At 37.7% G+C, this 72,089-nt stretch overlaps 2 protein-coding genes and 1 long non-coding RNA gene across 4 annotated transcripts in view; 1 reads left to right on the forward strand and 2 right to left on the reverse strand.

Moving 5' to 3' along the window:
- Positions 1–8,211: 8,211 nt before the first annotated feature.
- LOC110798991 (DNA repair protein RAD50) lies at positions 8,212–32,631 on the forward strand. Of its 2 annotated transcripts, XM_022004191.2 has the most exons (27): positions 8,212–8,508; positions 8,874–8,960; positions 9,078–9,245; positions 10,809–10,984; positions 11,538–11,652; positions 17,388–17,616; positions 17,715–17,893; positions 19,261–19,431; positions 20,028–20,132; positions 20,221–20,328; positions 20,423–20,634; positions 20,754–20,846; positions 21,763–21,890; positions 23,024–23,138; positions 23,217–23,346; positions 23,653–23,859; positions 24,303–24,511; positions 25,037–25,238; positions 28,540–28,709; positions 28,800–29,124; positions 29,805–29,930; positions 30,007–30,059; positions 30,455–30,605; positions 30,713–30,775; positions 30,903–31,036; positions 31,162–31,290; positions 32,325–32,631. In XM_022004191.2, exons 1-27 carry the CDS (start codon positions 8,386–8,388, stop codon positions 32,362–32,364), a joined length of 3,948 nt encoding a protein of 1,315 aa, XP_021859883.1. In that variant the 5' UTR covers positions 8,212–8,385; the 3' UTR covers positions 32,365–32,631. The 2 variants fall into 2 exon arrangements, 1 of the variants encoding a protein (XP_021859883.1); XR_002536272.2 differs by lacking the exon at positions 32,325–32,631 and having other exon boundaries at positions 30,940–31,036.
- A 1,314-nt stretch (positions 32,632–33,945) lies between these two features.
- On the reverse strand, positions 33,946–37,586 carry LOC110798990 (serine hydroxymethyltransferase 4). Its single transcript, XM_022004190.2, has 4 exons — positions 36,613–37,586; positions 35,374–35,764; positions 35,146–35,247; positions 33,946–34,470 (listed from the first exon to the last, which is right to left on the reverse strand). The coding sequence occupies exons 1-4, from the start codon at positions 37,483–37,485 to the stop codon at positions 34,226–34,228; spliced, it is 1,611 nt and encodes a 536-aa protein (XP_021859882.1). The 5' UTR covers positions 37,486–37,586; the 3' UTR covers positions 33,946–34,225.
- Positions 37,587–70,030: 32,444 nt separating this feature from the next.
- LOC130465701 (uncharacterized) overlaps positions 70,031–72,089 on the reverse strand; it is a 4,457-nt gene continuing 2,398 nt past the window's right edge. The window contains exon 4 of the long non-coding RNA XR_008925721.1: positions 70,031–70,166. This is a non-coding gene — a long non-coding RNA (uncharacterized lncRNA). The remainder of the gene's footprint in view (positions 70,167–72,089) is intronic.

The raw sequence follows: 72,089 nt of genomic DNA on the forward strand, positions 1-72,089 counted from the left end.
AAACGTTTAGAATATGGAAATAGGTTCGTTTGTTGGTATTTGGGATCGAAAATGCCATTTTTGGCCATAAATGACCTATATCGACCTAAATGAACCATAGACGTGCATAAAGAACTTGAAATGAGTCTTATAATCATATAACTAATCATATGAATCATGAAAAACGTTTAGAATATGGAAATAGGTTCGTTTGTTGGTATTTGGGATCGAAAATGCCATTTTTGGCCATAAATGACCTATATCGTCGCAAATGAGCCTTATGTGTGCATAAAGAACTTGAAATGAGTCTTATAAACATATAACTAATCATATGAATCATGGAAAAGATTTAGAAAGTGTCCTTAGGTTCATTTGTTAGTTGTTAGGATCGAAAATGCCATTTTTAACCAAAAATGACCTATATCGACCCAAATGACCCATAGACGTTCATAAATATCATGAAATGAGTCTTATAATAATATAACTAATCATATGAATAATGAAAAACGTTTAGAATATCGAAATAGGTTCGTTTGTTGGTAGTTGGGATCGAAAATGTCATTTTTGGCCAAAAATTACATATATCGACCTAAATGAACCATAGACGTGCATAACGAACTTGAAATGAGTCTTATAATCATATAACTAATCATATGAATCATGAAAAACGTTTAGAATATCGAAATAGGTTCGTTTGTTGGTAGTTGGGATCGAAAATGTCATTTTTGGCCAAAAATTACATATATCGACCTAAATGAACCATAGACGTGCATAACGAACTTGAAATGAGTCTTATAATCATATAACTAATCATATGAATCATGAAAAACGTTTAGAATATGGAAATAGGTTCGTTTGTTGGTATTTGGGTTCGAAAATGCCATTTTTGGCCATAAATGACCTATATCGTCCCAAATGAGCCTTATGTGTGCATAAAGAACTTGAAATGAGTCTTATAAACATATAACTAATCATATGAATCATGAAAAAGATTTAGAAAGTGTCCTTAGGTTCATTTGTTAGTTGTTAGGATCGAAAATGTCATTTTTAACCAAAAATTACCTATATCGACACAAATGACCCATAGACGTTCATAAATATCATGAAATGAGTCTTATAATAATATAACTATTCATATGAATAATGAAAAACGTTTAGAATATCGAAATAGGTTCGTTTGTTGGTAGTTGGGATCGAAAATGTCATTTTTGGCCAAAAATTACATATATCGACCTAAATGAACCATAGACGTGCATAACGAACTTGAAATGAGTCTTAAAATCATATAACTAATCATATGAATCATGAAAAACGATTAGAATATGGAAATAGGTTCGTTTGTTGGTATTTGGGATCAAAAATGTCATTTTTGGCCATAAATGACCTATATCGTCCCAAATGAGCCTTATGTGTGCATAAAGAACTTGAAATGAGTCTTATAAACATATAACTAATCATATGAATCATGAAAAAGATTTAGAAAGTGTCCTTAGGTTCATTTGTTAGTTGTTAGGATCGAAAATGCCATTTTTAACCAAAAATGACCTATATCGACCCAAATGACCCATAGACGTTCATAAATATCATGAAATGAGTCTTATAATAATATAACTAATCATATGAATAATGAAAAACGTTTAGAATATCGAAATAGGTTCGTTTGTTGGTAGTTGGGATCGAAAATGTCATTTTTGGCCAAAAATTACATATATCGACCCAAATGACCCTTAGGCATGCATTACGAAGTTGAAATGAGCCTTATAATCATATAACTAATCATATGAATCATGAAAAACGTTTAGAATATGGAAATAGGTTCGTTTGTGTGTATTTGGGATCGAAAATGCCATTTTTGGCCATAAATGAACTATATCGTCCCAAATGAGCCTTATGTGTGCATAAAGAACTTGAAATGAGTCTTATAATAATATAATTAATCATAAGAATCATGAAAAACATTTAGAATATGGATATAGGTTTGTTTGTTGGTAATTAGGATCGAAAATGCCATTTTTTACCATAAATGACCTATATCGACCCAAATGAACCATAGACGTGCATAACGAACTTGAAATGAGTCTGATAATCATATAACTAATCATATGTATCATGAAAAACGTTTAGAATATGGAAATAGGTTCGTTTGTTGGTAGTTGGGTTCAAAAATGTCATTTTTGTCCAATATAATTGTTTTCGCAACCAATCTAATTTTTGTTTTTGCATATGAAACTTAATTTAATTTATTGGTTTGCATGTACGGTGTTCTTTTAAAGATTTTCAAAACTCCAAGGGAGGATCCCTTTACCAAAAAGGAGTTGGATGAGGTTCGAGACAAGTGGGCTATTTACTTCAACGATTGTGAACTACCCTCAGTGTAATAAATAGAGTAGATTTGTAGTTATTCGTGACTCTTACATTATTTTGTTATTTATCGATTTAATTAATTACATTTGAATTAATTCGGTAATATTATTGGAAATTTGAAATTTATATCATTTTTGAGAATGTCAAGCTGGTGTTTGATGAAACAGAAATTATATTGCAGAATATTAGGAATTATATTGCAGATTTTTGTATTTTTTTTTTTAAAAAAAAAAAAAAAACTCAAAAGTTGCCCTTGTTTGCAACAAGAGCAACTTATGTGCAGCTTATAAGGTGCCCTTGTTTGCAACAAGGGCACCTTATGTGCAGCTTATAAGGTGCCCTTGTTGCAGCAAGGGCACCTTATAAGTTTCACATAAGGTGCCCTTGTTGCGACAAGGGCACCTTATAAGTTTCACATAAGGTGCCCTTGTTTGCAACAAGGGCACCTTATAAGATTATAAGTTGCCCTTATTAAGGGCAACTTTTGATAATTTTACATAAGTGACCCCCCCATTGGTGGCACTTACGAAGGGCACCTTATAAGCCACTTTTAAGAGCAACTTATAAGGTTTTTTCCTCTAGTGTTGGTTGAATCTAAGGTGGATCCGAGCGTGCTGTGGACTATCTACGGAGGGGCGACATTTGGAGTCCTAAACTTGTTCTTGTTCGGTTCGGGAGCAGCTAGGGAAGGCACGCATCACATGTATGTATCCTAAATTATGCTAATTGACTATGTGGAAAATAATTTGGATTCCTGGCTTTATGGTTTTTCTGCATGAAATATATGTTTTATATTTGTCATAACCTAACACTCCTCCCCCTCTCTCTATATAAAAACGAAAGAAAAAAGAGATATATTATGACTGCGGTCGGAGTTAAGCGGCAGCCAGATTTAAGTGAGTGGTATGACGCCTTGTTGTTGTTTAAGTTCTAGGGGTCAGAGGAGAGAGAGGAGGGTGGGGAAGTGAAGTGGGGAAAGGAATGGAAAAACTTGGGGGGTGGGGAATCAGCTTAGAGCAATATGGGGTGAACCCAAAACCAAAAGAAGGGAGAGGGAATGATGAAAATGGCCAAACAAACAACAAGAAAAGGTATCATAGCAGCCCATTCCCTTTCCCTTCGTAGAATACCCCAACCAAACGCCCCCTAAACGTAAAGATTAAAATGGAACACCAAAACAAAATGTATCTCTATTCTACGAGAAAACTCCCGAGGTCAATTTAGTAATTGCACTTTTGGTGTCCCTCTATGGATTAGACAATAATACCCTTTATGATAATTTAAATTAAAAGAACATAAAACTAATTTAATTAATTATTCCAATCATGCTAAAACATAGCATGCTATAAATGTTATATTGTCTTTTTTCCTATAAAATATTCAAGTAGCAAAATACTCCAATATTCCAATCAAATGATAAGTGATTAGGAAAGAAAACAAAAAATTAAAATAGTATCCCAAAAATACCTCAACTTTCCCATATCATCATAATCACATATCTCAATCACGATTAAATTGTGACATCAACTAAACAGCAAAATACGGAAACTTCAGTAAACCAAGGTGGAATTATGAGAGGAATAAACAAAGAAGATGCAAATCGTATCAAAGAAAAATACCTTAATTTAAGGAAATTACAATTGTACAAATCATAAATGTCACCATAACGCTCAATCAATTAGTAATTCAAATAATTTCCATGAACTTCAGTGGTATGCATGAGAACATCCCCATTATACATGACAAATTTTTAGAAAGTCAATTAAAACAATATTACTCACACTCAAAAAAATTAAAATTAAAATTAATGCCATATTAAGTATCCACTCACAATATTAATAGATTATGTAAAATAATAAACACACAAAATCAAGAAACAACCAATATTAAAAAAACTAAAAGCATAGAAGGCTTACCATTTACTAAAAATAATATTTTATTTTTAATTAGCTCAAATTGTATTTCAAATAAAAGATAAGTGTTTACATTTTTGTAGCCTAAGTGACGCAAATGGGTCATTGAAAAAATATTCTCAATTTGTATACAAAACTTTTTCGTGCGTGTTACATCTTTATCTATAACATTATTATATTGTTGGTTATATGTTGTAAATCGATTCGACCCATAAGTGTTGGAAGTTCTTGTTGAAAATGCAAAAGAAAATAGTGGAAAAAGTGAAGGGGGGGAAAAGTCCCACATTGATAAAATACAAACTTTCTTCCTTGTTTATATTTGGGGGCTTGAGTGTAATATTTGTTTGACAAAGTGTGAGAGTGATTTGGGTGGACACATAACACATGTGAGCGCCGACCGTCCGGGTCGGGCTTGGTCCTTGGGAATGCGCGGGCGTGGGGTGGGTTTGTAGTCCCATATATTTTTTTTGGTTGCCATCGGTTTGGTTAATTCTTGTTGTAACGGTCAGAAGAATTAATCAACGCACTAATGGCCTTGATTATGGAATCTGTTACGCCCGTTTTAATTTCTAGTTGTTTTAACTGTTCCATTCCAAACACTCTACATATATATTTTCTCCTTCCGTTTTTCCTACGCACAATACTACATAAACTGAAAAATCATATTCTCTCAAACTCTCATGTTCTGGGCAAATATTCTGGTCTCCAATCGAGTCTTGTGATCGAGTGCACACAATCCTTGGTGTCGTGTTAACCCTGAAGGGCAGCCGCAAGCGTTCTACTGCACCGGGATAGCTCATAATTGTCTTTTAGAGTAGTGGTTCTGCCATGGCGCGACAATAGTTCAGATCGTAATTCTCAACATTCAAATAAGTTGTTCTAATTGTTTTATTTGCTTATAAGAAGTGAATGCGGTTAGCCGAACATGTTGCGAGAAATATAATAAAAGCAAGTGAAACACTTTTTTTTAGTTTTATTTTATTTATTTGGTATTACATTGTTAAACTATTTCGATGTTAGGTACATAGATAATGTCTACGTTTTCTCTAGAAGAACTTTGCGAAATATTTTTTCCCTTACATATTGTTTGATGGTATAAGATGCATGTCGTATCACAATTTTGTTTCCTATTTATCTTCGCGTGCATATAAGAATAATAAAGAATAAAAAGAGACGGAGAAAGTAATATAAAATGATCAACATGTTACATGTACCAAGAAAAGTGGAAAATATTTAACGAGCACATACTTCATAAATCGTGAACACAAGGAGCACATAACTAGTCAAATTAGTTAATCTCAAGTCTTTTATGTGACCAACCACACAATCAAATTGATGGTGTGACGTGTTCACACTTATAAATAATCTCGGTGCGATTAATGCCCGCCGCGTTGGTTAATAAAACCTAAAAATAACGTACACCAGCGTAGAAAATAAAGTAACATTTGTCTATAAAAAGAACCTCTAACAGGAAATTGAAGAAACTGCAATAAAACAAGAAAAATAACAGCGAATACAATGTATAAGTAACACCAGCATAGAAAATGAAGTAACACCATTCTATACAAGGAACCTCTAACATGAAACTACAATAAAACAAAATAAAATAAAACAACAGTGAATACAATACAACATATACGTAACACCATCATAGAAAGTCAAGTAACACCAGTCTATACAAGGAACCTCTAACATGAAACTGCAATAAAACAAGAAAAATAATAGTGACTACAATGTATAAGTAACACTTGCATAGAAAGTCAAACAACACCAGTCTATACTAGGATCTTATAACATGAAATTGAAAAAATTCAATAAAACAAGAAAAGTAACCGCGAATACAATTTATAAGTAATACCAGCATAAAAAGTCAAGTAACACCAAACCTCTAACATGAAATTTAAGAAACTGCAGTAAAATAAGAAAGTAATAACGAATCTAATATATATATATATATATATATATATATATATATATATATATATATATATATATATATATATATATATATATATAAGGGGAGTTTTTTGGAGAGCATTTAGAGCGTCCATGTAGGAAATCCATGTCACATATAAAATATTTTAGGTTTATTTTTTTTTAAAAAATTAGAGTCTTGCCATAATTAAATTGGTAGATAATAGGATAAAGATAGATTTCAATAAAAATTTATCCTATTTCTCTTAACCTTTTTGTATATATATACATCTAAACTTTACGTTCCTTTTTCAATTACATAATTCTGCTTACTTTATATACCATTGAGGCGGGTTATTATGCCATTGAAGTTGGGTAAATTCTTATTCAATTTGGGTTGTTAGTACTATTATTATGTGGATTTCGACTGATCTTTTGTTGCTTACTATTGCCAGTCGCATTCTCCTGGTTCTGTTGCAACTTGTATATTTATGCGGATTTGTGGACTTGGGACAAGTTCTGTTGTAATCTATGTGAATGTTAGCTGGTAAGTTGCTGTTCACTAATGCACTTTTGCCAAGTTGTCAGTTTGATCCTTCTTTTGGATGTTGGAAATTAAATATACACGCGCTGAAAATCTACCGAGTGGTGATTGTATCTAAGCTATCAACTATGTACTGATGCATACGGAGTATCATGCAACTCAAGGAGAAAAGCCACGTAGCTACTAAACTAAGTTGAGTTATATAAATTGATAAATCAGTATTTTATTTATCTCAAACTCAGCTCTAATCTATTTACTTTTTATCTTAATTATTATTACTTTTTAAAGTGGTACAAACACCCTTTTAATGCATATTTGGTACAAACACCCTCTTAATGCATATTTGGTACAATAGCCTTGTGTAAAGACGGAATCTGATAACTACATAGTTTAAGCAATTGTAAAAACAAAGTAAATACTTTTCACAAATTCTTATTTATAATGGGTGTACAATAAATATTGTACACCGGAGTAAAAGTTGACTCAAAATGCTTAAAAGTTACATTTATATATGTAAAAGTTATCTATTTTTTAATGATAAATTTTTTCATTTGAATAAAAATTATTCTTCAAATTCACTAATTATGAGTAAATTAATCATTTAACCCTTTAAAATGTTTATCTATCAACTTTTTAATTTTATAATATAAAAGTTACAGAAAAATAGGTTAAAGTTACAAAAAAACTGCATAAAAGTTATCTTGCTGTACAATAAATTTATTGTACACCTTATGCGCGCAATACCTTTTGAATACTTTTAGGATGAAAAGATAAGATTAAACGAATATGTATAAGATTTAATATGATAAATATCTTTTTTATTTTTTGCTGAAAAGATAAAATCAGATATAAATTAAGTTGATGATTGAGAAAAGGATGAAGAATCAAATAATACAACATAACATAAATTAACCTTATCCTGTAATATTGGGCTTCAAATCAGCCAATAAAAAATTTGGACTGCAATAATATATACTCCCTCCGTCCCAGATTAGTTGTTACACTTTCCTTTTTCGTCCGTCCCAGATTAGTTGTTACACTTCTAAATTAGGAATGACCCCACAATTATTATATTGTCTCTCTCTTCCTACTAAAACTTTTTTGGTCCCACACCCTCTCTCATTCAATTAAAAAAATACCCCACTAACTCCTATCACATCTACTTTTTTAATAAAATAACAATTGATAACCAAACAACCACTTATCACCTAAAACTTTGTGCAAAGGTAAGTGTAACAACTAATCTGGGAAGGAGGGAGTATGAAACATTAAAAAAAACAATTAAATTAACCCGTGCATCGCACAGGCTTAAAACTAGTACAATATATATAAGTAACACCAACATGAAAGTCAAGTAACACCAGTCAATAATCTTCTTCGAAATAGCTACGCGCAAAAGAGTTGCGTGCACGCGTCACACCATTAAGTTGACGGTACAACGGGTCACACATGGAACGTTCTGTCAGTGAATTACCCTTCCCGCGCCCATTATTATTAGGCCATTACACACACCAAAACCCCCACAAAACCCCTTTTCTTCATTTCTCGTACTTTCGCCGGGAAATAAGTCCGGCGAAAAATCCATAACATTTGCGTCACATAATTCGCAAACACCCAAATCAGAGAAAAACCCTTTCAAATTTGCAGCAAATTAAATACGAAGCAGCAAATATGAGCACTGTTGATAAAATGCTGATTAAAGGAATTCGGAGCTTCGACCCGGAAAACAAGCTCGTCATCACTTTCTTCAAACCCTTAACCTTGATTGTGGGTTCCAATGGTGCAGGAAAAACTGTATACTTCTTTTTATTTTACTTTTTTTTCTTTCTTTTTTTAGTTACCCATAATGTTAATTTTATTTTTCTGGGGTTGGAATTTAATACGAAGTATATTGTTTGGTATTTGTAGATTATATTAAAATGGGAAGTTTTTATATTGTCTTTTATAATGTTTGGTTAATTAGATTGAGTTGCCCATTTCCCCCATTTGCAGTTTTTGATATGTTGGCTTGTTGCAAAATGTGTAACATTTAGGGATTCAAACAGTGTGTAATTTTGGTAATGGTTGGAATTAAATGGAAATATACAATGATGATTAATGTATTTGGATATGTAGGATTACTCTATATTGTTTTGCTGATTGGTTTTGTTTGGGTGTAGACTGTAATTGAGTGCTTGAAGGTTGCATGCACCGGGGAGTTGCCTCCGAATGCTAGGTCGGGTCAGAGCTTCATTCACGACCCCAAGGTTTCTAATTCTCTTTTTTCTGAAAGAATTAACAGTGTTTTTGTTTTCTGTTATGCTATGTTTTGTTTTGTTGGGGATTGGTGCTAATAAGAGGGTTTTGCTGGTTTTGTTTGGTAGGTAGCTGGGGAGACCGAGACAAAAGCACAAATAAAGCTCCGGTTTAAGACAGCCGCGGGGAAAGATGTTGTGTGTATAAGGTCGTTTCAGTTAACCCAAAAGGCGTCTAAGATGGAGTATAAAGCTATTGAGAGCGTGCTTCAGACTATTAATCCAAATACCGGGGAGGTGGTGCACTGTACTCATGCTAATTATTTAATTAATATTCCCTTTGTGCTTCCCTTTGCTTTCTGTTGCTATTGTGCAACATGATTATTGGTTAGAATTATAAGTTAAGGGTGTTTAATATGTTCTATTAGAAAACCCTTTTGTAATCTTTGCATTTCTATGTGTTATAACTTGTATGAAATGCTCTCTTGCATGTGTTTTTATCAGGATGTTCAGTGAAGATCCATTGTTTAATTACTTCAACGTGATATATTGCCTAGCAGACCCAACTACAAGTACCGACCTTTGAACTTTTTTCGTGCAATGCATTTTTTAGGCATTATAAATGTGCTATTGAATTTCCGTTGTAAATGATATTACGAGTAAACTATATAGGTGCTAGTTCCTTTTTTTTTTGTTATGTTTCAGTCTCCTTCCTTTGACTTATATAGTGTGAAGGATGATGAAATTCTTGGTTATTGTTGCTTCTGTTGACCTGACTAATAAGGATGGTAGTGTACTTCCTGTCAAATCACTGTATCTTTTTGCTTGTGAATTTATCTTCTCTTCTGCTAATGGTATGTGGTGCTTGTTACTACTTGAAAACATGATCTTCACTTTATATACTACCTCTGTTTTTTTTGTTCTACTTGTTTACTGTAGATACATAGTTTAAGAAAATTGTGGAAAAGGTGATTTGGTCTAAGATAAAATTGGTTAAAGTATGAGAGACCGTAAAAAGGTGGGTAAATGTAAGAACAACTGGGCGGCGGTAAGAAAAAGTAAGAGTGTGCGTAAAGGTGTAATATTGTGGGATAAGAGGGGTAAGATGGTAAATGGGTTATTGGGTATGCTAAAACAACCATAAATGGGAAGTGAGTCGAACAAAGAAAAGCGGAGGTAGTACTATAGTGTATTTGTCTGACCAATGTGAACATTGCTAAAAAAAGATGATATCGTACTGGATTATATTTTGGTGTTCTCTATCCAAATGTTTCATTATGTATGAGAAAAGAGGAAATGATATCAACTTCAGAAGGCATAACCAGGTTAAAGTCCAGCCCTTATTTGATGAGGCAGGGTTGGTGACATGTCCTCTTTTATTTATTTTCTTGTAATTGTCTTGCTCTATAATGGATACTCTGAAAATACAATCTTTTAGAGACCATCCCTTGACGATCATATCCAACTTCCTATATGATGCTTCGATTTCCCCCCTATATCTATTGCTGATTGCTTTTTTCTCTGTCCTTGGGTTTCTTTCACATCACAGTTCTTCCATTTTCGCTGATTTTATATGAAGTGGGTTGCAGTTGGGTTTCAATTTAGTGTTTAAAAAACTGGGTTGAGAATTTTCTGGAGATGCTAGAAAAATTCTTTACCTAACTGGTTTTACTTTAGCCTCTTTTCGGCGTGACCTCAATCTTCCTCAGTCCTACAATTTGTCCCTCAAAAGCATACATTTCAATAGTTATAGTTCTTATGGCCGGTGGTTGCCTGTGTATAATCTGTAATCCGATATATGCTATGCAGAAAAGGAAATCAGGTCTTCCCCTCACACATTATCCTCTTATTTTCTTTCAGAAAGTTTGTCTCAGTTACAGATGTGCTGATATGGATCGAGAAATTCCTGCACTGATGGGCGTTTCTAAGGCTATTCTGGAAAATGTGATATTTGTGCACCAAGATGAGGCTAATTGGCCATTACAAGACTCCTCCACTCTGAAGAAAAAATTTGATGATATTTTTTCTGCAACCCGGTAAGGCTAAAGCCGCTAGACATATAGTGGTTTATGTGTATTGATGTGACTTGGGTTATGGAGTATGAAGATTGTATTTTTGATCTTCTTTATGATTATCCAAGACACTCATGCTTCAGCAAGGTTGAGTGAGCTCTATGCTACTGTTATTTACACATTGTCCTTGTCACTAACAATATCTGTATTTGTTTCGACTTGGAGTTATAAGACTTATAACAACATCTTTTTTAGTAAGATTGGGCAGTACCTGATGTGCCTGTGGCCTCAATTGGTTAAGGCCTTAAACTAGGTCTAATCTCTAAACTTGAGCCTGTCTAGAAAGGGTGGACGCATAGTATTAGTGAACATTATGAGGCGATGGATAACAAAGACCTACTAATATGTCATAGTGGGTTTGAATTTATTGCAAATGCAACCATAAACATAGAGAACATAGTGATGTGGCTCTGTGAGGTAACTTTGTATGTTACTTATTGACACCTTCACTTGATTCCATTATGCAGTACATCTTGAGTTGAAAGTTGGAATGAGTTTTTCTATGTCATTTTACCAGATACACAAAGGCATTGGAGGTCATTAAGAAGCTCCATAAAGAGCAGGCCCAAGAAATCAAGACATACAAGCTGAAGTTAGAGCATCTTCAAACGTTGAAAGATTCTGCTTATAAGGTTTTCCTGTTTGTTCTCTTAGAGTCATGGACGATTTTATGCTTCCCTTGTGCATCTTTCATGATCACTTGCTTTATGTGTAGCTCTCCTATGCAATGCGGATTTGATTTTGTATTCGATTCCCGATTACTAAAAGTAGTCTGCGTACAATCTATTTGTAACAAATTGGGGGAGCATAACAAATGCATTTGGAGTTTGCTGGCACTCATCCTGGATTGTGCTTTGCTTCTGGGTAATATCGAATTTTCTTCTTGGTAAGGATGAGGGAGTGGGATGTCTACGGACATTCATATGACTATGCAAGTAATAGTTGTATTTTCATCTAGGTGGGCTAAGTAACAGGATACATGGTGTAGTTTGTCCTTTAAGGTTTTCACTGGGAGGAGGGGAAGTTACATTGAGGAGTTGGAGTCCCTGGATGGTTTGATTCTTGGAGATCAAATGTGTAATTTTTTTGCTTTTCATGTCGGTGTTTCATTTTTGTTTGATGCTTGGATTCAAGTCTGGTTCTTTTTATGGATTATGCTTGGTCTGAGCGGCCTTTTGGGATCGACGAGATTAAAGTAATAATTTCCGGACATAGTTGATTGCCCAATTTCCTAAATGCTTAAATTAACTCAAGTTTTTTTTTCTCTGTATTGTTGGATGTGATTAAGGACGATCATCTTGAAGTGCTTGGAGAGTGATATTTCAGTAGGAACACGTAAATGGGAGGGGGGGGGGGGGGGTTGTGAATTGTATGAGGAACTTTGTGTAAATTTCTTGCAGAATTTAAACAATAAAAGGAACAATGATCAACGTAACATAAATATATGAAATTGAGGAAACTTCTTGACCCTAATCAAGAAGGAAAAACCTCAAACTCTTTTATATGTTGCAATACCTCGATTACAACACACTCAGAAACTCGAGTTCCTCTCAAACACGAGTTTCTCTCAAAGACGAGTTCCCCACATCAATCCCCTTCGATTACTGAGCTACTCTTTTCACTCTTTCTCCCAGGCTTAACTCTAAGTCTCACAAGGATCACGTAACCCTTTATACCCCAAAATCACAACTCAATTGTATAAAACTCTAGTATTTAACAAAGCTTATAAGTAAGCAGGAACTTGGGAACACGCTCTTTTGTAAACTGACACTTTGAAATCTCTTAAGCTCTTCTTGTAAATTTAATGCGCAGTTAGTTGTGATTTTATGAATGAAACTACTTGTCCTTTTGTAAAGGAGCTTCATTAGGTTAATTCCCTTGTTTCCCTCAACTGCTTCCAGTAATTGCAGCCACGAGAAACAAGGAGGACTAAATCAAACCACCTTCAGCACGTTTAATTGTAGAAAATGCGAGAGAATTTTTAGTAACAAGAATATCTTTTACTTGGTAAACAAGGATTTCTAGAAACAGAATCCAATAGTAATTTTATTTTAAATATTTTTTGTTCATTTTTCAAATAACATTTCCGTTTTATTTACTGCCAACATTTTCATAAAAACGCATCAAGTTCCTCGTGTTCTTTTCATTCCAAAATACTTACAAACAATATTAAAGACTTACATAAAACCTAAACATAAACTCATATGTTGTAGCTTTCATGTAGCACCTCTTGGAAGCTTCACTCTGAAAGTTCATACATTGTTCCTTCTCTAGAACTTCGAAGTTCCTCATAGAATATGAGGACTTCACAACATTGTAGAATGGCTAGTTCTTCACAGTAGCTCATATATTGATTGAATGGCTTTGCACACCTGCCTCCATACCTAGCTTGTCCAGCTCTGGAACTCCCCAGCTTCGTATTATCCATCATAGGAACTCGGGGGCTAAACAACAACCACACTAAACCAACATCAGGAAGTTTGTTTTGTCATCAACCAAAACTAAGGGTCAACATAGAGCTTTTGACTAGGGTATTATATACTGAGTAGAAATTATACTGCTATCACCCTAGTTTCGAAGAAGTATCATCATGTTAAGGGTTTCAACCAATTAGTTTGATTAATGAGGTCTTTGTAATAGGTTGAGTGTTGTACTATTGAGCACTATTCTGTCTAGTGTCTTTGTTAGGGAGAGGTTTATCTTGTTGGAGTTTGTGTTCCTAAGTTGATGATTGAGGAAGGGGATGGGGGAGGTTAAGGTTTTCTGAAGTTGGACTTGAGAAAGCTTATCATAGGATGGGATGGGGCTTCTTGGATAATGTTATGGAGAGGAAAGGTTTAGGTCTAGGTGAAAAGAGGTGAATTCCTGGTTGCCTTTCTACTTTCTGCTCCCTGGTTATAGATAATGGTCTCCTTAATATACGCTCTCTAGGCGGTGTTTTTGAACCTTATTGTTTAAGACTTGGGATTCTTTTCTCTGTTTTCGTTTACTTTGGTGGTTGATGTCTAAACTGTTAAATAGGTCGATCTCTAAGGGACATGTTCATGGATAAATAATCTATATTTTGGGCGTGGAGAGGAGGGAATGGGCTCTGTATCTTTTACGTGCAGTTTGTGTTTACCTATTTCTCTCTAGTGACTTAGAGAAGTCCAGAACATTCTGGGTTTTCTCCTTAACTTATTTTTTGGGCTAAATTAACTTGTCTAAGTCCAGTGTTCGTGATCAATATGGACAATGGAGTCTTTCACTTTTTTTTTGTGGTTCTTTGTGTCATCCGGAATCATCCTTGACTTTCTTTGGGGTTCCTTCAGTGGAGCTGATCCTCGGATTACTGTTTCTTGGAAGCTGGTGGTTGAGAAGTCATTAAGAAGTTAGATGGTAGGAAAAGGGTCTCGAAATATACTTTCACAGTGTCAATTTTTTTTATAATTTTTACTAAAATATAATGAGAGATATTACTGTTTAAATTTGTACATTGGCAAGGGTGAAACCTCAAATGGTGCAATTATAAAACATAAAAACCCGGAGGAAGTATATGTTTATAGATTGGTGACCAAAATTAGAAGTTAGAACAATCCAATATGACGTTATAATCTTAAAATAGCTAGGAAACAACACTATGGCATAAACGTAAAAACCCAAGGCTTCCATGTGAGAAACCGTTTAAGCAACATCGAAATAAAATCCAATTCCATTGGAAAAGGGCTTACGTCAACCAGTATATAGAAAGGTGCGCCTAAGCGCCGAGGGGCAAGGTGTTTGAAGCCAACGCCTTTTCGTGGTCTGGGCTAGGCGAATTCGGTGAGGTGCACCCCCTGATGTGCACACCATTTTTTCAAATTCTTTTTTACTGTTTCTTAGGTGCTGGGTACTCCTAATCGCCGAGGTGTTCCTTGAGCCTTTTCATACACCGACGTCAACCAATCGCCTTTTAGTGATAATTAGCTCTGAAACAGTTAGATGAAACTCTGGAAGCTTCCAGCTATTAGGCACTGGATACCATATGAGTACTTCCTTATTGATTTTATATGTTTTTCTTTTTTTTTAGTTCATCTTTAAATACCCAATTCTGGGTATATTTTATTCCCCATACAATTTTAAAAAATCATTTAATTAACTTGAAAAAGTAACAGTTAAAAGAGAATTTCTTTGTTGTCTAAAAAAGTGGGTAATGTATATTTACTTGAAGCAATTCCCAAATAAATATTTAACATCTTTGACTATGCATGAAATCTTTGATTACATCTGACGAAAAAGGACAAGGTAACAGGCTAGAATTCTGGAAATATGCTGGGCAATTAGCATAATGTTGGAAATATAAACAGCTTCCCTTTGAAGTTATGTCACTCAATTCTCATGCGACCTTGCAACGTATCTTCACCATCGTGCCACCTCAATGGTAAAAACCTTTAAATTATCATAGTTATATAAATCCAGCCAAGAACCATGCAAGAAATGTCAAAAACCAGCAGCGGTGCAGCTCTAAACTGTAAAAATACAATTGTTCAACATTAAGCAACTTGGAGTCTTTTCTAAATTCCACTGTCATTTGAAGAATAAGGTCGTAAAATGTGTTTGTTAAACTGTTAAAGCTTTTATGTGAGCAACATCTTTTGAGAAACTCAATACCTACACTGCAGTTATACAGAGACAACAAGGCTATGTCACCGATTGTGTTTGTCCAGTGCTTAGCTGGTGGAAACTGGGTAGTCATATGATGTCACTTGTTGAGTTGTTTCTGCATTGCAAGGTGGCTTCTAAATGTACAGTAGGGGTTCTCTGAGCCTGACCTGCTTCGTTTAGATTTACGAATATCCTATGTGGTTTTGGGAGAAATGAGGGTTAGACGGTGTTGTGGCCATTGAGTTTTTACCTGTCAGCCGAATTTGGTTATCACTTATCAGTTTTCATTTTAGACTTGGTTCTCATTGAAACTATCAGTGTGCTGCCTCCTTAATCAGTAACTCATAACAAGATCTCTCTAGTTTAATTATATTTAACCATTAAGCGTCGGACAACACACCACACTTTTTAGGTTGGAATTGACCCAGTCCACCAATCCCCCTAGGACTTTTCCTGAGTTTTTAAGCTTTTATTTCAAAAACTGCAACTTGTTCATTAAACAGTGTCTAGGAGAGAATCAACCTCAGAATCACAGTTAGTAACTGGAATGATAAGTGAACTACCCGAGGATCCACAGGAAGGAAGAAATTCCCAACTTTGGTAAGTGTACAATCGATTGTTCCGTTTTCCATGGTCATCAACAAAATTTCTTTGATCTTCCTTTAAATTTTCTGTCCAGTTATGTTAATAATTCACACATAACTGTAGAGTGTTGTTTGCAATTACCCCTTGTGGCCTGTAGAGCGTAAAATGTTGAATCCCATATCTTATAAATCTTCGAGGTGTCTCCGTTTCCCTAGAGGTGTTCAAGGTCATGATGTTTACCTCCTTAACCTACTCGCTAAGTTCTAAGGCAATCAAGCCACTCACTTTCTATATTGGTTAGGTCCCCATTGTAATAGGCATTTTCACAACTTATTCTCTGTTCTAGACATTTTCCTGACTTTTGAAACTTCCCACTACTATCAGACGTGGTAGCTGGTTGTCACCTATGGTTAAAAGAAAGATTGTACAGGTTCTGATTGCTGCGGGTAGGAGACGGGGAAAGAAGGCTGAGATCAATATTTATAAAAGAGAGAAACTCCCTTGCCTGGCCCTCTCCCCCCACCACAGAAAATGGCGGGGAAATGGTGCAGTGTCAAGCACCAGTGGCCACCAGTCATGGGCAGGCTTAGGGGATGAGTATGAATCGTATGACGATAGAGATTATTTTTTCCTGAAAATATCTAAGCAGTTCCCACAACTTGTGCTGAACCTAAATTCGTTTTTTCATGTTTATTGGCTTTGTTAAATGTGTCTTTGACGAGTTTATACCATGGAGGTGGTTCAACAGTTCCTGTTTATACCGGATCTCCTTGTTCCATCGATTCCATTCTTCTAGTCTGTTTATATTAGTTTTGTTTTACGATTATGATATCTGCAGCCCTAAGGGATAATTATAATCATCAAATTTATTTCCTAAGATGGTATTAATCTAGGAATATATCACAAAATTACATGTCGATCGATGTTATTAATGTCTAGTTAGTGCTCGATGTTTCTACTTTTGGTTTTTATAGATAGGCCTTACGTTTGTGTATATCGTTTTCCTTCTTTCATACTGCGATTTCTTCTAGCAATATGGGTCTGATCCCTCTGTTGTAGGTTTGGAGATCTAGAGATTTTATTGTTGTAGCTGGAAATACTAATGTTTGATTTCCTTGGAATGTTCTGATGGTCTGCGGCCTTGATTGTTACGTGACAGCTCCGAGAAAGTATTGCTCAAGATCAGGAAAGAACAAAATCCTTGAAAGTTCAAATGCAGAATTTGGATAAGGAAATTGAAGAGGTTAATGCTAAGATACATCATACTGAAACTAAGCTAAAAGATGTGCGAAAGTTACAGGACCAGATAACTGAAAAGAATGCCACAAGAAGTGCTTCGTTCAAAGAGCAGGAACAAAGGTATCTAGCTCTCAACGAAGATATTGAAGGTTTGTCACTCCATAAAAAAAGTGGAATAAGAGTTGCTTATCCTTTCCTTAACAGTCAGTGTTTGTGGATATTGTAATTAACATAGACTGTATTTCAGAGACTGATGAAGAATTGAAGGAGTGGAAGGAAAAGTTTGATGAAAAAATTTCTCAGCAAGACAAACTAATCAGCAGACTGGCCAGAGATGCAGATGACTTGGAGAAAACATGTAGTACCCTTGACAAAAAAAGCACCGATTATGTCATAGAGATTAGCAAACTTCAGAGTGCAGCAGATGTAAGTCTACCCTTTTATAAAAAAAAAGAATATTTCACAAGGGAACCTTGTTTCTAACAAGATGCCAGCAGAAACCTCTGATCTAAAGTTTGTGTATGGGGTAGACCTCAGATTATGTGCAATCTATAAATTTCCTTCACTGCATTGACAAATAGTTGCTGACATGATGGAGCTTTCTGAATTCCGACTACCTATTAAATGATTAAGTTGATACCTTTTCTAATTCATTGTTTTAGCAAACTTGCATGTAAATACATTCATTTTATAATTTATTGTGGCGTAGGTGAGGGTAGTTTAGTAAGCTACCCACCTCCATCACCCAAGTTGGATCAAGTCCCATGGTGCTTAAGTATGCATTTATTTTTAGCGGGGGGTGGGGGAGAAGGTTATAACTTTTTGGTCTTTTACTTGAGATCGGGCCATAGAAGGCATAATACCTCTCGGAAAAAAATCTTCACGTTTATATTCTTGTCAAAATTGCTTTGTTAATTTTCTAGATATTTAAAATTGGAGATGTAGGGAACCCTCATTTTTGTTTTAAGTTTCAATGCTATGATTCTCGTGATTGTGTCACGGTCCGAGTGCTTTGACACCGGATCGTGCGTTGCGCTCTTGCCTAAGGGGCGGCAAAGCCTTGTGCGGAAAGTATATCTCAAGGCTCATGGGGCACGAGCGGGTGCTTGATTCAGAAAGGATGGGGACAGGAGCGAGACTCGATGGTCGATCGGGCGCTTAGCGAGGCCGACAACGAGAATGTATCTGTTTTGGGAGACTTTGTTTGGTCGGGAAAGCTTAAGTACGAGCGAAATCGCAATATCTACAAACACAACAACCGCTAGTAACTAAGCAAGGCAACTTCTGATGAGGGGTATTGGTCCATACCCCTCATAGAGGCTTATTTTGACTTAGCTAAAAATTTCCGGTGAACACTGGGTTGACATGAACATAATAATTCTATCCAAAGCGTAGAAAACTATTCGAAATGTCCTAGAAAGCCTTAGATAAGAAAAATACAAGTGAAGGAAGGTTGGATTCTAACACTATCAATCAAAGGAGGCTGAGGGGTAGATGAATGAGAACTGTTTTTTTTTTGTGAGGGTGTCAGCAGTTAATGTTGGAGCACCTGTTAGAGACGTGTATGGTTAAGGGTTGTGATAGTTAAAGTCTCGGAACTAGATGGAAAATTAAAAAGAGACAAATGAACATCCTGAAACCTTTGGGTTACACTATTAAAAAACTATAGTCTTGTGCATTTTATCAAAACACTAGTAACCTTTTGTGATTTCCCTTTGTAAAATTTATTTGTTGCATTTTGCTTTGTCTTTATCATTTACAGTTTTTGGATCTTTTCGTCTTTTTGGCTTCAGGCTCATGCTTCATTGAAGAATGACAGGGACTCCATGATCCAAGAGCTCTATTCTCTGCATAATTTGGGATCCCTTACAAATGGTCCTTTCAGTGATGAAACAGCCTTGAGTTGTACAAGTTCTTTAAAGCAGAGGGTACTTGAATTGGAGAAAAATTTACAGGAGCAGAAGGTCAATTCTAACTTTTCTATGATTTTGTAATCAGTCCTTGGGCTTTCTGATGCTTTGGATGTACAAAAGCATATATCCCTAAATTTTGCTTTCCATTTAGTTTAAACTAATTGATATGTGCTCTCATTGGTGGTGGCAAGCCTGCTAAAGCAAGTTTCACGGCAGCCATGGCCATTACAAATCTCGCCAGCCATTTTAACCCCTTGTGGCGTTGGTGTAGAACTGAGCAAGGAGGAAAAAATGGTCAGATTTTACACCATCGCCAGAGAAAGATTTAAAAGGAGGGAGAGACGCGGCAAAAACCTTAATGGTTATGCTGGTAGCCGGTAGGAGGATGGATATGGAAATGAAGGAGAGGGTTAAGGATGGAATGATTTCTTGGGGAAGGGGGGTTGTTTTTTCCCCTGGTAGTACTAGTGGAGTGAATAATACTCTGTACTTTTACCTCCCTCTTCAAACCTCCTCCTCCTCTCCTGAATGTAGGAGAATCAGCATCTGCATTATTCTATTATGTTTGTACTTTCTTACTCGTAAACCCATTACAATACCATTTTTCATGGCTTATAAAATATTAAACTTATTTTACTTTATTTCAGAAATCAAATGAAACTGAAATTAACGCAGCATGGGTATCCTATACAATATCAGATAACCACCAGAAGGATCTTGAAGCTAGAAAGCGGGCCAACGCGGACGTTAAGGTTGTTACAAAATGATTTTGAAATCTACTCTATTTCAATCTTGTCTAAAGAATGTTGCATTTAATGTCTTTGGCAATCTTGTTTACAGAAAGGTATTTTGAAACGCATTCAGAAGGAAGAGAGTGAACGTGAGTTATATGAAACTCAGCTTTCTGGAGTTGATCTTCCTCGCTTGGATGAAAAAGAAAGGGGCATGGTATTATATCAACTTAGCGGCTTTCTTCTTTAATGTCACCCCCTGCTTGACTTTACTTCTTTTACCATTATGCTTCATAATTTGTTTGCTGCAGCGTCTTGAATTGGAGAGGAAGACAACCCAATTAGCTGAAAGGAAATTTGAGGAAGTTTTAGCAGAAAACACAAAAGAAGTCTTCAACATGAAAAATAAGATCAAATCTCTGAATCGAGAAAGAGATATCTTGGCTGATGATTCTGAGAATAGAACAAAGTTGGCTATGAAGAAATTAGAGCTAGAAAATCACAGGAAAAAGTTAAAAAAAATGTCAGTTACATGCTCTGGAGTTGTTTGATTTTTGTGTGTACTGTGGGATTTTTTTTTCACTTTAACTCCTGTGCTGCCTGATATTTCTTCTAATTGACATATTATGGCGTTGTTTCTAGAATGGATGAGCACAAGGATAAGATCAGAGGAGTGCTGAAAGGAAGACTCCCACCAGAGAAGGATTTGAAAAGTGAAATTGTTAAGGCTTTAAGGTTGTTTTCAAGATTTTGAAGTTTGGCATTTGTCTTTTGCTTGTTTTGTATTTTCATTTTGCTATACACCAAGTCATCGATTTAAGTGAGGTGCTGCATGCCTGCATGATTGATTGAGAGATATCAGAGACGTATTGCAGTCTTGACACATAGTTGAGGAACATTAACATTGAGTTTATAATTCTAAGGTAAAAGATTGACTTGCGTTCTTGCAAATAAAGAGCTTCCTAAATCATGATCTATGTAGTATTTGGAAATCAACTAAAAATTGTGGTATATTAATACATATTCTAATTAGGGTGTACTTCTCCCTCTTTTTTAATAAGTAATGAAAAATTATATTCGAAAGACACCAAAAGGACCCATATACAAAATGAGGGCTGGGGGCAACAAAGCGTTCCCTTGAGCTATCATGAAGCATTTTGTCTTTGAAAAAAGAATAAGTCGTGTATCATATAGAGGCTGAAACATGACTCTGAGGTCTCCAACCATGCACAGGAGTGAACATAAGGAACTTGAATCTAACAAGGGGAAGCCATATCCTCCGAAAAAAATTACAAGTGCACCACCAAAGTGACAATGGAACCAATTAGAGTGTGCATACTTGACATCCTTTTGGTTTTGCATATGGTGCCTGGTGAGAAATGATAGGACAGTTTGAAATGGCCGTGTGAGTTTTTGTGGGACGGAGTATACTATTCTAGCTTCTTTGGTACTTTCCTGTGGAAGTTTTCTTGTGGTAATCTTTGGATGATGTAAATGGTATTAGTCGATTGACGCGTTTTTTAATTTTTTACTCTTTTTTTTTGGGCTAGTGGTTGAAGAGTAGAGGACTCTCCTATGGCTTCATTGGCAATGAAATTTTCTTCTGCCCATAGCTTATAAGTTGCCCTTTGATTTTACATAATCTGTGCAGCTCTACAACTAGCGAGCTTGAAGACCTTACCCCAAAGTCCCGTGCCGCTGATAAGGAAGTTAGCATGTTGCTGTTGAAGATTCAAGAAGTCAACAGAAACTTAAATAAATTTCAAAAAGACATGAATTGTAAGTTTGGTTTTCAATCTCATTGAGTAGCTAAATGTTGTAAATGCTTGGGGTTTTACTCCCTCCACCGTTTATTTGACATCACTTTTGCACAAAGATCAAGATCAAATAGTAATGCCACCTCATTTTCATAGACAAGCTTTCATGAAATGCCTTATATCATTTGTTCTACTTTTTTTTAAAGAAAACTGTCTCTAATCTAAAACATAACTTGTTTGGCCATCCTCACAGTTACACATTGTAACAATTTGATTAACTTAATTAAATTTGCATTGATACTTTTAAGAGCCATTTAAATCTTGTAGTGATGCTATGAAATATTGTCCATTTCTGATGGAGCCAAAGATTCATTTGTTCTTTTGGCTTTGGGATGTAATGGACTAAATCAAAATGGCTCTTAAAACCACCCCCTTACCCCGCTTGTTGCGGGAGCCTCTTTGAGACAATGGGGTAATGATAATGAGTAATGATAATTATAGTAATGAGTGATGCTATGAAAAAACTAATTGTGTTATATTTGTTTCACAAAGTTGCTATTAGTGTTGTGTTGTTGGTGTGGAATGACATTTCTGGGATCAAAAGAATTTGGCTAAAACGACTTTTTTTTCTTCTGGATAACAGAGAGTATATTGTTAATTTGAAGTTCACATCCTGAAAGTGGACCGTGGGAACATCCATTTTCTTAGTTGTTATCTTTGCCTTCCGTCATCAAGCAGGAACATCCCAAAACGGAACATACGATGTATAATGAGCAAAGGGAGTAACCTCTACAATAGTTGTTTCCTTTCATATGCATCAAACTCGTGGTTTCTAGGCTGACTGTTTCAATGCTGGTTCTTACTTCATGATATGTCACTAGTTGTTTGCATCATCATTTGTATAATAAATCCTCTTTGTTCACTGAGATAAGAATGCTCCAAGTATGGTGTGTAAATGAGCAGCTTTTGTTGTAAACTCCATTTCATTTACTACTATGTTTCAAAGTGCGATTTGCATCTGTTTTGTACAAATGGTAGGCCCCCTCCCCCCCTCGGTATTTGACAATACTTTTTGTCTTATAGATATTTGCACCATTTTCACTGTTTATTTTATCTAACTCTACATCTCAATATCCCTCCCTGTATAATTTTCAGCTAGGAAGAGGTTCATTGAAACAAAACTCCAATCACTGGATCAGCTGCCTTTTGGTATTGAATCTTATCTTCAAGCCTTGAATAAGGCCAAAGAGAAAAGAGATGTTTTGAAAAGGTTCTGGTTCTAATATATCTGTCGAGGCAGGTGTGTCCTTCCGTTTATGTACTAAATGTTCTGTTTAACTCGATGCAGTAAATGCGATATGGAAGTGGGTATGCGCAAAATGTTCGTTCCGTTTGAATATTCTGCTCGAACCAGTCATGCTTGTCCTTGTTGTAAACGTCCCTTTTCAGCTGAAGAGGAGGATGAATTTGTGAAGAAGGTAAAAAATTTACTAGTTGTGTCTAGCTGTCTACTTAACTGAAGCTTTTGACCAAGGGTCTAAGAGTTAGCTCTTCAATCACTTGGTTATGATTGCGTACATTTGACCCTCCCTCGCCGTAGGCAGGAGCCTTATGAGAGGGGACTTTGTTCATGGATTATGGGTAATGGTATTTGATGATATTGTCAGAGGCCTACTTCACTGGATTTTCTTTTTTCGATTTTTTTGCTTGATCTTGTAAGCCTTGTTATCTCTCAATGTCTTTTTGTATTTTTACAAGATGCACTTCTTTTGGTTTATGCTCAGCAAAAAGACAGTATGGCCACTACGGCAGACCGTATGAAAGAGGTGGAAGCAGATTCCGCGAGTGCTGATTCCATATTTCAGCAGTTGGACAGCCTTCGAATAATGTATGAAGAGTATTCTAAAATGGGGAAAGACATACCTCAAGCACAGACGGAGTTGGATAAATTAAATAAAGAGTTGGATCAGAAGACGCAGGCACTTGATGATGTAATATTCTTGGCTTGTACTGTCTATCTTCTAGCAATTACACTAGTTTTGTGTGTATCTTCTAGTTTAACCACAATGCTTGTCTACTGAAAGGACTATAACGAGGTCATTCTTATTCACCTGGATTTTTTTATTATATGTTTGCATATTGGGGTCATAGAGTTTAGAGGTAGATCATTATATAGGCTTGTTGCACAATTTTACAGACTTTCTTTTGTTTGAATCTTGATGTATCCTTGATATCTCCTGCTCGGTTAGAGTGTTGGCATAAGTTCTGTTCAATGTGGAAATTAAGTTCTAAAGGTCCATCTCTGCCTGTTTTCAGGTATAGTTGCTTCAGGGGATGGAGGTTGCTCCATAATAAAATTAAGATAGTGTTATGATGCTAGTTCTGATAATCCGTGGCTCTTTAGTTTAACACCACATTATATTTTTTCATGTAGATTTTAGGTGTAGTTGCCCAAGTTCAGGCTGACAAGAATTCAATTGAGGCCTTGGTATCGCATGTGGAGACAGCGGACAGACATTTCCTAGAGATCCAGACTATACAACATCAAGTGAATGAGTTGGAGGACATGCTTGATTATGGAGGGCTGGGTGTGCGTTCAATGGATGACATTAAGTCAGAGCTCAATGATCTGCAGAACACTATGTATATAGCTTTCTGATTTTTTTCTGTTTTTTATATGGTTGAGCATGATATGTTTCTCTTCTCTTCTGAGACAAGATATCCTATGAGTTATTGCGGACTCAGATGTGTAGCTTACATCACTGAATTCCTCATCACATTCTGCTTTTATCTTTGAGCATTATAAAGAGATAGAAGATGGCTTTAGCTTCTAACTTCATACTAATGATTGAAGTCATGTACTTTGTGCTAGCTTATTGCTCGCAAAACTTACATGTTTATTGTAAATGAGGATGCTGTGTGCAGTCTCAGTTGAGAGAACAAAACTAAGCTCTTTCACATGCCTCGTTGACAAGTGTCCTCTTTTCCCTTTTACTTTCTCCTTTTTATCTTTCTTAATTAGATAGGGAAATGTCAAGCAGATTATATGAACTCGCAATATGCACTCTTACTGAAATTGTAGACAGCATTTTAATATCACTCATCTAACATCATTTCCCTTCAATTCGTTACTAATTTTAATATGGCACATATTTTTTTGCTATGTAGGGATAATTTGGAAACTGCTACTGCGAATTTGAGAGAAGAAGAGAATTACATGAAGGCAGATGTAAATAGCACTAACGTACGGTTGTTCACGGTCAGGGAGGAGAAAATAAAAGCTGCTGCTGTACTGGAAAATCTTAAGAAAGTGGAGGAGGATCTTGAACGTGACATGGAGGATAAAAGTCAAGTTGAGCTTGAGGAGAAGGTAACACATGGAATTGATGGCTCTGTTTTAATTAGGTCATTGCGTGGATATATTTAATGCGGATGAACCCAACTATTATAAGCAAAAATTCATGGATCCTCCAATGTAACGATTTTTGTACCAACAAAAACTAACCAATTAAAATATTGTACAAAACTAATCTCAACTATTATTTTGTTGACAAAATTTTAAACATGTGTGTTAAATGAGACTGACAGGATAATTTTTGGTGAGAATAACACAACAGAAAGGAGCGGAAGACCGGGATGAACCAGAAAAACATAAAAATTCTGAAGTTGATTACGGAGTATTTGTATTGCAAAATAAACCAACAGTCTTTTGAGGCTTTAGTTTATAGTAATTTTTCCGGAGATCCCACAACCGGCCTCCTTCGATGCTATTTTGTTAACAAAGTAGTTGCGGTTATGTTTGTGTGTCTATGTCTGTAGTTAAAGTGGCTTTCTGAGAGTCTTTAAATTATGCAAAAAGGTTCTTGACTTTCTGAGAGTCTGCCCTGATTGTGTATAGACACTTTTCCCTTTTTCTGTGGTATACCGTATACCTGTAGATATAGTTGAATAGTAACAAGAAGATAAACTTGCTAAACTCAAAGTTTCTAAAAGTTCTTCTCATTATAAGAAATAGTTATTTGATGAAAATACACATTGAGACAAATCTAACAAGATATCACAATATTTGTTTTTTTTCTTATATATAAATCGCATAATGTTATCAAAGTTTAACCATGTGAATAGTAAATAGGGAGATCATTGAAGACCGGAGGGCATAAAATACTAAGAATAGATCAACATCATAGTGTTTCTGTCTTACAGAGGATTAGTGGAACTGAAGGTTTGCCATTTTTTTCTTTCAGAAACGATAATATCTATTGGACTGATTTTTTTTCTTAATTTGAGATTTCAATATTCCATAACAAAAGGGAAAAGATAGACTAATTCTCCATGTCCCTTGCAAATCCTTCATCTATTTGATTTTTTTTTTGGCAAGCAAGCAAAAGTACGTATATTTCAAAACTTGAACAATTTACAACTTAAATCAGGCCTAAAAGTGAGATGTACCTTCTAGGAAGGATCCTCCCGGCTTACTAACCCGAAAAGAGAGTAAGCAGGCTAAACTAAGCCTAAAACAACTATTCAAAACTAGTTACAAATTGTGAAACCAATTTCTATCTATTGTACTTACACTTCCCCATATAAGGCTCTGAACTTTATTTCTAACTACATCTTGAATGCTTTTAACAGTTGCAGCAATCTGGGTGACTTTCAAATACCAAAGTGCGGAATTTCTTACTCTCCCTAAGTGATAAACTAGCCCTGCTACCACTGCATTTACAACCTTCTTCCTAAATGCCCCATTCTGCTTCTTTTTTATCCATTCCACTAATGGAGGAAGAGTGGACCACCTACATTTAACATCAACCCACTGTAGGATAATCTGCTTGCAGGGTGTGCTGTAAGAGCACTCGAAAAGCAGATGGTTGATACTTTCAACTCCAGTCCCACATATGGCACATTTATTATTATCTCCTATGCCATATTGTAGGAGTCTTTCTTTTGTCTTCAGTCTGTTCTGAATTGCCATCCACATGATAATTCTGTGTTTAGGCACAGAAAGCCTATTCCACTCTCCTGTATGCCATTTGACTTTTTCAGTCTCACCACACAACTTTTTGTAAGCTTCCCTGATTGAGTACTTGGGAAAACTCATCCATAAACAACCCTGCATTTTGACACACGTCATATGTTTCACTCTGCCAATATGCTTTACAGGCCAACTAGCAGCAGCTGGAGCATCGTAATGCTCCCAATTAGCTCCCTTTATGTACATTGTATGGATCCACTTGACCCACATATTGTCTTGCTTCTTTGCTATAGCCCAAACCTGTTTTCCTACAGCAGCCTGGTTCCATAGAGTAAGATTCCGGAACCCTAGTCCCCCGCCACTCTTTGGAAAACAAAGTCTTTCCCAAGCTATCACACCAGGCCTTGAGTCATTGCAGGTACCATGCCACAGAAATGCCCTACAATTAGCATTTATTTTCTTCAGAATAGATGAAGGGAAAAAGAAGATTTGTGGCCAATAGACACAAACACTCATTAAAACAGAATCGATGAGTTGTATTCCCCTGCATAGAAAAGATTCCTTGAGCTCCAAATCTTAATTCTAGTAACCATTTTCTCTATAAGAATCTAACAATCGCCAGCTTTTAGCTTATTTGCACTCATTGGCACCCTAGATACTTCTAGGGAGGGAACCAAAATTAAAACCGGAGAAGGCAGCAATATTATTCATGGCTCATCCATACCACAACTGTAAACTTAAGATTTCCCTGCATTAACTTCTAGCCCTGTAGTTTCTGAAAAAATATTAAACCCACAATTATATCACTTTAGTGTCACCTTTGCAAGACATGAGCAATCGTCAGCGAAGCAAAGGTGGTTCAGTTTCATGTGTCTACACCTTTGATGATACTGAAAATCTGGATGGTCCCCTATAGCAGTCATCTAATTGATATTGTTTACCTAACAAATTATATCTATGCATTTGTATTCAGTCTCAATAATAGATCAAATTAACTTGATGTTGATGAAGACTCTATTTTCTCTGAATTTACCATAAATTGCTCGTCTGACTTGGGTATAGGGGCGAAAGACTAATCGAACCGTCTAGTAGCTGGTTCCCTCCGAAGTTACCCTCAGGATAGCTGTAGCTCATAACCAGTTCTGAATCACCTTATTGTTGTTATTCATCAGATGTTTACAAGTTTTATTTTAATTTTGTTCTATGTCCAAAATTAAGATATTTGCAAATTGATATTCATCAGATATTTACAAATTAATATTCGTCAGATATTTACAAATTAATATTCGTCAGATATTTACAAATTAATTTTGTTCTATGTCCAAAGTTAAGAATAAAATAGCAAGGAAATTTACAAGATTAATTGTTATGGCAGAAGATTTGATCTATTTTTGGTAGCTGGTGAATGTTAGGTTTTGTTCAGTTTATGTGAATTGTTTGGGACACATCATAAAGAATTTGACCGATATGTTGACATCATTATCTAGTTCCATTTATATTAAACATTTTCAAGTCAGGTCTATTGATGTATTCTACAATCTTGTAGTTGAGTCTATTGTTGTATCTACTGCAGTTGATATTGTTTTTGTGCGACTTATTTTTATTGATTCAGCCATATAAAGCAGAGTATTATGTATTTATCTTTGAATTTTGTATATAATTTTGATGAGTTGAGATTAATTTCTTTTGATAATTGCAGCAACTTACAGAGGCTATTAGTCCTTTGACTAAGGAAACACAGAAACTGTTTCGTTATCATAGCGATCTTAAAGAAAAACTTAATGGTGAACTTGAGAAGCATGCTGAGATATGGAGAAGGCAACAGCAGGAAGTTGACGACCTTCTCAAACTTAACTCCAAGATAAACGAGTATGCAACTCAATCATGTCTTTGATCTTTTTCGTCCTTGTGTTCTTTGATTTCTTTCCATGTGAAGTTTTCATAATATTCTGCTGGCAGGTATGATGAGACTAAGAAAGAAGAGCGCTTAAAAGAGCTACAAGTCAGAAAGTCACAGTTAGAATCTCAGCGTGAGAACTATGGTCAGAGGAAGAAGAAAATATCTGATGAATTGGAAAGTGCACGGGAAATCAAGAAGAACCAAGAGTTACTGAGACATAATATTGATGACAACATAATATATAGGGAGGCAAAAGCTAGAGTAGCTGATCTGACTCGTGACCTTGAGTTGCTGGAGCAGAGACTAGTAGAGATGGGTAGTTCTGAGATAATTGAGTCTGAGCTATTTAAGTTAAACAAAGAAAGAGACAGGCTTCTGTCTGAGGTATTCTTAATCTCGCTATCAGTTTTACTGCAATGATGGATCAGTGTCTCTCTTGATTCTTTTTTATAACTTTATCGCTTTTCCAGTTATAATCTTGATATACGTGGATGCTATCTTAGTTCTTATAGTGGTGGGATTTGTTTGGATTTGTCTTGACAGTTATGGATCTGTGTATGTGATTGTGAGTTTGTGACCTTTTTGTGTTGTTATGTTGTACTATCAGCTACTATTCATATTTGATATCACATACCCTTAACAGATGGCAGGCTGCAATCATTTCAATTGGCTAGGTGGCCTTTTACTAAAGCATCTATGCTGGGTGCAAACCTAACTTGTATCGACTGAGTTTGAAGTACACAAATGTATTATGACAGCCAACCATTATGGGACCTTCTATTCTAATTTACTTCGCTGCTTTCGGGGAAAGTAACTGCCTCCATGCATATGACCACTTAACATGTTTCTCATTCATTCTTCTGTGTACATTTCTACCTTTGTGTAGCACTTCCTTTGTCTGCTCATGAAGCCATCTTTCATATCTTTCTCGGAATTGTTTTTAATGCTTGAAATCTCTCAGAAAATGTGATATATCTCATCCTCTATGCTTGATCAATATTCCTACTTGGTTATTTGGATTTCCATAGGTAGCTGTAAAATTTTAACTTTTGTAATTTCTATAGTTGAATAGGTTTGGTGGAACAAAGTCTGTGTATGAGAGCAACATATCAAAAAATGAAAAGGATCTCAAACAACCACAATACAAGGATATAGACAAACGCTACTTTGACCAACTAATCCAGCTCAAGGTACCTTTCACACAGCTTTTACATCCTTACTTAAAGCTATTTTCCTTAAATTTTGACTGGGTTCTCGTTCTGACAGACTACAGAAATGGCAAACAAAGACCTTGACAGATACTACAGTGCTCTAGACAAGTAAGCGTTCCCTCGTAAACTAAAGTACAGTACATTTTATCTGGCAGTGTGCTTTTGTCTCCTTTTTCGAAAACTATGTATGTACTTCCGGTATCTTTTGCTCTTTCTTTTAGCATCTTCTTTGTCTGACATTGTTGCTGTATGTCATTGTGATGTTTTCTTTTGCTGATGATTTGTATTTTAACATAAGTCTATATTGTTTCAACCTCAAATTTCCTATTGTGCCAACAAGGAAAGCATCATCTGAATTGATATTGTTTTCACCTTCGAAACACTTGGTCCACCTTTTAGGCACAAATTTTGTTTCTTCCTCTCAAGACATGCATTTTGGTGATATCTACTGGCTTACTGTGCTCGTTGCTAATGTCGAATATTTTGGGTTTACCTTCCTCCAGGGCACTTATGCGTTTTCACACTATGAAAATGGAAGAAATAAATAGAATTATTCGTGAACTCTGGCAGCAGACATACAGAGGTCAGGACATTGATTACATATACATACATTCCGATTCTGAAGGTGCTGGAACTAGATCTTACAGTTATAAGGTAATAGCATATTCTTGTACTATTTAATAGTTTGTCATTATTTGTGATGCTTCAGTGAAGTCCATAACAACTGCGTATATCTTAAAATTGTATTGGTTTCTGGTCAGGTGCTCATGCAGACAGGTGATGCAGAACTGGAAATGCGAGGAAGGTGCAGTGCTGGCCAGAAGGTGAGGCAGTCTAATAAAGCCTGCACGTCCATAGAGATATCATCTATTTTCTATTTTCTATTTTGTTTTTCCTTTAAACTTATATGTTATGTCTGACATTCTCCTTCAATGGCATCTGCATCTTTAGGTTCTTGCTTCACTTATTATAAGGTTGGCTTTGGCAGAAACCTTTTGCCTCCACTGTGGAATCTTAGCACTTGATGAGCCGACAACAAACTTAGATGGCCCAAATTCCGAGAGTTTGGCTGCTGCTCTCCTTAGGTATGTAGACACGGTATTTGCAAAATTCAAATACTGCTGCATTAGATTCTAAACATGGTATTTGCAAAATTCAAGTACTAGTGCGTTAGATTCTAAACATCTTACCTTTGGATCGTCGTCTTCAGAATCATGGAGGACAGAAAAGGCCAGGAAAATTTTCAGCTAATTGTCATCACTCACGATGAACGGTTTGCTCAACTTATTGGTCAACGGCAGCATGCAGAGAAATATTACCGTGTTTACAAAGATGAACAGTAAGTGGCTGCTTATTTTCTTGCTACTTTATGCTATTTACCCTATAACCCTATGGTGGTATGCCGTCCGTCTTGGGTCCCTCTAATGATCAGTACAAGGTGGCCAGGGGGCAGGGCCATTGGTGGCGGCTGGCTGGGCTAGGATGCGGGATTTTATTTTTAATCTTGTACTTCAAGGAAATAAGATTTTTGATTTTCTTTAGGAAAAAGTTACGGTGACCCTATACTTAGGACGTTTCTCAAAACTCCTAAATTAACCCTGTTCTGCTTAAAATTATTAAATTACTTTAAATCGAAAATGATGTTTGAGTTTGCATGTTTGGTTTTAGTTGTAGTTAATGTCGTTGATATCTTGCTCCATTACAGTAAGGGGAATTATTACTGTCAAAATTACAGTTTATTCCAGAGATATTTCGCTACATCAGGTTCAATTCGAAGATACAGGGATACACCAAGTGATTTCCATTTTCTTTTAGTTTAAAGATTTTAGGTGGAATGTTCCTGGAATGTTGTCATAAAGCCTATTCATTTTGCTCAAAATGCACCGGAGTTTGATTTACTGGCATAGTTTCTTCAGTGTGATTGTATTGCAAAATTGGTGTAGTTTATTTATCATATATCTATTTTTTTTTAAAAATTTAGATGCATGTTGTTTGTTTACATTGGGGTTGTAAGAGAAAATGACATGAATAAGTGTTAGTCTTTAAGAATGGTGAGTTTTTGTTGTTGGGAATTGTCCCACATTGATAGAATGGAGATGTAAAGAGTTGTTTATATTAGTAGACCACCTCTTATGTTTGAATAGAAGTGGGCCTACTAGTTGGGCTAGTGTGTGCTTTGGGCTTGGGAGTGCTTGTGGTAGGCTATTGATTATCACGGCCCTGAAGAGGATCTTTGTAGATAAATTATTGGTTCATGTAGCTGACAGCATCCTTTTGGGAATTAGGCTTTGGTTTTGTTGTATGTTTGTTCCCTAACTTTTTCAATGGGAAATTAATTATGTTCTATGTCCAAAATTGCTTCTATTTTTGCAGTCAGCATAGCATAATTTCTGCTCAGGAAATCTTTGATTGAAGTTCCTCAGGTGCTCTACTGGTCTCCGTCCTCAGTTGACCATCCATATCGCTCAGTTTGGATCATGTTTGACTTTTGTACTATCATTCTGAGAGCATAACAGAATATATGGCGCGTGAATGATACTTTGATAAGCTTATGTTGTTGAATACCAGTATATCACTAGGCTTCATTTGTACAGAGTTTGTTACATTAACACAGAACGTTGTCTTGTAAGATCTGCCCGGTTTGGTTTTAAATGTATACAATCGTCGAGCTGTTCCATTATTTGGTTGACCATTCTTCTTACCTAAAATGTCTGATTACTTTGAAGCCTCGGCATGGGAAGTTTATTTCAGCTGGCTAATCATTTTGTCCATCGTTTCACACATTCAAGCTTGTTACTCCTAAGTCTTAAGTCTTAACTGAGCCATTTTCTGGGGAAAAAAATTCCAGTCATGTAACTGTAACTGTAATATGTTGCTAAAGTTTCATTTGGAAGTGTGTTACGTTACATTACAACCGTGAATTCGCCTGGCTGTAACAGATAATGTGTTCTTCATAATATGGCAAGCTATTGCAGTAAACAAGATAATGTGGCTTTAACCATGAACTTGTATCCTGCATTTGGCTATTGCAGTTAACTTTCTCCAGTTTTACCGTTTGTTTGTTACTTATCATATTGAAAACAGTTGGAGTAATATGATAAATTGATAGTAAGTACGAAGCATTAGATTATTTCACGTTAGAAGCTAACGTGCATGAGCATCATTAGTTCAGGGTCTGTTCTATTCAACTTATGTGTTTGAAAGTAAGTGTGAGTAATTGTGTCCTACATCGGAAGATGAAGCAAAGAGCTTTTAGTTTATAGTTTAAGTGGGCTACTCCTCCTATTGTCAATTGGTTTTAGGATGGAACCTCACTTGAACTATGTTAGTGGATTTCTGTTTCCTTCTTGATTTGCTAAAACCCAAAAAAAAGAAAAAAAACTGACTCGTGTGGCGTGTCCTGCGGGCCCATACGAACTGCAACCCAAATCCAAAATTATGAATGTAATTACGAGCCATCCGAATATTTACAACCAAACATGATACACATCAACAATCCGCTTCATGCCCGTCAACACGACCAAGATATCATTTTCTATGTGAATTTTAAAAAGATGTAAAAGTTGAACAATTTTTTTTTTTGTTTAGAGTTAAAACGAGGCGGGTATAGGACTGGGATGGATATTCGAACGTGCGATGATACTGGAATGAATTTTAGGACTGGGATGGATATTCGAACGTGCGATGATACTGGAATGAATTTTAGTTTGTATCCGATAGAACGGAGATAGATTTTAATTCGTATACAATGGAGTGGAGATGTAAATGAATTTTGTACGTGCCATGGGTGATGGGTATAAGATAGAGATGGAAATATTCGGGGGGAATGGAGAGACATAAATCCGCTTCCGCATATTGACATCCCTAAAAGCATCAAAGTCCATCCAACAACAAGAACGACCATATCGGCCCGCATGACAATAATATGGAACTTAGAGGAGCCCAACAGCCACCATTTTATAAATTTGATAAAGAAAAAGAAGATGACTGCAAATGAGAGAAGAAAAGGAATTTTACAATGTTTATTTCTTCATATAAATTTGACCTCCAATTGAAAACTGCTTAATTAATTTCCATTAAGAAAAAAAAAGAGAAAATACACGTAGTAAACTAGTTGAACTCACTTGAATGTATAATAATTTCCAGAGCTTTTTTCTTCGAATCAAATCCCCTAATAAACTAAAAAAGCACGATTAGCTTTTTTTCCACTGAGACAATAAAACAACGTTGGAGGCTTCGTGATTACATACGCAAAAGAGTATGAAACTACTTACTTAGTCCTTGTACTTCAACTCAGACTTCAAAAAGCCAGGCATATCATATGAAGATGAAAACTTCTCAACATCAGCCTTGAGTTGTTCAAGATCCTTGTTGTTCACTAAACCTTTGTTGAAGTCCTTAAGGAGTTTACCATACTCCTTTTGGATGCTCAATGTCAAGGTCACTGCCCTGTGTAGGAACTCACCTATCTGCTCGAAATCCTTCTCCAACAATCCTCTTGATGTCATGGCAGGAGCACCTGCCAAAAACACACAATATTTATATTATACATCGATCATATACATAGCAAGACCAAGGGTAACAGAATAATAAGACTAATAAGGGATTACATAAACGATTCCTGAACTTTGAGATGCTGCCGATTTTGTCGATTACAAGTCAAGATGAGGAACTTTCTGATATAAAAACTACGAATATGTATTGGTTTCAGTCAACAAATGCTGTAAGGTTGAAACATTGCTCCCAAATCCATAATCTTGTACTACTAGGTATATTTATAAACCATGCTTTAGGAAAATCAAAGCTGTCATCCCATCACCACGGACAAAAAGAGGGAGGGCTAATTAATTGAAGCCGGACATTGTAATTGGCAAAAACTTCCACGAGTTCGAGACTAAATGCACAGCATCAATAAGTCCAACATAACCCTTTCAGTTTAAAGACATATTACTCATATGTAGTAGAAGGAAAGAGTACTCCGTTTCATTTTATCCAAGCACTTACCAATTTTTTCTCATTCCATAATATCCATCACTTGGTCACTTAATAGGGAAAATGCCAATACGCTATAATATGTTAAATAAATTTACCAATGCGCTATTGCTAGTCAGTTTTAAATTTATAACTAAAACTTTGTGCATAACTGTAAACGGACAGTTAATATATGGAATAAATGGAATGGAATATAACATACCAACTCGTACACCTCCAGGAGCCAAAGCACTGCTGTCACCAAATACAGCATTCTTGTTAACGGTGATGTTGCAAAGATCGCACAGCTTCTCCACCTTGTTTCCTGCCAAAATGTTCACACAAATTCAATGCTTTTAAACATCTACAAGAGTTAAATGACTACTTTTTGATACACATTGTTGTAAGGAATGCAGCGAAAGGGATGCAAAACGGCTCGTTTTGAAGTTACCTGTCAATCCAAGTGGGCGAAGATCCCAGAGAACAAGATGGTTTTCAGTTCCACCGGTAACAATGCTGTATCCCTTGCTCATCAGATAGTTTCCGATAGCAACAGCATTTGCCCTCACTTGCTTGGCGTAAGCCTTAAACCCGGGAGACATGGCTTGCTTAAGAGCAACAGCCAAAGCACCAATTTGGTGATTGTGAGGACCACCTTGCAGAGAAGGGAAAACAGCAAAGTTGATCTTGTCTTCAAAGTCGTACACAGCATCTTCAGGTTGGCCCTTCTTTGGTGGTTTGGGGCCTTTACGGTAGAAAATCATACCAGCCCTTGGACCCCTAAGACTCTTGTGAGTAGTGGTGGTGACTATGTCACAGTAATCAAAGGGACTTGCAGCTTCCTGTAATCGTAACATCAACAAAATTAAAGATCAGCTACTAGACCATCATATCACCTAAACTAGCTTCAAGGAGAGTATTCTGAATCTCTAATGACCATATTTATCACAATGTTATACAGTTATACAACTACAACGTCAATCATAACTCCCTTTAAACCGATGATAATCGCCTTACTACAGCCATTGAAAGAGATAATCAAAGAACAAAACACTAACACTACACAGAGTATTACACTGTAAACAAACTAAACACGTCCTAAGCAGCCAACCACCCAACCATAATCACTGTCATTCCTCAAAATCACTACCACGATTGCAGAATTACATTCTGATTCATTCTCCGCACCGCAATCAGTTCATTAACATATTACACAACCACACTGTCAATCCTAACTCCCTCTATCTCGATGATAATTAAAGAACAAAACGCTAATACAATACAGACTACAGAGTATTACATTGTAATCAAACTAAACACTCTTAAGCAGCCAACCATACAACCATAATTACTGTCATTCCTCAAAATCACTTACATGATTGCAATATCACACTGTAATTTGTTCTCATTACCGACATTCGTTTTATTACTACCTACCAAACCGGCCGTTAGGAATATAAAAGACAATACTTTCTACAATTAAATCATGATTAAAAAAACACAAAGAAATTCCAGATCCAATAATGGATCATTTCACCAACTTAGATCTCACATCCCACAATAAACAACAAAAATCATGCCAAAACCGACACAAAGCCAGATCTAATAATCGAATAATTTCAACAACCCAAATCAAATCAACACAAAATAAATTCCAAAAAAGCAATAATTGACGAAATCAATATTATACCTCAGCAGCAACAAGGCCACTAATGTGAGCCATATCACAGAGCAAAAGAGCGCCACACTTATCGGCAATCGACCTAAAACGAGCATAATCCCAATCCCTGGGATAAGCACTTCCACCACAAATGATCAACTTAGGCCTGAAATCCAAGGCTTTCTCCTCCAATTTATCATAATCAATATACCCAGTTTGGAAATTCACCTTGTAAGGCAAACTCTCAAAGTAAATCGACGTGGCTGAAATCTTCTTCCCACCAGCGGTATAATACCCGTGTGTCAAATGCCCACCCGACGGAAGATCAAGCCCCATGATCCTGTCATGCGGGTTCAACACGGCCGTGTAGGCGGCAAAGTTAGCAGGGCTACCGGAATAGGGCTGAACATTAACACCCCATTTCTCCGGGTTAAGGCGGTAACATTCAAGTGCACGTGATCGGCAAAGGTTTTCAATGACATCGATATGCTCGTTACCACCATAGTAGCGGTTTCCGGGCATACCCTCAGAGTATTTGTTGGTAAGGGCGGATCCTAGAGCTTCAATAACGGCAAACGAGGTGAAATTCTCGGAGGCGATGAGTTCAATGCCTCTGCATTGACGACGCTTCTCCTTCTCGATAAGGTCGTAGATCTCAGGGTCGACTTCCTCCAGGGAAGTGTTTCCCCAGACGTTGACGGGATCCATGGCGGAGATAGCGGTGGAGGAGGAAGAAGAAGAGGAGAGAGAAAAGGGGATTGTTGCAGAAGAAGAGGTGAGAGAGGAGGGAGTGCAGGCAAGGTGTTTGATGAAATGCGGAGGAGATTTAAAGAGGGAAATGGAGGGTGGTGAAAGGACTGTTATGTCCTTGATGGGGTGTAGTGTTGAGATTTGGTGCATCATTTTTTATAATTTATTTTTATTTAAAATGGTTGTGTTTGGTGGAGAGAGTGAGGTGGGAGGAGAGAGAAAGAAGGGGGGTTGGTTTCTTCAAAATGACTGAATGAGTGATGTCAAATGTCGACACATCCGCTTTTTACCACACTCTCCTCTTCTCGGGCCCTTAATTAGTGCGTTTGTGGACTTCACTAACCCACAAGTCCACGTACTCTCTTCTCGTGTAAATGGATCGGGTCCAACGAGGTCTCAGGCCCTGTTCTTCTGAATTTTTGTTTGGCTGAACTTAATTGAACTGAATAAATAATAAATAATAAATAATAAATACTTCAATGTTAATATTTATAACAATACTCATAATAATAAATAATAACTACAATAATCATAATTATTTATTAATAACAATAATTACATATAATATTAATATTTAAGTAATAATAACGATGATAATGATAATGAAGTATATATATATATATATATATATATATATATATATATATATATATATATATATATATATACTTCCTCCGATTTTTAATACTCGCAACGTTTGTCACTTTCACGCATGTCAATGCACAACTTTGATCATTAATATCTTTAATTCTCTTTAAGTAAAAATTACCAAAAATTGATATTTTGGAAATACACATTGAGACGAATCTAACAAGATCTTACATGATTATATTTTATCGTACGTATAAATAACTAATAATAGTCAAAGTAGAATATGTGAATAGTGTAAAAAGTCTAAACGTTGTAAGTATTAAAAATTGGAGGAATTAAGTAATAATTGTCAATTTTAATTGCAATATCAAGAATAAAAATAATTACAAAGAAAGATGAATCTGTTCTTTTGAAGTGAACTGAATTCAATTGAATTCAATTGAATTCAATTGAACTGAACTGAACTGAACTGAGTAAACTGAACTGCACTGGACTGAACTGAACTGAGTTGAACTAAACTGAACTGAACTGAATGGAACTGCAACAAAGTCCAAAAGAACAGGGCATTAGCCTAGTGACAATTACCGAGGCTCTCTATACTGCCTCTCTGAGTCTTTATACTACGGATGTTCTAAAAAAAAATTGGATCGGAAAAATGGACCGAAACGGAATCTCCGGATCGAGAAACATTATTTTCAGTCTCTAGTCTGGTCTGGTCTGGTCCAAAACCGCTTTTAAAACCGATTTTGGACCTGACCAGTTTCCTTAAAAATACAGTATAATATAAGCTATTTAAAAAGTTAATATCCACCTTTAATATGTTGGAAATATCACTATAGTATGGGATATTTTTTTATTTTGCAAAAAACATAAACAATTAGTTTTATATATTTGTTTATTTATTATTTAACCATATTTTTTACAAAAAGTTAAAAATATATATTGAAATAAGTCTACGACTGTAGACACCTACTTTTGTCCCCATTTCCGAAAGGGAAGGTTCGATGATGAGAACATAAATCTCCACTTGACAACGCATCTCCTATAAAATAACGAATCTCAATCCCCTTTTCATTTCACCCGAAACCTGCTATTTATAGAAATCTGACGTTTATGGAAACCTGCTAAAAATAGTAACTGCCGTAATGGGTAGTTGTTAAAAGTGGCAAGTCATAAAAGATAGAAACCTGTCAGAATTAGGTGTTGCACTCCAACATAAATCCTAAATGAGATAGAAATCGCGAGAGAATCCTGTTCCTAATATGATTCGAAAATAAGAGTTACGTATTAATTAAAATCCTAACGAGCCTAGAGTTCGTAACGGGCCCAGATGCATTCCATCATAAAATTAATACGCACTAAAAGACTCGATTAAGTCTCATAGACTCGATTAATTACCTGGGACGTGTTCTTTCCTAATTCCTCGTGGATTAGAGTTCTACGATTCTATCTTTCCACGAACTCTTTTCTATAAATAGGGCCCCAAGTTCGACGTGAACACAACACACAATTCATATTCTGAGTATTGACTCTAAACCCCTAAGCCTAAGCCTCACGCTACAAAATTGATCACGCGTTCTGTCGCAATCGATCCAAAAATCGAACAGAACGTATCCTGTCCCGTAATTTGAGATTCGTTAAATAAAAGGAGAAATAGCAAAGTCAAAGTTGTTAGTTTTCTGAGAACCGTGACGCACCTCTCAAGGGTGCGTCGTAATGTGTCCCTTTTCCATGGTTTAATTGCTTTCCTCGCCCTTTTTATGAACGGTTAAACTAATTAAATCTGATTATTCTATCACGCCTAATAAAGATAACATTTTTGGGAAATTGGATTATCACGCTAGGTCCCTTAATACAATCTAAATAAGATAATCGCGCTCGATCTAGTATTATATGTTGCATATTGTTAAAATCAACTCAGATTAGTTTAATAGTTAACGCATGTCCCTTCAATTATTTATGCTGAGCTAGTAAGGATATCCTGCCTCTGGAGTTATCGACGAGCGAGTACTCCTCTCGGTAGTTACAGTCCCCCGAACCCTTAATCTCTACCTTGCGGGTGTATGTTGAGAGATCCCCACACCAGGGATCACAAGGGAACCTACGGCCGTCGTGGTCAAACATAATTGCACTCCCTTTATGTCACGATAACCGGGTTTTGTCAGTTTTTCTCATTGTCGTTAAAAACTGAATGGCGACTCCTATATTACTAGTCAGTTGGGTGTAAACTCACAGGAAATCCAATTACACTTGATTTGACAAAAAGAAACGTCACACCCACGAGGGACGAGGTCACGCATTAGCCTCGCGCTTTTTCGACCCCCTCACAGTGGCGACTCCACTGGGGATAGTGAAGGAAATACTCGTGCTCGTAGGTAATCAAAATAGCCGAAGGGTGAAACGATCCTACCCCGCGTTTATTTCCCCATCAAGTTGGGACGACCTGAAAATCAGCATATTAATGTGAACGGACAGAACCGCATAACGAATCTTGGCTCCCTTAGATGTTTCATCTCGGGAGTTGGGACTAAGGATACCCATCGCCAACCGGGGGGTGCATACGCTTCGAATGTTTTCCACTCGGCACTTTCGCTAGTAGTACACCCGTCCCAAACCCAATCGCTCGCCCATTAGGTCCCTCTCATCGGTGCATGCCCCCTTGGCTTACATCGTGATTGGCCTCTTGGGCGAAATTCGTCTGTTGAAGGCACTACCTCGACCGGGGCATGTGTTGGATCTGCGATAGAAACGGTATCAATCCAGGCGCAAATACTACCCATAGAAGCCTATCATAAAATTACATGACATGTTATTATTGCCTCATGATGCAATGTTATATGTGTAGCGAAATATATGATTGTGTGTGATAAACAATCCTAGAAAACCAACGACCTTAAAAAATTGCCCAAACATTCATAAACCAATTGGCCAAAGAGTTATACCAAAGAACGTGTTCCGCAAACCCGAACGATCGCCACAAAAATAAGCGACGATCGGGATGGCCTGTAACGAATCCCACAAACGCTGCACAACGCGTAAAGGACGTTATTAGGCAAGCACGCAAAATCAAGTCGCATAAACAAAAATATACGCAAACAGAAAACGAGCACCAGTCAGGGACGCATTTTCAGCACCCCTGGCTGGGCGCCAATATTTCTCACGCCCACCGCTGGGCGCTGAAGTTGCTGCCTGGCCTTTTGGCCAGGCACGGCAGCCTCGGTGCCCGCGCATAAAGTATACGTAGCAGTAAAAGAAAATTCGTGAAAATTGCTGCAAGGGCGTATGAAAAGGCACTCGATTCTAAAAGCGACTTGTAAAAAATAAAATAACTCTTTGTGTCGTTGTTAGGCCCCCTATGACGACAATGTTTGGCACCAAAACTGAGCATGCTAATTAAATGACCTTGAATGTCACATGGGCAAAGTATTCCAAAAATAATGTTCAAATAGAGTCTTCAAGGAAAAATAATGTTCGAATAAAAAATAAATCCGAGTCTAGACTAGGCTATGCCAAAGTACAATCTAAATCCTAAGTCTTAGTTGTCTTATCCATAGAATCGGTCCTAATGCTTGATGTCGTTCTGCAAGTTAAAAGGTTAAACCATACTAAGTCTCCCTTCCTAACATTTAAATCAATAAGCACCCATATGTAATTGTCATCCCTTGCTAAGAATCTACGGCCTTAATACTCTCTCTCACCAATAAAAAGAATATATTATAGTATTTGCAAAATGAAAACAGTCACATTCTGAAAATCATTCCCCCATAGTCGCACAACCCCCAAACTGAGCCTAAGGTGTCAATACCATTAGCAAAAATTAATGGCCTCAAAGCTTATGATCACATTGGGTCACGACCATCATAGTCCTCTCGAGCCACTCGCTCCTTGAAATACTCCTAAAGTACGGACTAAAAGATTTTCCGTGAATGCAACATGACGAACCATGAAAATACCCAAATCGGCATACCATAAGGCTACCATTGGGATAAAGCAATACACACTAAGAGGGAAGCCGCACTAATGATTCTAGTCTTGCAAAAATAAAAATTCGATCTCCCCAGCTAACTACCTTGCCAACATTAAGCAAAATGGCGCATGACAAATTAAATGAACACCCAAGGGTTAAAATCTAAAGTGTCAACCAACAAAAGTTATGGTCCAATTAGCCTAAGTCTGAGAGTTGCTTGGTCAAGTATTATAGACTTACGCCACGTCATTATTTTGAGTCTAGGCCACCTCCTTGTATTCATACACGGGTTATAATCAGAAAGATTAATGAAAGTTCGAGTCTAAATCACAACTTCCAATTAAATCCCGAAAACTGGAATCTGAAGAAAAGCAAAAAAAAATATTTTCGATGTAATTCTTTCGTTAAATTTCAATAAAGTAAAAACAACATTTTAAATCTACGCTATTTGCACATTTTAAGAAACGACTAAATACGCTTGCAAAGTAAGACAATTAAAAGGTCCACCCTAGGCCTATTAAAGCTAAAGGTCTACCCTAGGCCTACTAAAATTAAAGGTCCACTATAGGCCTACCAAACGAGGCTCACTCAGTCTCGCCTCGTGACTCAAAGACCACAACCATCTACCTTTTAGCCCAAATAAATTTTTTTAAGGATTTATGTTGGGGAGAAATCCCAAGCAAAAAGAAAAAATAGGAAGAGAAAAGGGAGAGCGAAAAGAGAAAGCCATGAAATACTTAAAAAGGAAGAGAAAAGGGAGAGCGAAAAGAGCAAGCCATGAAATACTTAAAAAGAAAGAGAAAAGGGAGAGCGAAAAGAGCGAGCCATGAAATACTTAGCCCGTACCTCGCAAAGTACGAAAGTTACCCAAGTAAATGAAGGAAAAGAATTGAGTCAACCAATCCATGCCACAAAAACTACATAAAGTTCTACGATGTCTACCCTTTCCAATCCTTATGTTCTTAGACGCCTTCACTCTGGGGCCCCTGTTCGGTTCATTTAACCCATCCATGTTCTCATTGCCATAACCCAAGAAACCATTACCCCGACTCTTGTTATCAACTGCAAACCACGTACGACCATTGACACGTGCGTCATACCCATTATTTCCAAAACCTGCTCTTACATCACCATTAGTATAATGACCATATAACTTGTTTGAATACATCCTGTTGATATACCCTTGAGCCGTCCCCATGCTACTCATTGGCCTTGGTTGATGTAAACTCATGACACTAGCTTGAGGCTGCAAATTGTGAGTCCTAGAAGATGTAATCCTTATGCTTGACCAATACCTATACAAATTACCCTATCTCATTCAACCCATCTTTCAAGCCGTCTTGAGTCACAAATAAAAAAAAAGACAAATGAAAAGTACATTATACGCTCAATGTAAAAAAAAAACAAAAAAAAAATGTGAATAATAAAAAAGAAACTTTGCAAAGCGCACAAAAAAAAGAAGAGAAAAGAAGCATTTAAAAAAGGAAAAGAAGCATTTAGCGCACCAAAAAAAAATCCGCCTAGAAGTCATTTTCAGCGCCCAGAGCTGGGCGCCGAAATCTTTAGCGCCCCAGCCTGGGCGCTGAATCTCTCTGCTTGCTAAAATTTGTCCAGAAGTGCTCGTCATTTTATCCGCACATACACGGAACAATAACGAACACTTGGGGGGGTACAACACGTATTCAGATATACGTACCACCAAAAAATACATGTACTCAAAAAAAAAAAAATATAAAACAAATTTTTGGCTTACGGCAAGGCAGCAGATTAAAATAATAATAAACTTCACTTATTCTACCGTTTCAAATAATATGTTTCCACCTCAGAACGTACTTATTTAAAATCGGCATTCTAAGAAACCATTTTCTGGCTAAGAACTACGCAAGACCTGATTCCAAATCAAATCTATTTAAGGCGGATACGTAGGCAATCCATGATTCGGTCCAACCAATTTGCAAAAATGTTAGAGCCTATAGAATAACGAGAATAAAAAAATAGAGTCCTTTATTGAAATTTAATTACCTGCAATCCAAGTCGAAAGAAAAATTTAAGTCAAAGGAAGAATCCAAGTCATCAAGATGCCAAAATTAATGAGCACACATCGAAAAATAATAAGGGCACGTACCCTTGCCAGAAGGAGCACTCACACTCCTAGGCACTTAGCCAAGACTCAAAAGATCGCTTTGCCTCAATTGAATGGGGGCTAGCGCAAGCTTCCATGACCTCTAAAGTACTCGACTTGACCCTCCGTAAAGCGAACTAACTCACTTAAAGACCTTCTTTCACCATTAGACATAGTCGCTCACTTAAAGACCTTCTTTCACCACTAGACATAGTCGTTCGCTTAAAGACCTTCTTTCACCACTAGACACAGTCATAATCGCCAACAAGTAGTAAAGGCAGTAAGCTTGCAATAAAGAGGATTGTTCTACGACGTCGCCCCATCGTTCCTTCGAACTCAGGGCACCCGTTCATGGTAATCCAAATGCTTGCGAATCTCCTTTGAAAAAAAAATCAGACATTGTCAATAGGACTTGGCACTTAACCAAGGCTCACCCTACTCAGACATATGACACGGGAATCTAAAATCGAACTCTGAAAACATCATTAATGGGAAGACATAACAACAACTGGGGGCTAAAAAAAAATTAAAATGAAAGAGCTAGGGAAAGAACTAAGTATACCTTGACCTTTTGTGCAGACATACACCAAATAAATCTAAGTCAATTTGAAAACGGTTTATATCCCCGCCATTCTGGAAAAGATGGCCCTAAAAGCCCAAAGCATGTGCCACACGGGCACAAGTAATATCTTGACGCCTGCACCCTGACTTCCAGCAAATCCTTAGACAACATTCCAAAAATCGTAACAGTATTTTGATTCACTCATATAATCCTGTACGAACCCTTCTATAAGTCAACTTACTTAGGACACCTCGGATTGTACACAGTAGGACTCGGATTTCAAATAATTTTCAAAGACTTCTTCGAACATAATAAAGTATCGTTGGTTTAAGCTAAGTATATCTCGATGTTGCAAGTGAGTCAAAAGATTTCTAAATATGATTATGGGTAAAAAAGGCACCTAGCTTTTGGTCAAGGCACACTTCAACATGTGACTACCTTGACCATAGGCAATGTCGTACAATACGACATTTACAAGAGAAGTAGCAAATCACTACTCGAACGTACCTCGCACTAAACGAGTCTTGTTCAAACTATTCATGATCCATGTCACCATGAATGCATAAAAACGTATGCCAAGCATTATAGCACCAAGACAATCCCGTAGCTACAATTGGGGGCTTGAGAAAAACACTCTAAAAATGCTCGAAATGACGATTTTATCGCAAATTCTCGACGCTAATGCTATAAACACGTCATAGGGGCACAATCCTAAGCTTTAATCGTGTAAAACGAACCTTAGAATGGCTACAACCCCTCCCAAATTCTAAGCGCTACTTAGAATACATGAAGTCACCCCACTAACAAGGGTAACTGAAAATCGCGAGTCACCAAAACTCCGATCAAACTACTGCACATAACGCTCGCCCTACAAAGCGTCCGTTACACAGTCTACGTCGTTCCAAAGCAAAAGCGAAATCGAGGATAAGAATTGTCAAAATATACCCAAAAATCATTGTCAACGCCCAGAGCTGGGCGCCTATATCTTTAACGCCCCAGCCTGGGCGCTGAATCTTTCTGCTAGCCAAGTTTTGCCCAGATATAAAAATAAGAAAGAAACACCTATGAATCCTCGCGTCGAACGAAGTAATAAGCCGTGCAAACCCACGCAAAAGGTGCTACACTTGTTCGAACACCTGAACGAGGCGTGATGAAATACTCCAACGCAAGAAAATAATAATGATATCCCAACACCTGGAGGAATGTCCTAAGACACGATGCTGGGCCACACAAGCCTACGTCGCACCATAAGTTCAAACATCCCACTGTACGAGTCTAAAAAAAAAGAGAGTAAGGCATATTGCACTAATGCGGGCACGACCAAGGGTAAGAGGCAAAGACTACTTATCGCCCAAATTCAAAATGCAAGCCCCACGACTCCTACATTAAGGATTGAAGGTAGCGAAATATTACCTACCACGGAAGGGATAGCTCGCACCTACACGAGCGGAACCCCAAGGAATCTTTCTCGAAAGAACCTACAAAAATCGTACGCCAAAAGGAAACATCCCAACATGCATACTTGGGGGCTCCAAGCTACGTAACAACCATAGAAAAATAAAAAAATCTCGAAGAAAATGTTTAAAACGATCGAAAGGGCACGATGCTTGAGCCCACCTCATGAATGGGCCCGAACCCTATCAACCTTCTAAGCGAACTATTCAAAATCAGCCATTGCTCAAAAAAAAAATGATCCAAGCAAACTGATTAATGGACCGCACACAACGGCCATTCTATGAACGCTCGTTCGCACATACATATCATCATTCTAAGTATCGAACATTCACGAACGCGTTCAAAAGAAAAAATACATACGAGCGATCAAAAATATACGCCTCAAGGTATGTTCCTCGGGCCATATAGACTCGCCCAACTATTGCAATAACTGCACGCCTTAAGAGCGACAGTTCCTTTAAATAAGCGCCCCAAAGCGACAAACACCGTAGTCCACCAATCGGCTACGGCTTCTCGAGAAATCATCACGATCACTCAGCTCATTGTGATCTCTGATAAAATTCTACGTTCCAAAAAATAAAGAAAAACAAAAGAGAAGAGAATACGTAGAATCTCCAAGTGAAATAAGCGAACGGAAAAGAGGCAGATCTACCTAATAATCAACTCCGACGCCAAGTCCCACGCCTGACTTTGGGCGTTGAAGATTAATCCCACAATCGTTCTAAGCTAAGAAATGGCGAACGAATAAGGAAATAATAAACACCGTTGGTCCACTATTAGGCTACGGTTTCTCGAGAAATAATTATTCACCAATCAACGGTGATCTCAAATGAACGGTTCGTTCCAAAAAAGAATCTCTAGACGAAAAGAAAAAAAGAAAACGAACGAACAAGAGGCCAACTGTGTCATCAAGAAACCTCGCCAGAAATAATTCTCAGCGCCCAGCGCTGGGCGCCGAAATCTTTAACGCCCAGGCATGGGCGCTGAAAATGATCCCAGACCCAAAAAGGCCCCTGACTTCTATAGGGCCCTGCCGTATCCATTCGACTCGAAAATTGCCGAGTTCTTTACTGAAAGTCGCACCTCACGGCTTTGTTAGGAGTAGCACACCACTACAAAGATCGCTCGCACTTACGAGCACGATCCCAAACACGATCAAGGACATTACAAAATGCTTATCCCCAAGGAACCTCTTTGACAAGAACTGACCGTCAAGCACGAGTGCTTGGGGCTCGAAAGAAAATATATATTTCAAAAGAGAGTATGCAAAGTTAAAACAATATTCCCAGACTATGCTGTACGAAGTCCCGTGTTTGGATAATCTCAAAAGATGAAACCGGATAACGACCTCAAGACAAAGGTCGCCGTTGATACTTATACATAGTCCCCTAATCAAGGACCCAGGAAGTGGCAAAATTGAGCCAAAAAGACTAGCTCAAAACCATGAAAAGATGACGACCACGAGACTATGGTCCATCTAAACACATTGTCAACCCACATTCAGGTTGCAACTAAATCCGAGCATCCCTCGGGAGAATTCGCTCCTACAAGAATGAATAAAAATAAATTCTCAAAAGAAATCACGATGAACAAAAGAAATAGGGACTTGCCCACCTCAATCGGGCAAAGATCGCGTCACGAACCACGCGAGTTCCAAATCGAAAAAAACGAATTCAGGGACGTCCACCCTCAGCGGACAGGGCTCGCCCACTTTCAGCGGGTGGGGTCTGCGTCACTAGCCGCGTAGGTCCTTATTTTCAAAAAAAAAACAAACAAACTTCAAAACAGATTCGTCCACTTCTATCAGACGGGGTGTCCACCCTTAGCGGACAGGCTCGCCATCTTTAGCCGGCGGGGTCTGCGCCACTAACCGCGCAGGTCCTTAGTCGCTGCAGTGATAACTTTTTCTGGTTTTTCCTTTTTCCAAAAAATTAAAGGATTGGTTTTCCGTTTTTCCAAAAAAGAGCGATGTGATTGGCTTTCCCTTTTTCCAAAAATTAAAGGATCGATTTTCCCTTTTTCCAAAAATTAAAGGATCGATTTTCCCTTTTTCCAAAAATTAAAGGATTGGTTTTCCGTTTTTCCAAAAAAAAACGATGTGATCGGTTTTCCCTTTTTCCAAAAATTAAAGGATTGGTTTTCCGTTTTTCCAAAAAAGAACGATGTGATCGGTTTTCCCTTTTTCCAAAAATTAAAGGATCGGTTTTCCCTTTTTCCAAAAATTAAAGGATCGGTTTTCCCTTTTTCCAAAAATTAAAGGATCGGTTTTCCCTTTTTCCAAAATTAAAGGATTGGTTTTCCGTTTTTCCAAAAAAGAGCGATGTGCTGGATTTTCCTTCGTTTTACGTCCCATAAAAACAAGGGGGTTTTCTCGTTTAGCTAGCCCTGAAAATGAGAATCTTTAAAAACATTTTTACCTCGTGGTTGGGCTTGGCCAGGCCCAATTACACTTTATAGCTTTGATTTCGAAAACATATGTAGCTACTCCCAATGACAAAGTGAGGGAGTTTCTACGCCTCTTTAGATACTTCCAATGACAAAGTGAGGGAGTTTCTATACTATCCGTTGACAAATCCCAATGACACGTGAGGGATATGTCGACACTTCAAGTGATGACCCTTAAGTCAAATGTTATCACTCGGGGGCTTGTGAGACCCTCGCAAAAGCAGGTCACCATGGCTTGTGTGACGCACTCCGTCTAATACTTTGACCATCGTCTTACTCCAAAACTCAGTCAAAGTGGGGGCTAACTGTAGACACCTACTTTTGTCCCCATTCCCGAAAGGGAAGGTTCGATGATGAGAACATAAATCTCCACTTGACAACGCATCTCCTTTAAAATAACGAATCTCAATCCCCTTTTCATTTCACCCGAAATATGCTATTTATAGAAATCTGCCGTTTATGGAAACCTGCTAAAAATAGTAACTGCCGTAATGGGTAGTTGTTAAAAGTGGCAAGTCATAAAAGATAGAAACCTGTCAGAATTAGGTGTTGCACTCCAACATAAATCCTAAATGAGATAGAAATTGCGAGAGAATCCTGTTCCTAATATGATTCGAAAATAAGAGTTACGTATTAATTAAAATCCTAACGAGCCTAGAGTTCGTAACGGGCCCAGATGCATTCCATCATAAAATTAATACGCACTAAAAGACTTGATTAAGTCTCATACACTCCGGATTCTAAGAGTCCGAATCTGGCAAAGAAACGGTCCAGACCCTATTTTCAACGCCTGGCTCTGGGCGCCGAAATCTTCGGCGCCCAGCCCTGGGCGCTGAAATTACCTGGGACGTGTTATTTCCTAATTCCTCGTGGATTAGAGTTCTACGATTCTATCTTTCCACGAACTCTTTTCTATAAATAGGGCCCCAAGTTCGACGTGAACACAACACACAATTCATATTCTGAGTATTGACTCTAAACCCCTAAGCCTAAGCCTCACGATACGAAATTGATCACGCGTTCTGTCGCAATCGATCCAAAAATCGAACAGAACGTATCCTGTCCCGTAATTTGAGATTCGTTAAATAAAAGGAGAAATAGAAAATTCAAAGTGGTTAGTTTTCTGAGAACCGTGACGCACCTCTCAAGGGTGCGTCGTAATGTGTCCCTTTTCCATGGTTTAATTGCTTTCCTCGCCCTTTTTATGAACTGTTAAACTAATTAAATCTGACTGTTCTATCACGCCTAATAAAGATAACATTTTCGGGAAATTGGATTATCATGCTAGGTCCCTTAATACAATCTAAATCAGATAATCGCGCTCGATCTAGTATTATATGTTGCATATTGTTAAAATCAACTCAGATTAGTTTAATAGTTAACGCATATCCCTTCAATTATTTATGCTGAGCTAGTAAGGATATCTTGCCTCTGGAGTTATCGACGAGCGAATACTCCTCTCGGTAGTTACAGTCCCCCGAACCCTCAATCTCTACCTTACGGGTGTATGTTGAGAGATCCCCACACCAGGGATCACAAGGGAACCTACGGCCGTCGTGGTCAAACATAATTGCACTCCCTTTATGTCACGTTAACCGGGTTTTGTCAGTTTTTCTCATTGTCGTTAAAAACTGAATGGCGACTCCTATATTACTAGTCAATTGGGTGTAAACTCACAGGAAATCCAATTACACTTGATTTGACAAAAAGAAACGTCACACCCACGAGGGACGAGGTCACGCATTAGCCTCGCGCTTTTTCGACCCCCTCACAACGACTAGTTCGTCTTTTGACCATTTTTTAAGGTTTGATCTAAGCATAACCGGCATGGTCTCGTATCTTGAATTATCAAAATTCCGAGCTTTGGTCTGATCTGAGTCAACCCAGTTTGGGTTTGGACCGGTGAACATTCACCCCTACTCTACATAATACAAAATACATATTCAATTACCCCTCCCACAATTTATAAAGCTCTTGCAGGTGTTGCGGCTAATTCTCGCAAATATATAAATAATGTTAATCAATAGGCAATTTTAATTATGATAATCAATAGAAACTTTCAGATTCGTTTTAAACATTAAAGCGCCGAGTTTTAATTTATGCATGAAATTAATTAAATTTCATGCTACGATTTTGAAGGATTAATTGAAATTATTACTTCCATTATTAACGATTAATTTCTAATTAATTCAATTAAATAAAGTTGCTGGAAATTTAATGAAAATGAATAATAATAATTAAGTTTCACTTATTTTTATATAGGAGGTGATTTCTAGTCTAGTTGAAAGTGGGTCACAAAGTGGCCCCTTGTGAGGGGGTCGAAAAAGCGTGAGGCTAATGCGTGACCTTGTCCCTAGTGGGTGTGACGATTATTTTCATTCACTCAAGTGTAATTGGATTTCCAATGAGTGTATACACCCAATTGACTAGTAATATAGGAGTCGCCATTCAGTTTTTAACAACAATGAGAAAAACTGACAAAACCCGGTTATCGTGACATAAAGGGAGTGCAATTATGTTTGACCACGATGGCCGTAGGTTCCCTTGTGATCCCTGGTGTGGGGATCTCTCAATATACACCCGCAAGGTAGAGATTGAGGGTTCGGGGGACTGTAACTACCGAGAGGAGTAATTCGCTCGTCGATAACTCCAGAGGCAGGATATCCTTACTAGCTCAGCATAAATAATTGAAGGGACATGCTTTAACTATTAAACTAATCTGAGTTGATTTTAGCAATATGCAACATATAATACTAATTCGATCGTGATTATCTGATTTAAATAGCATTAAGGGACCTAGCATGATAATCCGATTTCCCAAAAATATTATATTTGTTAGTCGTGATAGAACAATCAGATTAGGTGTTGTTCATAAAAAGGGCGAGGAAAGCAGTTAAATCATCGAAAAGGGACACATTACGACGCACCCTTGAGAGGTGCGTCACGGTTCTCAGAAAACTAACCACTTTGACTTTGCTATTTCTCCTTTTTATTTAACGAATCTAAATTATGGGACAGGATACGTTCTGTTCGATTTATGGATCAATTGCGACAGAACGCGTGAACAGTTTCGCAGCGAGAGGCTTAGGCTAAGGGGTTTAGAGTCAATACTCAGAATATATTATGTGTTGTTGTGTGTTGTTTCACGTCGAAACTAGGGGCCTATTTTTAGGGAAGAGTTCGTGGAAAGATAGAATTGCAGAGTTCTAATCCGCAAAGAGTTAGGAAAAAAACACGTACCCAAGTACTTTCAGCGCCCAGCTCTGGGCGTCAAAGATTTCGGCGCCCAGGGCTGGGCGTTGAAAATAGAGATCCATGTAATTTCAGCGCCCAGGGCTGGGCGTCAAAGATTTCGGCGCCTAGCTCTGGGCGTTGGAAGTGATGTCTGGGCCGAATTCTTTGTCAGATTCGGATTCCTGAAATCCGTAGAGTTTGAGATTAATTTGAGTCTTTTAGCGCGTATCAATTTTGTGACGGAATGCGTCTGGGCCCGTTACGAACTCTAGGCTCGTTAGGATTTCAATTAATACGTAACTCTTATTTCCGAATCATATTAGGAATAGGATTCTCGCAGTTTTCTATCTCATTTAGGATTTATGTTGGAATGCAACACCTAATTCTGACAGGTTTCTATCTTTTATGATTTGCCACTTTTAGAAGCTACCTTTTACGGCAGTTACTATTTTTAGCAGGTTTCCATAAATAGCAGGTTTCGGGTGAAATAAAATGGGGAATCGAGATTCGTTTATTTTATAGGAGATGCGTTGTCAAGTGGAGTTTTTATGCTTTCATTATCGAACCTTTCCCTTGCGGGAATGGGGACAAAAGTAGGTGTCTACAGTTAGCCCCCACTTTGACTGAGTCTTGGAGTAAGACGATGGTCAAAGTATTAGACGGAGTGCGTCACACAAGCCATGGTGTATGTGACCTGTTTTGCGAGGGTCTCACGAGCCCCCGAGTGATAACATTTGACTTAAGGGTCATCACTTGAAGTGTCGACATATCCCTCACGTGTCATTGGGATTTGTGAACTGATAGTATAGAAACTTCCTCACTTTGTCATTGGAAGGATCTAAAGGTGCGTAGAAACTCCCTCACTTTGTCATTGGGAGTAGCTACAGATGTTTTCGAAATTAAAGCTGTAAAGTGTAATTGGGCCTGGCCAAGCCCAATCACGAGGTAAAACGTTTTTAAAGATTCTCATTTTCAGGGCTAGCTAAACGAGAAAACCCCCTTGTTTTTATAGGACGTAAAACGAAGGAAAATCCAGCAAATCGTTCTTTTTTGGAAAAACGGAAAACCAATCCTTTAATTTTTGGAAAAAGGGAAAACCAATCCTTTAATTTTTGGAAAAAGGGAAAACCGATCCTTTAATTTTTGGAAAAAGGAAAAACCGATCCTTTAATTTTCGGAAAAAGGGAAAACCGATCCTTTAATTTTCGGAAAAACGGAAAACCGATCCTTTAATTTTTGGTAAAAGGGAAAATCGATCCTTTAATTTTCGGAAAAAGGGAAAACCGATCCTTTAATTTTCGGAAAAAGGGAAAACCGATCCTTTAATTTTCGGAAAAAGGGAAAACCGATCCTTTAATTTTCGGAAAAATGGAAAACCGATCCTTTAATTTTCGAAAAAAGGGAAAACCGATCCTTTAATTTTCGGAAAAATGGAAAACCGATCCTTTAATTTTCGGAAAAAGGGAAAACCGATAAAAGTTATCGCTGCAGCGACTAAGGACCTGCGCTGTTAGTGACGCAGACCCCGCCCGCTGAAGGTGGGCGAGCCTGTCCGCTGAGGGTGGACCCCCCGTCCGATAGAAGTGGACGAATCTGTTTTGATGTTTTTTGAAAATAAGGACATACGCGGTTTGTGACGTAGACCCCGCCGGCTGAAGATGGCGAGCCTATTTTAAATTTGAAGACTTTATTTTTCGAAAACTGAGGACCTGCGCGGCTTAGAGACGCAGACCCCGCCCGCTGAGGGTGGGCGAGCCCATTTTGAATTTCTTATTTTGTCTATGTAGAAGGGCTTTTGTGATTACAACCTGTTGGTGGGTCGTAATATTTTTAGATGTGTCCTATAAGTGGGTCCACACTGTGTATATTTTTGTTTAACAATATATTTTTTGAGATATCCAAACATGACATGGTGCATGGCGCAGTCCGGGAATGTGATTTTGATCGCGCGCTCCTCGTTGGAGTCTATTTTTTTCGCGAGCCCCCAAGCACTGGGGCTCGTCGGTTGTTTTTCGCATCTTGTAATCATGTTTGGGGTCATGCTCGTATGTGCGAGCGACCTTTGTAGTGGTGTGCTACTCTTAACAAAGTCGTGAGGTGCGACTTTCAGCAATTTTCAAGTCGAATGAGTATGGCAGGGCCCACTAGAAGTTAGGGCCTTTTTTGAACATGGGTACATTTTTGGCGCCCAGGCCTGGGCGTTGAAATAATTCACGCCCAGGTGGGGCGAAAGTGTTGTTCGTGCTGGTCTTTTGATGACACAGTTGGCCTCTTGTTCATTCGTTTATTTCACTTGGAAGTTCTATGTATTCTCTTTTCTTTTGTTTTTTTCTTTGTTTTTAGAACGTGATGATTTTCTTGAGAAGCCGTAGCCGATTGGTGGACTACGGTGCTTGTCGCTTTGGGGCGATTATTTTAAGGAACTGTTGCTCTTAAGGTGTACAGTTATTGCAATAGTCGGGCGAGTCTATATGGCCCGAGGAACATACCTTGAGGTGTAAGAATTTGATCGCTCTTATATTTTTTGAACGTGTTCGTGAATGATGATATGTATGTGCGAACGAGCGTTCATAGAATGGCCGTTGTGTGCGGTCCATTAATCAGTTTGCTTGAATCATTTTTTTTTGAGCAATGACTGATTTTGAATAGTTTGCTTAGAAGCTTGATAGGGGTTAGGTCCATTCATGAAGTGGTCTCAAACATCGTGCCGTTTTGATTGTTCAAACATTTTCTTCGAGATTTTTTATTTTCCCATGGTTGTTTTGTAGCTTGGAGCCCCCAAGTATGCATGTTGGGATGCTTCCTTTTGGCGTACGATTTTGTAGGTTCTTTCGAGAAAGATGCCTTGGGGTTCCGCTCGTGTAGGTGCGAGCTATCCCTTTCGTGGTAGGTAATATTTTGCTACTTTCAATCCTTAATGTAGAAGTCGTGTAGCTTGCATTTTGAATTTGGGCGATAAGTAGTCTTTGCCTCTTTTACACATGCTCTTTGGTCGTGACTACATTAGTACAATATGCCTTACTCTTTTTTACTTGTACTGTGGGATGGTTGAACTCATGGTGCAACGTAGGCGTGTGTGGCCTAACGGCGTGTCTTAGAGTATTCCTCCAGGCGTTGGGATATCGTTATTTTTTGCATTGGAGTACTTCATCATGCCTCGTTCAGGTGCTCGAACAAGTGTATCACCTTCTGCCTGGGTTTGCACGGCTTATTACTTCGTTCGATGCGAGGATTCATAGGTGTTTCTTCCCTTATTTTTATATCTAGGCAAAACTTGGCTAGCAGAAAGATTCAGCGCCCAGGCTGGGGCGTCAAAGATATCGGCGCCCAGCTCTGGGCGTTGAAATTGATTTCTGGGTATATTTTGACAGTTCTTATTCTTGATTTTTTTTCTTTCGCTTTTGCCTTGGAACGAGGTAGACTATGTAACGGGCGCTTGTAGGGCGAGCGTTATGTGCAGTAGCTTGATCGGAGTTTTGGTGACTCGCGATTTTCAGTTACCCTTGTTAGTGGGGTGACTTTATATATTCTAAGTAGTGCTTTAGAATTTGGGAGGGGTTGTAGCCATTCTAAGGTTCGTTTTACATGATTAAAGCTTAGGGTTGTGCCCCTATGATGTATGTATAGTATTAGCGTCGAGAATTTGCGATAAAATCGTCATTTCGAGCATTTTTAGAGTGTTTTTCTCAAGCCCCCAATTGTAGCTACGGGATTGGCTTGGTGCTATAATGCTTTGCATACGTCTTTATGCGTTCATGGTGACATGGATCATGAATAGTTTGAACCAGACTCGTAAAGTGCGAGGTACGTTCGAGTAGTGATCTGCTACTTTTTTGTAAATGTCGTATTGTGCGACATTGCCATGGTCAAGGTAGTCACATGTCGAAGTGTGCCTTGACCAAAAGCTAGGTGCCTTTCTTTACCCATAATCATATTTGGAAATCTTTTGACTCACATGCAAAATTGAGATAAACGCATACTTAGCTTAAACCAACGACACTTTATTATGTTCGAAGAAGTCTTTAAAAATCATTTGAAAATTATTTAAAATCCGAGTCCTACTGTGTACAGTCTGAGGTGTCCTAAGTAAGTTGACTCATAGAAGGGTTCGTACAGGATTACATGAATCAAAATACTGTTACGATTTTTGGAATGCTGTCTAAGGATTTGCTGGAAGCCAGGGTGCAGGCGTCAAGATATACTTGTGCCCGTTTGGCATATGCTTTAGGCTTTTAGGGCCATCTTTTCCAGAATTGCGGGAATATAAACCGTTGTCAAATTGACTTAGATTTACTTGGTGTATGTCTGTACAAAAGGTCAAGGTATATTTAGTTCTTTCCCTAGCTCTTTCATTTCAATTTTTAGCCCCCAGTTACTGTTATGTCTTCCCATTAATAATGTTTTCAGATTTCGATTTTAGATGCCCGTGTCATATGTCTGAGTAGGGTGAGCCTTGGTTAAGTGCCAAGTCCTATTGACAATGTCTATTTTGTTTTTTTTAAAAGGGGATTCGCAAGCATTCGAATTACCATGAACGGGTGCCCTGAGTTCGAATGAACGATGGGGCGATGCCGTAGAACAATCCTCTTTATTGCAAGCTTACTGCCTTTGCTACTTGTTGGCGATCATGACTGTGTCTAGTGGTGAAAGAAGGTCTTTAAGCGAACGACTATGTCTAGTGGTGAAAGAAAGTCTTTAAGTGAGTTAGTTCGTTTTAGAGAGGGTCAAGTCGAGTACTTTAGAGGTCATGGACGCTTGCGTTAGCCCCCATTCAATTGAGGCAGAGTGATCTTTTGAGTCTTGGCTAAGTGCCTAGGAGTGTGAGTGCTCCTTCTGGCAAGGGTACGTGCCCTTATTATTTTTCGATGTGTGCTCATTAATTTTGGCATCTTGATGACTCGGATTCTTCTTTTGACTTAAGTTTTTCTTTCGACTTGGATTGCAAGTAATTAAATTTCAATAAGGGACTTCTATTTTTTATTCTTGTTTTTCTATAGGCTTTAATATTTTTGTCAAATTGGTTGGACCGAGTCATGGATTGCCTACGTATCCGCCTTAAATAGATTTAATTTGGAATCAGGTCTTGCGTAGTTCTTAGCCTAGAAAATGGTTTCATAGAATGCCGATTTTAAACAAGTATGTTCTGAGGTGGAAACATATTATTTGAAACGGTAGAATAAGTGAATTTTATTATTATATTAATCTGCCGCTTTGCCGTAAGCCAAAAATTTGTTTTATATTTTTTGAGTACATGTATTTTTTGGTGGTACGTATACGTGCTGTACCCCTCCAAGTGTTCGTTATTTTTCCGTGCATGTGCGGATAAAATGACGAGCACTTCTGGACAAAATTTTAGCAATCAGAGAGATTCAGCGCCCAGGCTGGGGCGCTAAAGATTCCGGCGCCCAGCTCTGGGCGCTGAAAACTATTTCTGGGCGGATCTTTTATTTTTGGTGCGCTAAATGCTTCTTTTCTTTTTAGACTAACTTTAGAGGCGCTTTGAAAAGTTTCTTTTTTATTATTTATTATCTTTTTGTACTTTTCATTTGTCTTCTTTTTTTTGTTTGTGACTCAAGACGGCTTGAAAGATGGGTTGAATGAGATAGGAGAATTTGTATAGGTGTTGGTCAAGCATGAGGATTATATCTGCTAGGGCTCACAATTTGCATCTTCGTGCTAGTGTCACGAGTTTGCATCAATCAAGGCTAATGAGTAGTATGGGGATGGCTCAAGGGTATATCAACAGGACGTATCAAAACAAGTTACATGGTCCTTATGCTAATGGTGGTGTAAGAGCAGGTTTGAGTTTTGGAAATGATGGGCATGACGCACGTGTCAATGGTAGTGCGTGGTTTGCGGTTGACAACAAGTTCAGGAACTAGAGTCGAGGTAATGGTTTCTTGGGTTATGGCAATGAGGACATGGATGGATTCAATGAGCTGAACAGGGACCCCAGAGCGAAGGCGTCTAAGAGCATAAGGATTGGAAAGGGTAGACATCGTAGAATTTTATGATTTGGATTGGTTGACTCAATTCTTTTCCTTCGTTTACTTGGGTAGATTTCGTACTTTGGGAGGTACGGGCTAAGTATTTCATGGCTCTTTTCGCTCTCCCTTTTCTCTTTCTCTTTTTTTCTTTTTGCTTGGGATTTCTCCCCAACATAAATCCTTCAATCAATTTTTTCGTTTGGGCTAAAAGGTAGATGGTTGTGGTCTTTGGGTCACGAGGCGAGACTGAGTGAGCCTCGTTTGGTAGGCCTATAGTGGACCTTTAATTTTAGTAGGCCTAGGGTGGACTTTTAAATTGTCTTACTTTGCAAGCGTATTTAGTCGTTTCTTAAAATGTGCAAATAGCGTAGATTCAAAATGTTGTTTTTACCTTATTGAATTTTAACGAAAGAATTACATCGAAAATAATTTTTGCTTCTTTTCAGATTCTAATTTTCGGGATTTAATTGGAAGTTGTGATTTAGACTTGAACTTTCATTAATCTTTCTGATTATAACCCGTGTATGAATATAAGGAGGTGGCCTAGACTCAAAATAATGACGTGGCGTAAGCCTATAATACTTGACCAAACAAACTTTCAGACTTAGGCTAATTGGACCATAACTTTCGTTGGTTGACACTTTAGATTTTAACCCTTGGGTGTTTATTCGTCATGCGCCATTTTGCTTAATGTTGGCAAGGTAGTTAATCGGGGAGATCGAATTTTATTTTTGCAAGACTAGAATCATTAGTGCGGCTTCTCTCTTAGTGTGTATTGCTTTACCCCAATGGTAGCCTTATGGTATGTCGATTTGGGTACTTTCATGGTTGGTCATGTTGCATTCATGGAAAATCTTTTAGTCCGTACTTAATAGTATTTCAAGGAGTGAGTGACTCGAGAGGACTATGATAGTCGTGACCCAATGTGATTATAAGCCTTGAGGCCATTAATTTTTTCTTTGCTAATGGTGTTGACACCTTAGGTTCACTTTGGGGGTTGTGCGACTATGGGGGAACGATTTTCAGAACGTGACCGTTTCCATTTTGCAAATATTATAATATATTCTTTTTATTGGTGAGAGAGTATTGAGGCCGTAGACTCTTAGCAAGGGATGACAATTACATAGGGGTGCTTGTTGATTTAAATGTTCGGAAGGGAGACTCAATATGGTTTAAACTTTTAACTCGCAGAACGACACCAAGTATTAGGACCGATTCTATGGATAAGACAACTAAGACTTAGGATTTAGACTGTACTTTGGCATAGCCTAGTGTAGACAGATTTATTTGAACATTTATTTTTTTCTTGAAGACTTTATTCGAACATTATTTTTTGAATACTTTTCCCATGTGACATTCAAGGTCATTTAATTAGCATGTTCGGTTTTTGGTACCGAGCATTGTCGTCGTAGGAGGCCTAACAACGATACAAAGAGTTATTTTATTTTTTTACAAGTCGCTTTTGAAATCGAGTGCCTTTTCATACGCCCTCGTAGCAATTGTTTTTACGAAAAGTTTTTTTTTTTGCTACGTATTTTCTTCATGCGTGGGCACCGAGGCTGCTGTGCCTGACCAAAAGGCCAGGCAGCAACTTCAGCGCCCAGCAGAGGGCGTGAGAAATATTGGCGCCCAGCCAGGGGCGCTGAAAATGCGTCCCTGACTGGTACTCGTTTTCTGTTCGCGTATATTCTTTTGTTTTGTGCGACTTAATTTTGCGTGCTTGCCTAATAACGTCCTTTACGCGTTGTGCGGCGTTGTGGGATCCGTTAAAGGCCATCCCGAGCGTCGCTTATTTTTGTGGCGATCGTTCGAGTTTGCGGAACACATATTGTGGTAGAACTCTTTGGCCAATTGGTTTATGAATGTTTGGGCAATTTTTAAGGTCATTGGTTTTCTAGGATAGTTTGTCACACACAATCACATATTTCGCTACACATAACTACATTACAAACATGGATTTGAAAATTATATATGCCACGTAGTTTATGATAGGCTTCTATGGGTAGTTTATTTGCGCCTGGCTTGGTACCGCTTCTATCGTAGATCCAACACATGCCCCGGTCGAGGTAGTGTCTTCAACAGACGAATTTCGCTCAAGAGGCCAACCCGCAAGTGCAAGCCAAGGGGGCATGCAGGCGAGAGGGACCTAATGGGCGAGCGATTGGGTTTGGGATAGGTGTACTACCTGCACAAGTACCGAGTGGGAAACATGCGCGTCGTATGCACCTCCCTATGGGCGAAAAAAGGTATCCTTAGTCCCAACTCTCGAGGGAGCCGAGATTCGTTATGCGGTTCTGCCCGTTCACATTAATATGCTGATTTTCAGGTAGTCCCAACTTGATGGGGAAATAAACGCGGGGTAGGATCGTTTCACCCTTCGGCTATTTTGATTACCTACAAGCACGAGTATTTCCTTCACTATCCCCAGCAGATTCGCCACTGTGAGGGGGTCGAAAAAGCGCGAGGCTAATGCGTGACCTTGTCCCTCGTGGGTGTGAAGATTATTTTCATTCAATCAAGTGTAATTGGATTTCCTGTGAGTATACACCCAATTGTCTAGTAATATAGGAGTCGCCATTCAGTTTTTTAACAACAATGAGAAAAACTGACAAAACCCGGTTATCGTGACATAAAGGGAGTGCAATTATGTTTGACCACGACGGCCGTAGGTTCCCTTGTGATCCCTGGTGTGGGGATCTCTCAATATACACTCGCAAGGTAGAGATTGAGGGTTCGGGGGACTGTAACTACCGAGAGGAGTAATTCGCTCGTCGATAACTCCAGAGGCAGGATATCCTTACTAGCTCAGCATAAATAATCGAAGGGACATGCGTTAACTATTAAACTAATCTGAGTTGATTTTAGAAATATGCAACATATAATACTAATTCGATCGTGATTATCTGATTTAAATAGCATTAAGGGACCTAGCTGTTAGGTTATGGTACATATGACAATTCATAAATCATGCGGAAAAACCATAAAGCCAGGAAAACATATTATTTACACATAATCATTTAGCATAGTTTAGATGCATACTCTTTGTCGCGTGCCTTCCCTAGCTGCGCCCGAACCGAACAAGAACAAGTCTTTAGGATTCCAAGTGTCGTCCCTCCGTAGATAGTCCACAGCACGTCCGGATCCGCCTTAAGCTTGACCAACTAGGATCGCCCTTAAGGTACTACTTATTTTCGGCACTTATTAGGCAATTGTATGACTGATTTTTTGCTCTCAAAAATCACTTTGAATACTTGAATACTCTATGTAAATATGTGACCCTAGGCACCTATTTATAGAGTTATGGAAAAGGAATTATAATCCTATTAGAATACAAATCTATTTAATTATAATCCTACTAGGACTCTAATTAAACAAACTTTATCTATTAGGATTAGATTTAATCATATTACGAATCCCGGTAGCCTTAGGATTCCGAGTAACACACACGAGTGGCGCACAAGCACCGCACACCCGCACGCAGGCCTTGCGGCCCACGCCGAGCGCACAGCGTAATGCCCACTGTCGCAGCCTTGTCAGCGCGCGCGCCCAAGCTTCGGCTGGGCCTGGCTTTTGTGCTGTGCCTGGTCGTATGCTTGGCGTGTGGTTGTTGCGCTTGGCTTGCTGGGCGATGGCCTGGCTTCGTGCTGGGCCTTCGTCCGGCAGGCCTCGTCCGATGCTTATTCGTACGATACGCTTCCGATTAAATTCCCGGTTCCGGAATTCATTTCCGATACGAACAATATTTAATATTTCCGATTCCGGAATTAATTTCCGTTTCGAACAAATATTTAATATTTCCGTTTCCGGAACTATTTTCCGATTCCGATAATATTTCCGATTCTGACAATATTTCCGTTTCCGGCAATATTTCCGATTCCGGCAATATTTCCATTTCCGATAATATTTTCCGATACGTACCATGTTTCCGTTTCCGGCAACATCTACGACTTGGATAATATTTATATTTCCGATACGATCCATATTTCCGTTTCCGGCAATATCATCGTTTCCGGAGTATTCATTTCTTGCCTGTGACGATCTCAGCTCCCACTGAAACCAAGATCCGTCGATTCCGAACATCCATAGATGGAGTATTTAATGCCATTAAATACTTGATCCGTTTACGTACTATTTGTGTGACCCTACGGGTTCAGTCAAGATTAAGCTGTGGATTAATATCATTAATTCCACTTGAACTGAAGCGGCCTCTAGCTAGGCATTCAGCTCACTTGATCTCACTGAATTATTAACTTGTTAATTAATACTGAACCGCATTTATTAGACTTAACATTTGAATGCATACTTGGACCAAGGGCATTATTTCCTTCACTAGCATGATAATCCGATTTCCCAAAAATATTATATTTGTTAGTCGTGATAGAACAATCAGATTAGGTTAGTTTAACAGTTCATAAAAAGGGCGAGGAAAGCAGTTAAATCATCGAAAAAGGACACATTACGACGCACCCTTGAGAGGTGCGTCACGGTTCTCAGAAAACCAACCACTTTGACTTTGCTATTTCTCCTTTTTATTTAACGAATATCATTTATGGGACAGGATACGTTCTGTTCGATTTATGGATCGATTGCGACAGAACGCGTGAACAGTTTCGCAGCGAGACGCTTAGGCTAAGGGGTTTAGAGTCAATACTCAGAATATATTATGTGTTGTTGTGTGTTGTTTCACGTCGAAACTAGGGGCCTATTTATAGGGAAGAGTTCGTGGAAAGATAGAATTGCAGAGTTCTAATCCGCAAAGAGTTAGGAAAATAACACGTACCCAGGTACTTTCAGCGCTCAGCTCTGGGCGTCAAAGATTTCGGCGCCCAGGGCTGGGCGTTGAAAATAGAGATCCATGTAATTTCAGCGCCCAGGGCTGGGCGTCAAAGATTTCGGCGCCCAGCTCTGGGCGTTGAAAGTGATGTCTGGGCCGAATTCTTTGTCAGATTCGGATTCCTGAAATCCGTAGAGTTTGAGATTAATTTGAGTCTTTTAGCGCGTATCAATTTTGTGACGGAATGCGTCTGGGCCCGTTACGAACTCTAGGCTCGTTAGGATTTCAATTAATACGTAACTCTTATTTCCGAATCATATTAGGAATAGGATTCTCGCAGTTTTCTATCTCATTTAGGATTTATGTTGGAATGCAACACCTAATTCTGACAGGTTTCTATCTTTTATGATTTGCCACTTTTAGAAGCTACCTTTTACGGCAGTTATTATTTTTAGCAGGTTTCAATAAATAGCAGGTTTCGGGTGAAATGAAATGGGGAATCGAGATTCGTTTATTTTATAGGAGATGCGTTGTCAAGTGGAGTTTTTATGCTTTCATCATCGAACCTTTCCCTTGCAGGAATGGGGACAAAAGTAGGTGTCTATACCCCTCTACTTAGGTATTCAAGGTACGTACAAGTCTAGGGCGACCCAATTAATCATGTTAATACATGTTATGCTTATATGTTGTGATTCATGTTACTTGGATTATTTTGGATTCATGTTTGAGTATGTGAACAAACATATTATTATTGGTTATGTTTGTTGAGTTAAATAGCAAGCATGTTGTCCAAATATGTTTTTATGCATGTAAGGTTTATTTGTATGCAAGAAAGTTATTTATGCTATTGTACGTAAGGTCTGACATTTTATGAGCCAAGTCATTCGTGTCATGTTGCACTATGTAGCAAACCACATGGGTTGTATGTGTAAGGTATGAATGTTTAGTAAACCGCATATGGAGGGTATACAAATTCTTTCTTAAACCGCATATGCAGGGTATACCTTTGGAGTCAAGGTGAATTGAATTAGGAACCATTCGTGCCTAGTACACAACCCGCATATTAACAGGCATGTCATGGCCTTGCGTGCTGCTTGGCTGGGCCTGCGTGCCTTGGCTGCTGCTGCGATGCCTTGCGCGCTGGGCTTGCTAGGCGTGGGCCTGGCCTTGTGCTGGGCCTTGCGTCTAGCAAGCTCGTCCGATGTTTATTTCGTACGACGCGCTTCCGATTTATATTCCGATTCCAGAATTCATTTCCGATTCGTACAATATTTAATATTTCCGATTCCGGAATTATTTTCTGATTTCGATAATATTCCCGATTCTGACAATATTTCCGTTTCCGGCAATATTTCCGATTCCGGCAATATTTCCATTTCCGATAATATTTTCCGATACGTACCATGTTTTCCGTTTCCGGCAACATCTACAACTTGGATAATATTTATATTTCCGATATGATCCATATTTCCGTTTCCGGCAATATCATCGTTTCCGGAGTATTCATTATTTGCCTTTGACGATTTCAGCTCCCACTGGAACCGAGATTCGTCGATTCCGAATATCCATAAATGGAGTATTTAATTCCTTTAAATACTTGATCCTTTCACGTACTATTTCTGTGACCCTACGGGTTCAGTCAAGAGTAAGTTGTGGATTTATTAATTCCACTTGAACTGAAGCGGCCTCTAGCTAGGCATACAGTTCACTTGATCTCACTGAATTATTAACTTGTATAATTAATACTGAACCGCATTTATTAGACTTAGCATTGAATGCATATTTGGACCAAGGGCATTATTTCCTTCACCCTCGTGGGCTGCGTTGAAGCTGCTGGGCCGAGCCAGCCAACCGCGCGCGCGGGCATGCCCCTCGTGGGCTGTTCGTGCGTGTTGGTATGTTCGTGCATATTACGGATCCTTAAGCTTCTAGGATTTATCCGATTATACTATTTTCCTGAAACTACTAGAATTAGTTGTTGAGTCAAACACTAAATTAATAGATTTTATTAGAATCTAATTCTAATAGAATTAGATAAGTTGAATCATAGTAGGTTTCTAGTTCCGATAATCCTACCCTATAAATAGGTGATGGAAATCACAATTTATAATACATCAATTCAAGTATTCATATAGTTTTAAGTTAAAAACTAAAGTTAATAATTTGCCACAAAATTATAACCGAATAAAATAATACCTTAGGCTAAATTCTAGTTAATTGAATCTAAGGCGGATCCGAACGTACTGTGGACTATCTACGGAGGGACTACACTTGGAGTCCTAAACTTGTTCTTGTTCGGTTCGGGAGCAGCTAGGGAGGGCACGCTACAAATGTATGCATCCTAAATTATGCTAATTGTTATGTGGCAATTAATTTGGATTCCTGGCTTTATGGTTTTTCCGCATGAAATATATGTTTTATATTTCTCATAACCTAATAGTGGTATCACGAGCCTCTAATTAATTCCATAATCAGTTATAGTTAAACATGGTTAAATTTTATAAATTTTCAATGAATTAAAGGGGTGATTAATTTCGATTTTTGTAATTAATTGCAAATTTGTGCGATTATTTAATTATATGTTCGCAGGATTTTCGGCAATTTAGTCAATAATGGTCGGAATCGTATAATTTTATAGTGAATTTCGCATGTAAACGACGTTTTAAAATTTTGACTAAAATAAAAGATTTGATGTCGAACCCAGAATTCCCAAATTCGAAGCCTAACTATGACTTTTCGGGGGTTTTAGTTTTTCGAAAGCAAAATTTGTAATTTTTAAGATGTTAAATTAAATATTTGCGATTCTTGTTTGTAAATCTTGAATCTATGATTGACCTACTGTATATGTTTAACAATTTTAATGGCTAAGCTTGTTAATTATACAACCTAATTTGTAATTGTAATTAATTTGTTTAAATTCGAAACATTTAGAATTTGATTTGATTTTCATAATTAATTAGCAATTTAATTAGGAATACATGATTAAAAACCACCATAAAATTTGTTAAAATTGAAAAGTTTTAAAATTTTATGACCTAGATTTGAATCCATGAAAATAAACTTGATCGGAAATTAATTTGAATAATAAATTTTCGCCCTAAATTTATGATTTTTTTTTTTTGCTAAGCAAGAGAGAATATATTAATTAAGCAAAACATTACAACTTAGGCTAAACCAAGTGATACAAACCAACTAGGTTGGACTCTATCAACAAGGAATTAGCAACTCACAGCTATACAAGGCAACACAAACAAAACAAACAAGGCACCAGGCCCATTACAAGGTTATAAACCAGTCATAATCTCTCTTGCTCACAGTTTTTGGCAAAACCACTTGGATTCTACCCTTAACCAGTTGCTTTAAGCTGCTCACAGTGTGATTAATAGTGGGGATTTGATTATCCCAGAAGCTTGCATTCCTGCTCTTCCAAATCAGGTACACAGCAGTACCAATAGCAGCAAAAATAACTTGTTTTCTGAACTTAGAAACTCTGCTATGACCAATCTTTCTTACCAGCTGATGCAAGGTACCAGACATAGGAACACCCAACCAGTGCTGCATTGCCTGTATAATCTGATAGCTGAACTGACACTAAAAGAAGAGATGGTTGTGATCTTCATCCTGCAACCCACAAATCAAGCATAAAGCAGTTTGGCTAATGCCAATTCTAGGTAATTTAGCTGTGGTCTGTAGCCTACATTGAACAGCAAGCCAACAGATGAATCTGTGCTTAGGGGTGAGCAATCTATTCCAAACCAATCTATCCCAATGCACTCTAGGTTTCAAATCCAACATTTTCTCATAAACTTGCTTCACTGAATAATGAGCCATGCCTTCCAGATCAGACAGAGTAAAATACTGCTTAAGCTTCTCCTTAGTGACACAAATTTGCCTCCAATACCAACTAGCAGAAGAGCTAGGTTGGTAATCCCACCATTCCCCATTTTTGAGGTAAACTGAAGTAATCCACTTGATCCATATATTGTCCTGCTTCTTAACAAGAGCCCAAACATATTTACCAATGAAAGCCATGTTCCACAAAACAACATCCCTAAACCCCAAGCCACCATGCTGCTTGTCACAACAAACCTTATCCCAAGCTATATTACTTGGTTTCTGGCTGAATGCTTGTCCACTCCATAGAAAGGCTCTACATATCCTCACAATGTCCTGCAGAACAGATTTGGGAATGACATATATCTGAGCCCAATACATATGCAAACTAAGCAGAACAGAATTGATTAGTTGCATTCTGGCTGTGTAAGAGAGATTCCTTGAGCTCCAGATCTTAATCCTGGTGATCATTTTATCCACTAGATGTCCACATTGAGCCACAGTAATCTTCTTAGAACAAATGGGAACACCCAGGTATTTGAAAGGCAAAGAACTTCTGGAGAAACCAGAAACATCAACTACTCTTTGAACTTCACTCTCTGGCATACCATCACAGTACACAGAAGACTTCTGCTGGTTAGCCTTTAAACCAGCTGAGTTTGAAAAGAGCTTGAAAGCTTGTAACAGGAGAAGAATAGATTGATAATCACCCTTACTGCAAAGGATCAAGTCATCAGCAAAGCAAAGATGAGTGAGCTTGATATCCTTACATCTTGGATGAAACTGGAAATGAGATAGATCACACATTCTGCTCAAGACCCTAGACAGGTATTCCATACATATGACAAACAACAATGGAGATATGGGATCCCCCTGCCTCAAACCTTTTTTGGATTTAAAAAATCCATGCATACTTCCATTCAACATCAAAGAGAACATGGGAGTAGTAACACACTGCATTATTTTCACAAAAGAGCATGGGAACTCCAGATAAGTGAGCATTTCATGCAAGAACTGCCAATCAACTGTGTCATAAGCCTTCTGAAGATCAATCTTCATGAGACATCTAGGTTTGACTCCCTTCCTGCCATAATGCTTGACTAAATCTTGAAAAACCATAATGTTGTGAACAATGAACCTACCATGAACAAAACCACCTTGGTTTTCCAGGATCAGGTCAGGCAATACTTGTCTTAATCTCCCACAAAGGACCTTTGTAATGCATTTATAAATGGTGTTACAACATGAAATTGATCTGAATTCACTCACATCTTTTGGACATTTAGTCTTGGGAATAAGAGTGATGACAATATGATTCACCTCCTTCAAAAGCTTCTCATTCTGTAACATATCCAGGATAGCTGCTATAACCTCATCTCCAACAATATGCCAAGCATCTTTGTAGAAATAAGACCCAAACCCATCTGGACCTGGAGCTTTAACTCCTGGAATAGAGAATAGAGCAGACTTAACCTCATCAGCAGTATAAGGGGCATTGAGAATACTTTTGTGATGATCCTGACACACAGGCCCCTGCTGAACTATTTGTTTAATAACAGGAGTTCTGTGATCATGAGTGCTACCTAATAGCATTTTGTAATAAGCTAAAAAGGCTTCAGAAACCTCATCACCTGTGTCTTTCCAATTCCCATTCATATCACAGATACTGTATACTTGATTTTGAACTCTTCTAGCTTTGATGCTTTGATGAAATAGGGCAGTATTTTCATCTCCTTCTTTAAGCCAATTAACTTTAGCTTTTTGACTTAAAAAATGCAAGGTATGCCTTATGTTTATCTTTATATTCTTGTATAGCTTTCAGCTCTGCATCAGCTACACTTGCATCAGTAGGATTGCTATACAATGCACTTTGAGCATTCACCATTTCTTGATAAGCCTTTAGATCAGCAGCTTGGACATCAGTAAACCCAACTTTATTCAGTTCTCTCAAGTCTTGCTTAACTTTCTTAAGTTTACAAACCAAGCTGAACATTTTATTTCCAACTATGTGACCATTCCAAGCCTTCTTGACAGTTTCTGAAAACACAGGAGAACTCTTCCACATTGTAAAGTACTTGAATGGTTTCCTCCCTCCATCACTCCTAAGATACACTGTCAAAAGACCAGGTGAATGATCAAAGTGACCCTCAGGCATGAAACAAACTTCAGCAGCTGGAAAAATTCCTTTCCATGCTTGATTAGCCATAAATCTGTCTATTTTTGAGAAGACCCTATTAATGCCTTACTGTTTGTTATTCCAGGTGAAGAAATTTCCCACACTTTTGATATCCTCCATTCCACAATTGTGAAAGCAATTACTTATATCAACAATGTCACTCTGTCTTACAGGGGCCCCAATTCTTTCATCAACTGCCATCACACTATTAAAATCACCACACAGAATCCATGGATCCTGAGTGTTAAGTAATCCTAAATCCTTCCACAACTCCTGTTTCAAATTAGCATTATTAAAAGCATAAACAAAAGTGCAGTAAAAGCTATGCATGCCACTAACTGGAGTAACATGGCAATGCACAAACTGACTAGAAGCATCCACTATATTCACATTAAAACAACCAGATTTCCAAGCTATCACAATTCTTCCACCATCATGAAAGCTAGAATTGCTAGTAAAACACCAATTTGCAAACACTCTTTGATAAAGTCTCCCAAGATTTGAGAGCTTTACCTTATGTTCTAGGAGCCCAACTAAGCCCACATCATACTTCTGAATGAAATGCTTGACCTCATCCCGTTTCTGTGTTGAGTTCAGACCCCTAACATTCCATGCTAACACTCTATCCATTAGGTTCAGAAGAGTCCCCTCTTCCAGTTGGATCACCCCCTTGTACAACTCATTGCACTTGCTCTCCCATCAGAACATCATTCTCAATCAAGGAGACATCCAACACCTGAAAAGCATTAGAAGTCCTAACTGGTAGTCCTGACTCAACTCTCACCCTTATGGGCCTTAGTGATCTTTGGAAACCTTCCTGATCAACAATAGGACTAGTCACCTGTGCTGTTTGGATAGGTACTGAAGCTGCCACAGATTGAGTGACCTTCCTAACCCAAACTCTTTTCCTACCTTGCCTAAAGTCACCTTGAAAATACCCCACACTAGTAGAAAAAACGCTTGTTGCAGCGGGCTTTTAGATCTCTGTTGCAGCGTACATCGTATGCTGCAATTGAGGGGCCTGCAACAAGTCCAGACTTGTTGCAGCGTACAATGTTCGCTGCAAAAAGTGCTTTTTTTCAGCGTACATATATATGTACGCTGCAACAAGTGTGTAAAATTAGGCAAAATTCATGACCTGTTGCAGCGTACAAATTGGTGTACGCTGCAACAGGGTAGGTTTGTTGCAGCGAACAACAATTTGTACGCTGCAACAGACCTACCCTGTTGCAGCGAACAACAATATGTCCCCTGCAACAAGTCTTCATTTTTGCCTATTTTCACATACTTGTTGCAGCGAACAAGTATATGCCCCCTGCAACAGAGTCGTCCTTTTGGAGGGAAAAGTTTAATTCTATTTATCTATACGTGCCTTGCACCAAATATATGAACCTTTCAACAACAATAATAGAATACCACAACCTGTAGAATAAATATAAAAACAATAATTGGTGTTTTGTATACATATATATATCCCAAAACCAAAATGCACTTAATACATTTAAACATATGTTCCAATTTCAACATACACATTTTAATATAAAAGATTGTTCTATAACATCTAAACCAACTCGATCAAGCACGCTCAAGCCAATAATAAGTACTTGCTGGTAAAAACCTTAGCCCATTGCTCACGAACCACATCGATTTCCTCACTAGCATAAGGCGCATTCCTCGGAGTATAGACCTTTACAAAAACAAAAATTTCAATTAAGCATTAGATTAAATGCATATTAAATGTCACATTTTAACATTCAAGCAACTAATGACAATGTCCTAATACTCTAGAATACGACTCAAGAGTAACGAAAATTAATTAAATACCTCATCTAGCTTTAGGTTATGCATATTAAACATGTAATAAGCTTAAAATGAGTCATTAGGTTCTTTAGATCAAAGTTGGGAGCGAAAATGCCTCATTTTAGCCTAAATACGACCTATAACGACCCAATGAGCCTTAAATGTGCATAAATAGATTGGAATGAGTCTTAGAAAGTTAAAACTAAGCATATTAATCATGTAAAAGGTTTAAAATAAGTCCGTAGGTTCTTTAGTTCATAAGTGTGAGCGAAAATGTCATTTTAGCCTAATTATGTCCTATAATTACCAAACAAGCCTTAAATGTGCATAAATATATTGGAATAAGTCTTAGAAAGTTAAAACTAAGCACATTAATCAAGTAAAAGGTTTACAATGAGTCCTTAGGTTCTTTAGTTCAAAGTTGGGAGCGAAAATGTCATTTTAGCCTAAATATGACCTATAACGACCCAATGGGCCTTAAAGGTGCATAAATAGATTGGAACGAGTCTTAGAAAGTTAAAATTATGCATATTAAACATTTAATAAGTTTAAAATGAGTCCTTAGGTTCTTTATTTCAAAGTTGGGAGCAAAAATGTCTCATTTTAGCCTAAATATGACCTATAACGATCAAATAAGCATTAAATGTGCATAAATAGATTAGAATAAGTCTTATAAACTTAAAACTAAGCATATTAATAATATAATAAGTTTAAAATGAGTCCTTAGGTTCTTAAGTTCAAAGTTGGGAGCGAAAATGTCATTTTACCCTAAATATGACTTATAACGACACAATGAGCCTTAAATGTGCATAAATGGATTGGAACGAGTCCTAGAAAGTTAAAACTAAGCATATAAAACATTTAGTAAGTTTAAAATGAGTCCTTGGGTTCTTTAGTTCATAATTGGGAGCGAAAATGTCATTTTAGCCTAAAGATATCCTATAACAACCAAACATGCCTTAAATGTGTATGGGTACATTAGAATAAGTCTTATAAACTTTAAACTAATCATCTAATAAGTTTAAAATGAGTCTTTAAGTTCTTTAGTTCAAAGTTGGGAGCGCAAATGCCTCATTTTAGCCTAAATATGACCTATAACGACTTCGAATTGCAACTTAATTTGTACGGCTTGTCACGGGCACATTCTAGGTTTTCCTAATCTGGGTTGATAATAGCCAGTATGAGAAATAGGGAGAGAGAAAACCCATGGTTGTTTTGTGGCCATTAGTACCACAACTTTGAAGAAGTTGAGGTTTGTGGGATTTGCGGCCATCGAATGCCTGAAACTTCTGAAAAAACTTATGTTCAATCAGGTGTTTTCCCTTCTGATCTCTTGCCTGATTTTCTCTATCTTGGTAGTTATGATAACACTTCTAGGTCTGAACTTCTTAAGTCTCAAATAATTTTCATAATTCTCAACGTAAGTTATTTTTATTCTATTCCATTGTCCCTTTTTATTGAAACTTTGTTTTTGTTTAGTCCTAATTGCGTGCTAATTGATTTGATGGTTTGTTTGAATTAGGGTATTAATGATTTTCTTGATTAATTGGGTGTATAATTCAAGTGCAGTTTCTTTCATAATAACCCTTTTTTAATTGAAAGTTCTGTTTGTTTTGTTGTAATTGCTTGCGTGTGAATTGGTTTGATGGGTTGTTTGAATTAGGGTGTTCTTGATTAATTGGGTATAAAATTCAAGTGTAGTTTCATCATAAAATAGCCCCTTTATTGAAATTTTGTTTTTTAGTTGTAATTGCTTCGAATTTACTTGATGGGTTGTTTCAGTTTTATTAAAAGTAGTGATTCGACTATT

This window comes from Spinacia oleracea, chromosome 1, assembly GCF_020520425.1.
Source record: "Spinacia oleracea cultivar Varoflay chromosome 1, BTI_SOV_V1, whole genome shotgun sequence".
Lineage (NCBI taxonomy): Eukaryota > Viridiplantae > Streptophyta > Magnoliopsida > Caryophyllales > Amaranthaceae > Spinacia > Spinacia oleracea.

What these genes read in the sequence shown, in the direction of transcription:
- LOC110798990 (XM_022004190.2), bottom strand. Translation starts at nt 37,485, where the DNA reads ATGATGCACCAAATCTCAACACTACACCCCATCAAGGACATAACAGTC. An exon ending in GTGGCCTTGTTGCTGCTGAG is followed by an intron (nt 35,765 to 36,612) that starts GTATAATATTGA and finishes TTACGATTACAG; the next exon opens with GAAGCTGCAAGTCCCTTTGA. An exon ending in TCCTGGAGGTGTACGAGTTG is followed by an intron (nt 34,471 to 35,145) that starts GTATGTTATATT and finishes TGTTTTTGGCAG; the next exon opens with GTGCTCCTGCCATGACATCA.
- LOC110798991 (XM_022004191.2), top strand. Translation starts at nt 8,386, where the DNA reads ATGAGCACTGTTGATAAAATGCTGATTAAAGGAATTCGGAGCTTCGAC. An exon ending in AAGTTGAGCTTGAGGAGAAG is followed by an intron (nt 25,239 to 28,539) that starts GTAACACATGGA and finishes TGATAATTGCAG; the next exon opens with CAACTTACAGAGGCTATTAG. An exon ending in CGTGTTTACAAAGATGAACA is followed by an intron (nt 31,291 to 32,324) that starts GTAAGTGGCTGC and finishes CTATTTTTGCAG; the next exon opens with TCAGCATAGCATAATTTCTG.